Source organism: Bubalus kerabau, chromosome X (assembly GCF_029407905.1).
Source record: "Bubalus kerabau isolate K-KA32 ecotype Philippines breed swamp buffalo chromosome X, PCC_UOA_SB_1v2, whole genome shotgun sequence".
In the NCBI taxonomy this organism is placed as follows: domain Eukaryota; kingdom Metazoa; phylum Chordata; class Mammalia; order Artiodactyla; family Bovidae; genus Bubalus; species Bubalus kerabau.
The window spans coordinates 150,397,553-150,469,641 of NC_073647.1; positions in this window are offsets into that span (position 1 = coordinate 150,397,553).

A 72,089-nucleotide genomic window follows, 5' to 3' on the forward strand; every position below is an offset into this window, starting at 1 on the left:
CTAGAGGTGTCAGGATGGGGCTTTGTGATGTCAAGGCTCACCCAGGGCCACCTTTGCCTGGGGAAGAGACTTGCTGACCTCATAAAGCATGAGGGTGTGTCTCCCTGGGGAGGGGTATATATAGGGGTGCTCAGGGGCTCTGGAGCAGACCACTGGGAGGCCTCAAAATGACTAAGTGGACTGGGAAGCCCCAAGGCCTCAGAGTAGTTAGGAAACACCTGCCTCCTGTTCCCCGGGACAAAAGGATGAAGACCTCCTCTCAATTGAGGCCCAAAACAAATGTCAAGGTGAGCTGAACCCACCCAAACTCCTCTTGCCCATTGACCCCACCCCATAAGACCCCCTCCCCTGTCCTTGCCTGGCACATACCCCTTCTCTGCCCACACCCCTTCTCCTGAAGCTGTCGTTCCCGGCCACCTTCACCCTCTTCCCCAAACCAAGGCCATTCTCTACCCTTCTCTTGTTTTCTCCAGGTGGCCAGGGCAAGTGCGAGAGGGAATAATCACCTTCAGGCAAAGCTGCCCAAGAAAACTTCTCAGAAACCGCCCACCACAAGGAACCTGAGAAAGATCGGAGGCTCAAAGCTCTGTAGCCAGTGTTCCCGGGTGAAGGAAGAGCTGCATCAGAACGGACCAGAGGAGGTCCCAGAGAGTGTGGAGACCCGTGTCATTCGAGTGGGACCCGTGGGCAGCCAGTGACTGGAAGGCATGGCTAGAGACCTCAGAAATCTTCGAGGGTCTTGCCGCTGAGTACTGGCCAACGGTACCGACGTTGACTATTATACCAACTGCATACATTAAGAATGCACATAAAATCAACCTGATGTGAAATTCTGTTTGTCTGCGAGTTCTCTGAGAGTGGGGGCAGAGAGGGCAGGGCAGGGATAAATGTGTGAAGAGGGAGGGAGATGGGTCCTGTGGGGTTGGAGATGGGACTAGAAGGTCCAGTTTGCCAGAAAGTGGGGGGCGGGGGGAAGAACTGGTTCCAGACTCAGCTTCAAAGATACACATCCCATGGGAGAAGGGGAAGAGGACTTGGTGTTTCTCTGCGTGAGGGCAGAGATGGAAACTGAGCCGGGGAGCCGTGTCGTGGGCGGTGGCAGTGCCATTTGCTAAAAAGGCATAGAGGGAAGTTGCCCCATAAAAAGAATGGAATCTGGACATTTGCAGCAACATGGAAGGTACACTATTAAGTAAAAAAACTCAGACAGAGATAGACAAATACTGTACGATAGCACTTATAGAATCTGAAAACACCACAAAATAGAGAATGTAACAAAAATGGAGGCTCACAGATACAGAGATCAATCTACTGGTTACCAGAGGGGAGGGTAAGAGGGAGGGGCAACAGAGGTGGCAGAGTGGGAGGCACACCGTGTTAGGTGTCAGAGGAGCTCAAGGATGTATTGTACAACATGGTGAATAGAGCCAGTACTCTAATAACTATCAATGGAAAGCAAACTTTCTCAATTGTATAATAAGAAAGAAAAGGAAAGACAGAAGGGGGAGGAAGGAGGGAAGCAAGGAACGAAAATAATGGTGTTTTTGGAAGTCACAAAGCCAACATTGATCAGGCCCTTGTTAGCAAAGGAATTTGGTTTATTTTTTAAAATTTATTTATTTTAATCGGAGGCTGATTACTTGACAGTGCTGCAATGGTTTTTGCCATACTTGGCATGAATCCGCCTCGGGTGTACATGTGTTCCCCAACCTGAATCCCCCCTCCCACCTCCCTCCCCGTCCCATCCCTCTGGGCCATCCCAGTGCACCAGCCCCGAGCACCCTGTCTCATGCATGGAGCCTGGACTGATGATCTGATTCACATACGATAATATGCATGTTTCAACACGACTCTCTCAGAGCATCCCACGCTCGCCTTCTCCCGCAGAGTCCAAAAGACTCTTCTGTACGTCTGTGTCTCTTTTGCAGTCTCGCATACAGGGTTATCATTACCATCTTTCTACATTCCATATATATGCCTTAGTAGAGTGGATTGGTGTTTTTCTTTCTGACTTATTTCCCTCTGTATAATAGGCTCCAGTTTCATCCTCCTCATTAGAACTGAGTCAAGTGTATTCTTTTGCATGGCTGAGTAATATTCCATTGTGTATATGTTCCACTGCTTTCTCGTCCATTCGTCTGCTGATGGACATCTAGGTTGCTTCCATGTCCTGCCTATCGTAAACAGTGCTGTGATGATCATTCGAGTCCACATGTCTCTTTCAATTCTGGTTTCCTCGGTGTGTATGCCCAGCAGTGGGATGGCTGGGTCATATGGCAGTTCTAGTGCCAGTTTTGTAAGGAATCTCCACACTGTGCTCCATAGTGGCTGTACTAGTTTGCATTCGCACCAACAGTGTAAGAGGGTTCCCTTCTCTCCACACCCTCTTCTGCATTTGTTGCTTGTAGATGTTTGGATAGCAGCCATCCTGACTGGCCTGAGATGGTACTTCATTGCGGTTTTGCTTTGCATTTGTCTGATAATGAGGGATGTTGAGCATCTTTTCATGTGTTTGTTAGCCATCTGTATGTCTTCTTCGGGGCAAAGGAATTTAGAATGGGGCAGTGGGCCCCACAGGTGGGGCAGGGGGAGTAGCCCACATCCCGTGCAGGCAATACTGGGGAGCATTGCCCACGAAGACTTTTATTACAAGAATAAAACCAAGTAAACACTGGTTCTGTTTTCATTACCATCTCCATACTCCACTATTCAAAAATAATGTCAGTAATTAAATACTTTTCCTCTGCAACACCAAATTCTGTTGGTTGAAGTTTGAAAAGCTTGTTGTCATATATGTCAGGTTTTAATATTTTACATATTATTCACAAGGTACAAAGTTTCAGTGTACATATATACAAATGCACACACGCATGAGTGTGTGTATACATATCCAAACACATACACATATGTGTGTATAGGTATACATATGTAAATATATATATATATATATATATATATAAATTCATACGGCCACAGTCTTAGTACTTCTCTTTAAAAATTCATTGTCTTCTATGAGGGAGTTCATTAAGAGAAGACCCTGTTCAACAATTGTCACCAACACAGGCTGCCATGGTTACCACTGCTCCCTTCCACAGAGCATCCTTCATGGTTTGCAAGGCCTCGAGATCACTTCCTGCACAGCCTGCAGTCCCCGAGGGAAGGGACTAATACACACCCCGCATCCAAACAGTTTTTTCTAAATACACAGTGATACCACAGAAATTGTCAAGGTAAAGACACAGGATGTGCTTTTATTTACGTCTCCATCAGTGAAACAAAGTATTCACTGCAAGGTGCAAACTTTTTTTAGCTTGAAAAGAACAAAATCGTCTTATATTTGAACACAAAGGATCTTGTTGAATTTGAAAAACAGGTTTTATTTGAAATTCATTCTTAATTGTCAGTTATTTTGAGACTATGGAACAAAGAAAATAAACTTTTGTTGCAGATTTTTTTTTTTAAATCCCTTTATACTTTTACAGTCATAAATAGATAGAATAGGGAAATTTTGGGGGAGACACACTCTCCCTGCCATGTGACCCATCGGAGTTGACTTAGAGAGATGAGGATGGCAGGGAGTACTTCCTCTTTAGGGGAAGTACAAATGCCTCATTTCTCCCACCAAAACATCTGAATTGCTCCCCATCCTCCGCTAGAGGTGTCAGGATGGGGCTTTGTGATGTCAAGGCTCACCCAGGGCCACCTTTGCCTGGGGAAGAGACTTGCTGACCTCATAAAGCATGAGGGTGTGTCTCCCTGGGGAGGGGTATATATAGGGGTGCTCAGGGGCTCTGGAGCAGACCACTGGGAGGCCTCAAAATGACTAAGTGGACTGGGAAGCCCCAAGGCCTCAGAGTAGTTAGGAAACACCTGCCTCCTGTTCCCCGGGACAAAAGGATGAAGACCTCCTCTCAATTGAGGCCCAAAACAAATGTCAAGGTGAGCTGAACCCACCCAAACTCCTCTTGCCCATTGACCCCACCCCATAAGACCCCCTCCCCTGTCCTTGCCTGGCACATACCCCTTCTCTGCCCACACCCCTTCTCCTGAAGCTGTCGTTCCCGGCCACCTTCACCCTCTTCCCCAAACCAAGGCCATTCTCTACCCTTCTCTTGTTTTCTCCAGGTGGCCAGGGCAAGTGCGAGAGGGAATAATCACCTTCAGGCAAAGCTGCCCAAGAAAACGTCTCAGAAACCGCCCACCACAAGGAACCCGAGAAAGATCGGAGGCTCAAAGCTCTGTAGCCAGTGTTCCCGGGTGAAGGAAGAGCTGCATCAGAACGGACCAGAGGAGGTCCCAGAGAGTGTGGAGACCCGTGTCATTCGAGTGGGACCCGTGGGCAGCCAGTGACTGGAAGGCATGGCTAGAGACCTCAGAAATCTTCGAGGGTCTTGCCGCTGAGTACTGGCCAACGGTACCGACGTTGACTATTATACCAACTGCATACATTAAGAATGCACATAAAATCAACCTGATGTGAAATTCTGTTTGTCTCCGAGTTCTCTGAGAGTGGGGGCAGAGAGGGCAGGGCAGGGATAAATGTGTGAAGAGGGAGGGAGATGGGTCCTGTGGGGTTGGAGATGGGACTAGAAGGTCCAGTTTGCCAGAAAGTGGGGGGCGGGGGGAAGAACTGGTTCCAGACTCAGCTTCAAAGATACACATCCCATGGGAGAAGAGGAAGAGGACTTGGTGTTTCTCTGCGTGAGGGCAGAGATGGAAACTGAGCCGGGGAGCCCTGTCGTGGGCGGTGGCAGTGCCATTTGCTAAAAAGGCATAGAGGGAAGTTGCCCCATAAAAAGAATGGAATCTGGACATTTGCAGCAACATGGAAGGTACACTATTAAGTAAAAAAACTCAGACAGAGATAGACAAATACTGTACGATAGCACTTATAGAATCTGAAAACACCACAAAATAGAGAATGTAACAAAAATGGAGGCTCACAGATACAGAGATCAATCTACTGGTTACCAGAGGGGAGGGTAAGAGGGAGGGGCAACAGAGGTGGCAGAGTGGGAGGCACACCGTGTTAGGTGTCAGAGGAGCTCAAGGATGTATTGTACAACATGGTGAATAGAGCCAGTACTCTAATAACTATCAATGGAAAGCAAACTTTCTCAATTGTATAATAAGAAAGAAAAGGAAAGACAGAAGGGGGAGGAAGGAGGGAAGCAAGGAACGAAAATAATGGTGTTTTTGGAAGTCACAAAGCCAACATTGATCAGGCCCGTTTTACCAAAGGAAGTTAGTTTGTTTTTTAAAATTTATTTATTTTAATCGGAGGCTGATTACTTGACAGTGCTGCAATGGTTTTTGCCATACTTGACATGAATCTGCCACGGGTATACATGTGTTCCCCATCCTGAATCCCCCCTCACACCTCCCTCCCCGTCCCATCCCTCTGGGCCATCCCAGTGCACCAGCCCCGAGCACCCTGTCTCATGCATGGAGCCTGGACTGATGATCTGATTCACATACGATAATATACATGTTTCAACACGACTCTCTCAGAGCATCCCACGCTCGCCTTCTCCCGCAGAGTCCAAAAGACTCTTCTGTACGTCTGTGTCTCTTTTGCAGTCTCGCATACAGGGTTATCATTACCATCTTTCTACATTCCATATATATGCCTAAGTAGAGTGGATTGGTGATTTTCTTTCTGACTTATTTCACTCTGTATAATAGGCTCCAGTTTCATCCACCTCATTAGAACTGAGTCAAGTGTATTCTTTTACATGGCTGAGTAATATTCCATTGTGTATATGTTCCACTGCTTTCTCGTCCATTCGTCTGCTGATGGACATCTAGGTTGCTTCCATGTCCTGCCTATCGTAAACAGTGCTGTGATGATCACTCGAGTCCACATGTCTCTTTCAATTCTGGTTTCCTCGGTGTGTATGCCCAGCAGTGGGATGGCTGGGTCATATGGCAGTTCTAGTGCCAGTTTTGTAAGGAATCTCCACACTGTGCTCCATAGTGGCTGTACTAGCTTGCATTCGCGCCAACAGTGTAAGAGGGTTCCCTTCTCTCCACACCCTCTTCTGCATTTGTTGCTTGTAGATGTTTGGATAGCAGCCATCCTGACTGGCGTGAGATGGTACTTCATTGTGGTTGTGCTTTGCATTTGTCTGATAATGAGTGATTTTGAGCATCTTTTCATGTGTTTGTTAGCCATCTGTATGTCTTCTTCGGGGCAAAGTAATTTAGAATGCGGCAGTGGGCTCCCACAGGTGAGGCAGGGGGAGTAGCCCACATCCCGTGCAGGCAATACTGGGGAGCATTGCCCACGAAGACTTTTATTACAAGAATAAAACCAAGTAAACACTGCTTCTGTTTTGAGTACCATCTCCATACTCCACTATTCTAAAATAATGTCAGTAATTAAATACTTTTCCTCTGCAACACCAAATTCTCTTGGTTGAAGTTTGAAAACCTTGTTGTCATATATGTCAGGTTTTAATATTTTACATATTATTCACAAGGTACAAAGTTTCAGTGTACATATATACAAATGCACACACGCATGAGTGTGTGTATACATATCCAAACACATACACATATGTGTGTATTTGTATACATATATAAATATATATATATAAATTCATATGGGCACAGTCTTAGTTCTTCTCTTTAAAAATTCATTGACTTCTATGAGGGAGTTCATTAAGAGAAGACCCTGTTCAACAATTGTCACCAACACAGGCTGCCATGGTTACCACTGCTCCCTTCCACAGAGCATCCTTCATGGTTTGCAAGGCCTCGAGATCACTTCCTGCACAGCCTGCAGTCCCTGAGGGAAAGGACTAATACACACCCCGCATCCAAACAGTTTTTTCTAAATACACAGTGATACCACAGAAATTGTCAAGGTAAAGACACAGGATGTGCTTTTATTTACGTCTCCATCAGTGAAACAAAGTATTCACTGCAAGGTGCAAACTTTTTTTAGCTTTAAAAGAAAAAAAATGTCTTATATTTGAACACAAAGTATCTTGCTGAATTTGAAAAACAGGTTTTATTTGAAATTCATTCTTAATTGTCAGTTATTTTGAGACTATGAAACAAAGAAAATAAACTTTTGTTACCTGGGGCTGCTTAAGCTGTATCGTTTGCAGATTTTTTTTTAAATCCCTTTATACTTTTACAGTCATAAATAGATAAAATAGAGAAGTTTTGGGGGGAGACACACTCTCCCTGCCATGTGACCCATCGGAGTTGTCTTAGAGAGATGAGGATGGCAGGGAGTACTTCCTCTTTAGGGGAAGTACAAATGCCTCATTTCTCCCACCAAAACATCTGAATTGCTCCCCATCCTCCGCTAGAGGTGTCAGGATGGGGCTTTGTGATGTCAAGGCTCACCCAGGGCCACCTTTGCCTGGGGAAGAGACTTGCTGACCTCATAAAGCATGAGGATGTGTCTCCCTGGGGAGGGGTATATATAGGGGTGCTCAGGGGCTCTGGATCAGACCACTGGGAGGCCTCAAAATGACTAAGTGGACTGGGAAGCCCCAAGGCCTCAGAGTAGTTAGGAAACACCTGCCTCCTGTTCCCCGGGACAAAAGGATGAAGACCTCCTCTCAATTGAGGCCCAAAACAAATGTCAAGGTGAGCTGAACCCACCCAAACTCCTCTTGCCCATTGACCCCACCCCATAAGACCCCCTCCCCTGTCCTTGCCTGGCACATACCCCTTCTCTGCCCACACCCCTTCTCCTGAAGCTGTCGTTCCCGGCCACCTTCACCCTCTTCCCCAAACCAAGGCCATTCTCTACCCTTCTCTTGTTTTCTCCAGGTGGCCAGGGCAAGTGCGAGAGGGAATAATCACCTTCAGGCAAAGCTGCCCAAGAAAACGTCTCAGAAACCGCCCACCACAAGGAACCCGAGAAAGATCGGAGGCTCAAAGCTCTGTAGCCAGTGTTCCCGGGTGAAGGAAGAGCTGCATCAGAACGGACCAGAGGAGGTCCCAGAGAGTGTGGAGACCCGTGTCATTCGAGTGGGACCCGTGGGCAGCCAGTGACTGGAAGGCATGGCTAGAGACCTCAGAAATCTTCGAGGGTCTTGCCGCTGAGTACTGGCCAACGGTACCGACGTTGACTATTATACCAACTGCATACATTAAGAATGCACATAAAATCAACCTGATGTGAAATTCTGTTTGTCTCCGAGTTCTCTGAGAGTGGGGGCAGAGAGGGCAGGGCAGGGATAAATGTGTGAAGAGGGAGGGAGATGGGTCCTGTGGGGTTGGAGATGGGACTAGAAGGTCCAGTTTGCCAGAAAGTGGGGGGCGGGGGGAAGAACTGGTTCCAGACTCAGCTTCAAAGATACACATCCCATGGGAGAAGAGGAAGAGGACTTGGTGTTTCTCTGCGTGAGGGCAGAGATGGAAACTGAGCCGGGGAGCCCTGTCATGGGCGGTGGCAGTGCCATTTGCTAAAAAGGCATAGAGGGAAGTTGCCCCATAAAAAGAATGGAATCTGGACATTTGCAGCAACATGGAAGGTACACTATTAAGTAAAAAAACTCAGACAGAGATAGACAAATACTGTACGATAGCACTTATAGAATCTGAAAACACCACAAAATAGAGAATGTAACAAAAATGGAGGCTCACAGATACAGAGATCAATCTACTGGTTACCAGAGGGGAGGGTAAGAGGGAGGGGCAACAGAGGTGGCAGAGTGGGAGGCACACCGTGTTAGGTGTCAGAGGAGCTCAAGGATGTATTGTACAACATGGTGAATAGAGCCAGTACTCTAATAACTATCAATGGAAAGCAAACTTTCTCAATTGTATAATAAGAAAGAAAAGGAAAGACAGAAGGGGGAGGAAGGAGGGAAGCAAGGAATGAAAATAATGGTGTTTTTGGAAGTCACAAAGCCAACATGGATCAGGCCCTTGTTAGCAAAGGAATTTGGTTTATTTTTTAAAATTTATTTATTTTAATCGGAGGCTGATTACTTGACAGTGCTGCAATGGTTTTTGCCATACTTGGCATGAATCCGCCTCGGGTGTACATGTGTTCCCCAACCTGAATCCCCCCTCCCACCTCCCTCCCCGTCCCATCCCTCTGGGCCATCCCAGTGCACCAGCCCCGAGCACCCTGTCTCATGCATGGAGCCTGGACTGATGATCTGATTCACATACGATAATATACATGTTTCAACACGACTCTCTCAGAGCATCCCACGCTCGCCTTCTCCCGCAGAGTCCAAAAGACTCTTCTGTGCGTCTGTGTCTCTTTTGCAGTCTCGCATACAGGGTTATCATTACCATCTTTCTACATTCCATATATATGCCTTAGTAGAGTGGATTGGTGTTTTTCTTTCTGACTTATTTCCCTCTGTATAATAGGCTCCAGTTTCATCCTCCTCATTAGAACTGAGTCAAGTGTATTCTTTTGCATGGCTGAGTAATATTCCATTGTGTATATGTTCCACTGCTTTCTCGTCCATTCGTCTGCTGATGGACATCTAGGTTGCTTCCATGTCCTGCCTATCGTAAACATTGCTGTGATGATCATTCGAGTCCACATGTCTCTTTCAATTCTGGTTTCCTCGGTGTGTATGCCCAGCAGTGGGATGGCTGGGTCATATGGCAGTTCTAGTGCCAGTTTTGTAAGGAATCTCCACACTGTGCTCCATAGTGGCTGTACTAGTTTGCATTCGCACCAACAGTGTAAGAGGGTTCCCTTCTCTCCACACCCTCTTCTGCATTTGTTGCTTGTAGATGTTTGGATAGCAGCCATCCTGACTGGCCTGAGATGGTACTTCATTGCGGTTTTGCTTTGCATTTGTCTGATAATGAGGGATGTTGAGCATCTTTTCATGTGTTTGTTAGCCATCTGTATGTCTTCTTCGGGGCAAAGGAATTTAGAATGGGGCAGTGGGCCCCACAGGTGGGGCAGGGGGAGTAGCCCACATCCCGTGCAGGCAATACTGGGGAGCATTGCCCACGAAGACTTTTATTACAAGAATAAAACCAAGTAAACACTGGTTCTGTTTTCATTACCATCTCCATACTCCACTATTCAAAAATAATGTCAGTAATTAAATACTTTTCCTCTGCAACACCAAATTCTGTTGGTTGAAGTTTGAAAACCTTGTTGTCATATATGTCAGGTTTTAATATTTTACATATTATTCACAAGGTACAAAGTTTCAGTGTACATATATACAAATGCACACACGCATGAGTGTGTGTATACATATCCAAACACATACACATATGTGTGTATAGGTATACATATGTAAATATATATATATATATATATATATATAAATTCATACGGCCACAGTCTTAGTACTTCTCTTTAAAAATTCATTGTCTTCTATGAGGGAGTTCATTAAGAGAAGACCCTGTTCAACAATTGTCACCAACACAGGCTGCCATGGTTACCACTGCTCCCTTCCACAGAGCATCCTTCATGGTTTGCAAGGCCTCGAGATCACTTCCTGCACAGCCTGCAGTCCCCGAGGGAAGGGACTAATACACACCCCCCATTCAAACAGTTTTTTCTAAATACACAGTGATACCACAGAAATTGTCAAGGTAAAGACACAGGATGTGCTTTTATTTACGTCTCCATCAGTGAAACAAAGTATTCACTGCAAGGTGCAAACTTTTTTTAGCTTGAAAAGAACAAAATCGTCTTATATTTGAACACAAAGGATCTTGTTGAATTGGAAAAACAGGTTTTATTTGAAATTCATTCTTAATTGTCAGTTATTTTGAGACTATGGAACAAAGAAAATAAACTTTTGTTGCAGATTTTTTTTTTTAAATCCCTTTATACGTTTACAGTCATAAATAGATAGAATAGGGAAATTTTGGGGGAGACACACTCTCCCTGCCATGTGACCCATCGGAGTTGACTTAGAGAGATGAGGATGGCAGGGAGTACTTCCTCTTTAGGGGAAGTACAAATGCCTCATTTCTCCCACCAAAACATCTGAATTGCTCCCCATCCTCCGCTAGAGGTGTCAGGATGGGGCTTTGTGATGTCAAGGCTCACCCAGGGCCACCTTTGCCTGGGGAAGAGACTTGCTGACCTCATAAAGCATGAGGGTGTGTCTCCCTGGGGAGGGGTATATATAGGGGTGCTCAGGGGCTCTGGAGCAGACCACTGGGAGGCCTCAAAATGACTAAGTGGACTGGGAAGCCCCAAGGCCTCAGAGTAGTTAGGAAACACCTGCCTCCTGTTCCCCGGGACAAAAGGATGAAGACCTCCTCTCAATTGAGGCCCAAAACAAATGTCAAGGTGAGCTGAACCCACCCAAACTCCTCTTGCCCATTGACCCCACCCCATAAGACCCCCTCCCCTGTCCTTGCCTGGCACATACCCCTTCTCTGCCCACACCCCTTCTCCTGAAGCTGTCGTTCCCGGCCACCTTCACCCTCTTCCCCAAACCAAGGCCATTCTCTACCCTTCTCTTGTTTTCTCCAGGTGGCCAGGGCAAGTGCGAGAGGGAATAATCACCTTCAGGCAAAGCTGCCCAAGAAAACGTCTCAGAAACCGCCCACCACAAGGAACCCGAGAAAGATCGGAGGCTCAAAGCTCTGTAGCCAGTGTTCCCGGGTGAAGGAAGAGCTGCATCAGAACGGACCAGAGGAGGTCCCAGAGAGTGTGGAGACCCGTGTCATTCGAGTGGGACCCGTGGGCAGCCAGTGACTGGAAGGCATGGCTAGAGACCTCAGAAATCTTCGAGGGTCTTGCCGCTGAGTACTGGCCAACGGTACCGACGTTGACTATTATACCAACTGCATACATTAAGAATGCACATAAAATCAACCTGATGTGAAATTCTGTTTGTCTCCGAGTTCTCTGAGAGTGGGGGCAGAGAGGGCAGGGCAGGGATAAATGTGTGAAGAGGGAGGGAGATGGGTCCTGTGGGGTTGGAGATGGGACTAGAAGGTCCAGTTTGCCAGAAAGTGGGGGGCGGGGGGAAGAACTGGTTCCAGACTCAGCTTCAAAGATACACATCCCATGGGAGAAGAGGAAGAGGACTTGGTGTTTCTCTGCGTGAGGGCAGAGATGGAAACTGAGCCGGGGAGCCCTGTCGTGGGCGGTGGCAGTGCCATTTGCTAAAAAGGCATAGAGGGAAGTTGCCCCATAAAAAGAATGGAATCTGGACATTTGCAGCAACATGGAAGGTACACTATTAAGTAAAAAAACTCAGACAGAGATAGACAAATACTGTACGATAGCACTTATAGAATCTGAAAACACCACAAAATAGAGAATGTAACAAAAATGGAGGCTCACAGATACAGAGATCAATCTACTGGTTACCAGAGGGGAGGGTAAGAGGGAGGGGCAACAGAGGTGGCAGAGTGGGAGGCACACCGTGTTAGGTGTCAGAGGAGCTCAAGGATGTATTGTACAACATGGTGAATAGAGCCAGTACTCTAATAACTATCAATGGAAAGCAAACTTTCTCAATTGTATAATAAGAAAGAAAAGGAAAGACAGAAGGGGGAGGAAGGAGGGAAGCAAGGAACGAAAATAATGGTGTTTTTGGAAGTCACAAAGCCAACATGGATCAGGCCCTTGTTAGCAAAGGAATTTGGTTTATTTTTTAAAATTTATTTATTTTAATCGGAGGCTGATTACTTGACAGTGCTGCAATGGTTTTTGCCATACTTGGCATGAATCCGCCTCGGGTGTACATGTGTTCCCCATCCTGAATCCCCCCTCCCACCTCCCTCCCCGTCCCATCCCTCTGGGCCATCCCAGTGCACCAGCCCCGAGCACCCTGTCTCATGCATGGAGCCTGGACTGATGATCTGATTCACATATGATAATATACATGTTTCAACACGACTCTCTCAGAGCATCCCACGCTCGCCTTCTCCCGCAGAGTCCAAAAGACTCTTCTGTACGTCTGTGTCTCTTTTGCAGTCTCGCATACAGGGTTATCATTACCATCTTTCTACATTCCATATATATGCCTAAGTAGAGTGGATTGGTGATTTTCTTTCTGACTTATTTCACTCTGTATAATAGGCTCCAGTTTCATCCACCTCATTAGAACTGAGTCAAGTGTATTCTTTTACATGGCTGAGTAATATTCCATTGTGTATATGTTCCACTGCTTTCTCGTCCATTCGTCTGCTGATGGACATCTAGGTTGCTTCCATGTCCTGCCTATCGTAAACAGTGCTGTGATGATCACTCGAGTCCACATGTCTCTTTCAATTCTGGTTTCCTCGGTGTGTATGCCCAGCAGTGGGATGGCTGGGTCATATGGCAGTTCTAGTGCCAGTTTTGTAAGGAATCTCCACACTGTGCTCCATAGTGGCTGTACTAGCTTGCATTCGCGCCAACAGTGTAAGAGGGTTCCCTTCTCTCCACACCCTCTTCTGCATTTGTTGCTTGTAGATGTTTGGATAGCAGCCATCCTGACTGGCGTGAGATGGTACTTCATTGTGGTTGTGCTTTGCATTTGTCTGATAATGAGTGATTTTGAGCATCTTTTCATGTGTTTGTTAGCCATCTGTATGTCTTCTTCGGGGCAAAGTAATTTAGAATGCGGCAGTGGGCTCCCACAGGTGAGGCAGGGGGAGTAGCCCACATCCCGTGCAGGCAATACTGGGGAGCATTGCCCACGAAGACTTTTATTACAAGAATAAAACCAAGTAAACACTGCTTCTGTTTTGAGTACCATCTCCATACTCCACTATTCTAAAATAATGTCAGTAATTAAATACTTTTCCTCTGCAACACCAAATTCTCTTGGTTGAAGTTTGAAAACCTTGTTGTCATATATGTCAGGTTTTAATATTTTACATATTATTCACAAGGTACAAAGTTTCAGTGTACATATATACAAATGCACACACGCATGAGTGTGTGTATACATATCCAAACACATACACATATGTGTGTATTTGTATACATATATAAATATATATATATAAATTCATACGGGCACAGTCTTAGTTCTTCTCTTTAAAAATTCATTGACTTCTATGAGGGAGTTCATTAAGAGAAGACCCTGTTCAACAATTGTCACCAACACAGGCTGCCATGGTTACCACTGCTCCCTTCCACAGAGCATCCTTCATGGTTTGCAAGGCCTCGAGATCACTTCCTGCACAGCCTGCAGTCCCTGAGGGAAGGGACTAATACACACCCCGCATCCAAACAGTTTTTTCTAAATACACAGTGATACCACAGAAATTGTCAAGGTAAAGACACAGGATGTGCTTTTATTTACGTCTCCATCAGTGAAACAAAGTATTCACTGCAAGGTGCAAACTTTTTTTAGCTTTAAAAGAAAAAAAATGTCTTATATTTGAACACAAAGTATCTTGCTGAATTTGAAAAACAGGTTTTATTTGAAATTCATTCTTAATTGTCAGTTATTTTGAGACTATGAAACAAAGAAAATAAACTTTTGTTACCTGGGGCTGCTTAAGCTGTATCGTTTGCAGAATTTTTTTTAAATCCCTTTATACTTTTACAGTCATAAATAGATAAAATAGAGAAGTTTTGGGGGGAGACACACTCTCCCTGCCATGTGACCCATCGGAGTTGTCTTAGAGAGATGAGGATGGCAGGGAGTACTTCCTCTTTAGGGGAAGTACAAATGCCTCATTTCTCCCACCAAAACATCTGAATTGCTCCCCATCCTCCGCTAGAGGTGTCAGGATGGGGCTTTGTGATGTCAAGGCTCACCCAGGGCCACCTTTGCCTGGGGAAGAGACTTGCTGACCTCATAAAGCATGAGGATGTGTCTCCCTGGGGAGGGGTATATATAGGGGTGCTCAGGGGCTCTGGAGCAGACTACTGGGAGGCCTCAAAATGACTAAGTGGACTGGGAAGCCCCAAGGCCTCAGAGTAGTTAGGAAACACCTGCCTCCTGTTCCCCGGGACAAAAGGATGAAGACCTCCTCTCAATTGAGGCCCAAAACAAATGTCAAGGTGAGCTGAACCCACCCAAACTCCTCTTGCCCATTGACCCCACCCCATAAGACCCCCTCCCCTGTCCTTGCCTGGCACATACCCCTTCTCTGCCCACACCCCTTCTCCTGAAGCTGTCGTTCCCGGCCACCTTCACCCTCTTCCCCAAACCAAGGCCATTCTCTACCCTTCTCTTGTTTTCTCCAGGTGGCCAGGGCAAGTGCGAGAGGGAATAATCACCTTCAGGCAAAGCTGCCCAAGAAAACGTCTCAGAAACCCCCACCACACGGAACCCGAGAAAGATCGGAGGCTCAAAGCTCTGTAGCCAGTGTTCCCGGGTGAAGGAAGAGCTGCATCAGAACGGACCAGAGGAGGTCCCAGAGAGTGTGGAGACCCGTGTCATTCGAGTGGGACCCGTGGGCAGCCAGTGATTGGAAGGCATGGCTAGAGACCTCAGAAATCTTCGAGGGTCTTGCCGCTGAGTACTGGCCAACGGTACCGACGTTGACTATTATACCAACTGCATACATTAAGAATGCACATAAAATCAACCTGATGTGAAATTCTGTTTGTCTCCGAGTTCTCTGAGAGTGGGGGCAGAGAGGGCAGGGCAGGGATAAATGTGTGAAGAGGGAGGGAGATGGGTCCTGTGGGGTTGGAGATGGGACTAGAAGGTCCAGTTTGCCAGAAAGTGGGGGGCGGGGGGAAGAACTGGTTCCAGACTCAGCTTCAAAGATACACATCCCATGGGAGAAGAGGAAGAGGACTTGGTGTTTCTCTGCGTGAGGGCAGAGATGGAAACTGAGCCGGGGAGCCCTGTCGTGGGCGGTGGCAGTGCCATTTGCTAAAAAGGCATAGAGGGAAGTTGCCCCATAAAAAGAATGGAATCTGGACATTTGCAGCAACATGGAAGGTACACTATTAAGTAAAAAAACTCAGACAGAGATAGACAAATACTGTACGATAGCACTTATAGAATCTGAAAACACCACAAAATAGAGAATGTAACAAAAATGGAGGCTCACAGATACAGAGATCAATCTACTGGTTACCAGAGGGGAGGGTAAGAGGGAGGGGCAACAGAGATGGCGGAGTGGGAGGCACACCGTGTTAGGTGTCAGAGGAGCTCAAGGATGTATTGTACAACATGGTGAATAGAGCCAGTACTCTAATAACTATCAATGGAAAGCAAACTTTCTCAATTGTATAATAAGAAAGAAAAGGAAAGACAGAAGGGGGAGGAAGGAGGGAAGCAAGGAACGAAAATAATGGTGTTTTTGGAAGTCACAAAGCCAACATTGATCAGGCCCGTTTTACCAAAGGAAGTTAGTTTGTTTTTTAAAATTTATTTATTTTACTCGGAGGCTGATTACTTGACAGTGCTGCAATGGTTTTTGCCATACTTGGCATGAATCCGCCTCGGGTGTACATGTGTTCCCCATCCTGAATCCCCCCTCCCACCTCCCTCCCCGTCCCATCCCTCTGGGCCATCCCAGTGCACCAGCCCCGAGCACCCTGTCTCATGCATGGAGCCTGGACTGATGATCTGATTCACATACGATAATATACATGTTTAAACACGACTCTCTCAGAGCATCCCACGCTCGCCTTCTCCCGCAGAGTCCAAAAGACTCTTCTGTGCGTCTGTGTCTCTTTTGCAGTCTCGCATACAGGGTTATCATTACCATCTTTCTACATTCCATATATATGCCTTAGTAGAGTGGATTGGTGTTTTTCTTTCTGACTTATTTCCCTCTGTATAATAGGCTCCAGTTTCATCCTCCTCATTAGAACTGAGTCAAGTGTCTTCTTTTGCATGGCTGAGTAATATTCCATTGTGTATATGTTCCACTGCTTTCTCGTCCATTCATCTGCTGATGGACATCTAGGTTGCTTCCATTTCCTGCCTATCGTAAACAGTGCTGTGATGATCATTCGAGTCCACATGTCTCTTTCAATTCTGGTTTCCTCGGTGTGTATGCCCAGCAGTGGGATGGCTGGGTCATATGGCAGTTCTAGTGCCAGTTTTGTAAGGAATCTCCACACTGTGCTCCATAGTGGCTGTACTAGTTTGCATTCGCACCAACAGTGTAAGAGGGTTCCCTTCTCTCCACACCCTCTTCTGCATTTGTTGCTTGTAGATGTTTGGATAGCAGCCATCCTGACTGGCCTGAGATGGTACTTCATTGCGGTTTTGCTTTGCATTTGTCTGATAATGAGGGATGTTGAGCATCTTTTCATGTGTTTGTTAGCCATCTGTATGTCTTCTTCGGGGCAAAGGAATTTAGAATGGGGCAGTGGGCCCCACAGGTGGGGCAGGGGGAGTAGCCCACATCCCGTGCAGGCAATACTGGGGAGCATTGCCCACGAAGACTTTTATTACAAGAATAAAACCAAGTAAACACTGCTTCTGTTTTCATTACCATCTCCATACTCCACTATTCAAAAATAATGTCAGTAATTAAATACTTTTCCTCTGCAACACCAAATTCTGTTGGTTGAAGTTTGAAAAGCTTGTTGTCATATATGTCAGGTTTTAATATTTTACATATTATTCACAAGGTACAAAGTTTCAGTGTACATATATACAAATGCACACACGCATGAGTGTGTGTATACATATCCAAACACATACACATATGTGTGTATAGGTATACATATATAAACATATATATATATATATATATATATATAAATTCATACGGCCACAGTCTTAGTACTTCTCTTTAAAAATTCATTGTCTTCTAGGAGGGAGTTCATTAAGAGAAGACCCTGTTCAACAATTGTCACCAACACAGGCTGCCATGGTTACCACTGCTCCCTTCCACAGAGCATCCTTCATGGTTTGCAAGGCCTCGAGATCACTTCCTGCACAGCCTGCAGTCCCCGAGGGAAGGGACTAATACACACCCCGCATCCAAACAGTTTTTTCTAAATACACAGTGATACCACAGAAATTGTCAAGGTAAAGACACAGGATGTGCTTTTATTTACGTCTCCATCAGTGAAACAAAGTATTCACTGCAAGGTGCAAACTTTTTTTAGCTTGAAAAGAACAAAATCGTCTTATATTTGAACACAAAGGATCTTGTTGAATTTGAAAAACAGGTTTTATTTGAAATTCATTCTTAATTGTCAGTTATTTTGAGACTATGGAACAAAGAAAATAAACTTTTGTTGCAGATTTTTTTTTTTAAATCCCTTTATACTTTTACAGTCATAAATAGATAGAATAGGGAAATTTTGGGGGAGACACACTCTCCCTGCCATGTGACCCATCGGAGTTGACTTAGAGAGATGAGGATGGCAGGGAGTACTTCCTCTTTAGGGGAAGTACAAATGCCTCATTTCTCCCACCAAAACATCTGAATTGCTCCCCATCCTCCGCTAGAGGTGTCAGGATGGGGCTTTGTGATGTCAAGGCTCACCCAGGGCCACCTTTGCCTGGGGAAGAGACTTGCTGACCTCATAAAGCATGAGGGTGTGTCTCCCTGGGGAGGGGTATATATAGGGGTGCTCAGGGGCTCTGGAGCAGACCACTGGGAGGCCTCAAAATGACTAAGTGGACTGGGAAGCCCCAAGGCCTCAGAGTAGTTAGGAAACACCTGCCTCCTGTTCCCCGGGACAAAAGGATGAAGACCTCCTCTCAATTGAGGCCCAAAACAAATGTCAAGGTGAGCTGAACCCACCCAAACTCCTCTTGCCCATTGACCCCACCCCATAAGACCCCCTCCCCTGTCCTTGCCTGGCACATACCCCTTCTCTGCCCACACCCCTTCTCCTGAAGCTGTCGTTCCCGGCCACCTTCACCCTCTTCCCCAAACCAAGGCCATTCTCTACCCTTCTCTTGTTTTCTCCAGGTGGCCAGGGCAAGTGCGAGAGGGAATAATCACCTTCAGGCAAAGCTGCCCAAGAAAACTTCTCAGAAACCGCCCACCACAAGGAACCTGAGAAAGATCGGAGGCTCAAAGCTCTGTAGCCAGTGTTCCCGGGTGAAGGAAGAGCTGCATCAGAACGGACCAGAGGAGGTCCCAGAGAGTGTGGAGACCCGTGTCATTCGAGTGGGACCCGTGGGCAGCCAGTGACTGGAAGGCATGGCTAGAGACCTCAGAAATCTTCGAGGGTCTTGCCGCTGAGTACTGGCCAACGGTACCGACGTTGACTATTATACCAACTGCATACATTAAGAATGCACATAAAATCAACCTGATGTGAAATTCTCTTTGTCTCCGAGTTCTCTGAGAGTGGGGGCAGAGAGGGCAGGGCAGGGATAAATGTGTGAAGAGGGAGGGAGATGGGTCCTGTGGGGTTGGAGATGGGACTAGAAGGTCCAGTTTGCCAGAAAGTCGGGGGCGGGGGGAAGAACTGGTTCCAGACTCAGCTTCAAAGATACACATCCCATGGGAGAAGAGGAAGAGGACTTGGTGATTCTCTGCGTGAGTGCAGAGATGGAAACTGAGCCGGGGAGCCGTGTCGTGTGCGGTGGCAGTGCCATTTGCTAAAAAGGCATAGAGGGAAGTTGCCCCATAAAAAGAATGGAATCTTGACATTTGCAGCAACATGGAAGGTACACTATTAAGTAAAATAACTCAGACAGAGATAGACAAATACTGTACGATATCACTTATAGAATCTGAAAACACCACAAAATAGAGAATGTGACAAAAATGGAGGCTGACAGATACAGAGATCAATGTACTGGTTACCAGAGGGGAGGGCAAGAGGGAGGGGCAACAGAGGTGGTGGAGTGGGAGGCACACCGTGTTAGGTGTCAGAGGAGCTCAAGGATGTATTGTACAACATGGTGAATAGAGCCAGTACTCTAATAACTATAAATGGAAAGCAGACTTTCTCAATTGTATAATAAGAAAGAAAAGGAAAGACAGAAGGGGGAGGAAGGAGAGAAGAAAGGAACGAAAATAATGGTGTTTTTGGAAGTCACAAAGCCAACATTGATCAGGCCCTTGTTAGCAAAGGAATTTGGTTTATTTTTTAAAATTTATTTATTTTAATCGGAGGCTGATTACTTGACAGTGCTGCAATGGTTTTTGCCATACTTGACATGAATCCGCCACGGGTGTACATGTGTTCCCCATCCTGAACCCTCCTCCCTCCTCCCTCCCCATTCCATCCCTCTGGGGCGTCCCAGTGCACCAGCCCCGAGCATCCAGTATCATGCATCGAACCTGGACTGGCAACTCATTTCATACATGATATTTTACATGTTTCAATGCCATTCTCCCAAATCTTCCCACCCTCTCCCTCTCCCACAGAGTCCCTAAGACTGTTCTATTCATCAGTGTCTCTTTTGCTGTCTCGTACACAGGCTTATTGTTACCATCTTTCTAAATTCCATATATATGCGTTCGTATACTGTATTGGTGTTTTTCTTTCTGGCTTACTTCACTCTGTATAATAGGCTCCAGTTTCATCCACCTCATTAGAACTGAGTCAAATGTATTCTTTTTAATGGCTGAATAATACTCCATTGTGTATATGTGCCACAGCTTTCTTATCCATTCATCTGCTGATGGACACCTAGGTTGCTTCCATGTCCTGGCTATTATAAACAGTGCTGCGATGAACATTGGGGTACTCGTGTCTCTTTCCCTTCTGGTTTCCTCAGTGTGTATGCCCAGCAGTGGGATTGCTGGACTATAAGGCAGGTCTATTTCCAGTTTTTTAAGGAATCTCCACACTGTTCTCCATAGTGGCTGTACTAGTTTGCATTCCCACCAACAGTGTAAGAGGGTTCCCTTTTCTCCACACCCTCTCCAGCATTTATTACTTGTAGACTTTTGGATCGCAGCCATTCTGACTGGTGTGAAATGGTACCTCATAGTGGTTTTGATTTGCATGTCTCTGATAATGAGTGATGTTGAGCATCTTTTCATGTGTTTGTTAGCCATCTGTATGTCTTCTTTGGAGAAATGTCTGTTTAGTTCTTTGGCCCATTTTTTGATTGGGTCATTTATTTTTCTGGAGTTGAGCTGTAGGAGTTGCTTGTATATTCTCGAGATTAGTTGTTTGTCAGTTACTTCATTTGCTATTATCTTCTCCCATTCTGAAGGCTGTCTTTTCACCTTGCTAATGGTTTCCTTTGTTGTGCAGAAACTTTTAAGTTAATTAGGTCCCATTTGTTTATTTTTGCTTTTATTTCCAATATTCTGGGAGGTGGGTCATAGAGGATCCTGCTGTGATGTATGTCAGAGAGTGTTTTGCCTATGTTCTCCTCTAGGAGTTTTATAGTTTCTGGTCTTACGTTTAGATCTTTAATCCATTTTGAGTTTATTTTTGTGTATGGTGTTAGAAAGTGTTCTAGTTTCATTTTTTTACAAGTGGTTGACCAGAGTTCCCAGCACCACTTGTTAAAGAGATTGTCTTTAATCCATTGTATATTCTTGCCTCCTTTGTCAAAGATAAGGTGTCCATATGTGCGTGGATTTATCTCTGGGCTTTCTATTTTGTTCCATCGATCTATATTTCTGTCTTTGTGCCAGTACCATACTGTCTTGATAACTGTGGCTTTGTAGTAGAGCCTGAAGTCAGGTAGGTTGATTCCTCCAGTTCCATTCTTCTTTCTCAAGATCGCTTTGGCTATTCGAGGTTTTTTGTTTTTCCATACAAATTGTGAAATTATTTGTTCTAGCTCTGTGAAGAATGCTGTTGGTAGCTTGATAGGGATTGCATTGAATCTATAGATTGCTTTGGGTAGTATAGTCATTTTCACTACATTGATTCTTCCAATCCATGAACATGGTATATTTCTCCATCTGTTAGTGTCCTCTTTGATTTCTTTCACCAGTGTTTTATAGTTTTCTATATATAGGTCTTTAGATTCTTTAGGTAGATATATTCCTAAGTATTTTATTCTTTCCATTGCAATGGTGAATGGAATTGTTTCCTTAATTTCTCTTTCTGTTTTCTCATTATTAGTGTATAGGAATGCAAGGGATTTCTGTGTGTTGATTTTATATCCTGCAACTTTACTATAGTCATTGATTAGTTCTAGTAATTTTCTGGTGGAGTCTTTAGGGTTTTCTATGTAGAGGATCATGTCATCTGCAAACAGTGAGAGCTTTACTTCTTCTTTTCCAATTTGGATTCCTTTTATTTCTTTTTCTGTTCTGATTGCTGTGGCCAAAACTTCCAAAACTATGTTGAATAGTAATGGTGAAAGTGGGCACCCTTGTCTTGTTCCTGACTTTAGAGGAAATGCTTTCAATTTTTCACCATTGAGGATAATGTTTGCTGCGGGTTTGTCATATATAGCTTTTATTATGTTGAGGTATGTTCCTTCTATTCCTGATTTCTGGAGAGTTTTGATCATAAATGGATGTTGAATTTTGTCAAAGGCTTTCTCTGCATCTATTGAGATAATCATATGGTTTTTATTTTTCAATTTGTTAATGCGGTGTATTACATTGATTGATTTGCGGATATTGAAGAATCCTTGCATCCCTGGGATAAAGCCCACCTGGTCATGGTGTATGATCTTCTTAATGTGTTGTTGGATTCTGATTGCTAGAATTTTGTTAAGGATTTTTGCATCTATGTTCATCAATGATATTGGCCTGTAGTTTTCTTTTTTTGTGGGATCTTTGTCAGGTTTTGGTATTAGGGTGATGGTGGCCTCATAGAATGAGTTTGGAAGTTTACCATCCTCTGCAATTTTCTGGAAGTGTTTGAGCAGGATAGTTGTTAGCTCTTCTCTAAATTTTTGGTAGAATTCAGCTGTGACGCCGTCTGGACCTGGGCTTTTGTTTGCCGGAAGATTTTTTATTACAGTTTCAATTTCCGTGCTTGGGATGGGTCTGTTGAGATTTTCTATTTCTTCCTGGTCGAGTTTTGGAAAGTTGTACTTTTCTAAGAATTTGTCCATTTCTTCCTCGTTGTCCATTTTATTGGCATATAATTGTTGATAGTAGTCTCTTATGATCCTTTGTATTTCTGTGTTGTCTGTTGTAATCTCTCCATTTTCATTTCTAATTTTATTGATTTGATTTTTCTCCCTTTGTTTCTTGATGAGTCTGGCTAATGGTTTGTCAATTTTATTTATCCTTTCAAAGAACCAGCTTTTGGTTTTGTTGATTTTTGCTATGGTCTCTTTTGTTTCTTTTGCATTTATTTCTGCTTTAATTTTTAAGATTTCTTTCCTTCTACTAACCCTGGGGTTCTTCATTTCTTCCTTTTCTAGTGGCTTTAGGTGTAGAGTTAGGTTATTTATTTGACTTTTTTCTTGTTTCTTGAGGTGTGCCTGTATTGCTATGAACATTCCCCTTAGGACTGCTTTTACCGTGTCCCACAGGTTTTGGGTTGTTGTGTTTTCATTTTCATTCGTTTCTATGCAAATTTTGATTTCTTTTTTTATTTCTTCTGTGACTTGTTGGTTATTCAGCAGCGTGTTGTTCAGCCTCCATATGTTGGATTTTTTAATAGTTTTTCTCCAGTAATTGAGATCTAATCTTACTGCATTGTGGTCAGAAAAGATGCTTGGAATGATTTCTATTTTTTTGAATTTACCAAGGCTAGCTTTATGGCCCAGGATGTGATCTATCCTGGAGAAGGTTCCATGTGCGCTTGAGAAAAAGGTGAAATTCATTCTTAATTGTCAGTTATTTTGAGACTATGGAACAAAGAAAATAAACTTTTGTTACCTGGGGCTGCTGAAGCTGTATCGTTTGCAGATTTTATTTTTTAAATCCCTTTATACTTTTACAGTCATAAATAGATAGAATAGGGAAGTTTTGGGGGAGACACACTCTCCCTGCCATGTGACCCATCGGAGTTGACTTAGAGAGATGAGGATGGCAGGGAGTACTTCCTCTTTAGGGGAAGTACAAATGCCTCATTTCTCCCCCCAAAACATCTGAATTGCTCCCCATCCTCCGCTAGAGGTGTCAGGATGGGGCTTTGTGATGTCAAGGCTCACCCAGGGCCACCTTTGCCTGGGGAAGAGACTTGCTGACCTCATAAAGCATGAGGGTGTGTCTCCCTGGGGAGGGGTATATATAGGGGTGCTCAGGGGCTCTGGAGCAGACCACTGGGAGGCCTCAAAATGACTAAGTGGACTGGGAAGCCCCAAGGCCTCAGAGTAGTTAGGAAACACCTGCCTCCTGTTCCCCGGGACAAAAGGATGAAGACCTCCTCTCAATTGAGGCCCAAAACAAATGTCAAGGTGAGCTGAACCCACCCAAACTCCTCTTGCCCATTGACCCCACCCCATAAGACCCCCTCCCCTGTCCTTGCCTGGCACATACCCCTTCTCTGCCCACACCCCTTCTCCTGAAGCTGTCGTTCCCAGCCACCTTCACCCTCTTCCCCAAACCAAGGCCATTCTCTACCCTTCTCTTGTTTTCTCCAGGTGGCCAGGGCAAGTGCGAGAGGGAATAATCACCTTCAGGCAAAGCTGCCCAAGAAAACTTCTCAGAAACCGCCCACCACAAGGAACCTGAGAAAGATCGGAGGCTCAAAGCTCTGTAGCCAGTGTTCCCGGGTGAAGGAAGAGCTGCATCAGAACGGACCAGAGGAGGTCCCAGAGAGTGTGGAGACCCGTGTCATTCGAGTGGGACCCGTGGGCAGCCAGTGACTGGAAGGCATGGCTAGAGACCTCAGAAATCTTCGAGGGTCTTGCCGCTGAGTACTGGCCAACGGTACCGACGTTGACTATTATACCAACTGCATACATTAAGAATGCACATAAAATCAACCTGATGTGAAATTCTGTTTGTCTCCGAGTTCTCTGAGAGTGGGGGCAGAGAGGGCAGGGCAGGGATAAATGTGTGAAGAGGGAGGGAGATGGGTCCTGTGGGGTTGGAGATGGGACTAGAAGGTCCAGTTTGCCAGAAAGTGGGGGGCGGGGGGAAGAACTGGTTCCAGACTCAGCTTCAAAGATACACATCCCATGGGAGAAGAGGAAGAGGACTTGGTGTTTCTCTGCGTGAGGGCAGAGATGGAAACTGAGCCGGGGAGCCGTGTCGTGTGCGGTGGCAGTGCCATTTGCTAAAAAGGCATAGAGGGACGTTGCCCCATAAAAAGAATGGAATCTGGACATTTGCAGCAACATGGAAGGTACACTATTAAGTAAAAAAACTCAGACAGAGATAGACAAATACTGTACGATAGCACTTATAGAATCTGAAAACACCACAAAATAGAGAATGTAACAAAAATGGAGGCTCACAGATACAGAGATCAATCTACTGGTTACCAGAGGGGAGGGTAAGAGGGAGGGGCAACAGAGGTGGCAGAGTGGGAGGCACACCGTGTTAGGTGTCAGAGGAGCTCAAGGATGTATTGTACAACATGGTGAATAGAGCCAGTACTCTAATAACTATCAATGGAAAGCAAACTTTCTCAATTGTATAATAAGAAAGAAAAGGAAAGACAGAAGGGGGAGGAAGGAGGGAAGCAAGGAACGAAAATAATGGTGTTTTTGGAAGTCACAAAGCCAACATTGATCAGGCCCGTTTTACCAAAGGAAGTTAGTTTGTTTTTTAAAATTTATTTATTTTAATCGGAGGCTGATTACTTGACAGTGCTGCAATGGTTTTTGCCATACTTGACATGAATCTGCCACGGGTGTACATGTGTTCCCCATCCTGAATCCCCCCTCACACCTCCCTCCCCGTCCCATCCCTCTGGGCCATCCCAGTGCACCAGCCCCGAGCACCCTGTCTCATGCATGGAGCCTGGACTGATGATCTGATTCACATACGATAATATACATGTTTCAACACGACTCTCTCAGAGCATCCCACGCTCGCCTTCTCCCGCAGAGTCCAAAAGACTCTTCTGTACGTCTGTGTCTCTTTTGCAGTCTCGCATACAGGGTTATCATTACCATCTTTCTACATTCCATATATATGCCTAAGTAGAGTGGATTGGTGATTTTCTTTCTGACTTATTTCACTCTGTATAATAGGCTCCAGTTTCATCCACCTCATTAGAACTGAGTCAAGTGTATTCTTTTACATGGCTGAGTAATATTCCATTGTGTATATGTTCCACTGCTTTCTCGTCCATTCGTCTGCTGATGGACATCTAGGTTGCTTCCATGTCCTGCCTATCGTAAACAGTGCTGTGATGATCACTCGAGTCCACATGTCTCTTTCAATTCTGGTTTCCTCGGTGTGTATGCCCAGCAGTGGGATGGCTGGGTCATATGGCAGTTCTAGTGCCAGTTTTGTAAGGAATCTCCACACTGTGCTCCATAGTGGCTGTACTAGCTTGCATTCGCACCAACAGTGTAAGAGGGTTCCCTTCTCTCCACACCCTCTTCTGCATTTGTTGCTTGTAGATGTTTGGATAGCAGCCATCCTGACTGGCGTGAGATGGTACTTCATTGTGGTTGTGCTTTGCATTTGTCTGATAATGAGTGATTTTGAGCATCTTTTCATGTGTTTGTTAGCCATCTGTATGTCTTCTTCGGGGCAAAGTAATTTATAATGCGGCAGTGGGCTCCCACAGGTGAGGCAGGGGGAGTAGCCCACATCCCGTGCAGGCAATACTGGGGAGCATTGCCCACGAAGACTTTTATTACAAGAATAAAACCAAGTAAACACTGCTTCTGTTTTGAGTACCATCTCCATACTCCACTATTCTAAAATAATGTCAGTAATTAAATACTTTTCCTCTGCAACACCAAATTCTCTTGGTTGAAGTTTGAAAAGCTTGTTGTCATATATGTCAGGTTTTAATATTTTACATATTATTCACAAGGTACAAAGTTTCAGTGTACATATATACAAATGCACACATGCATGTGTGTGTGTATACATATCCAAACACATACACATATGTGTGTATTTGTATACATATATAAATATATATATATAAATTCATACGGGCACAGTCTTAGTTCTTCTCTTTAAAAATTCATTGTCTTCTATGAGGGAGTTCATTAAGAGAAGACCCTGTTCAACAATTGTCACCAACACAGGCTGCCATGGTTACCACTGCTCCCTTCCACAGAGCATCCTTCATGGTTTGCAAGGCCTCGAGATCACTTCCTGCACAGCCTGCAGTCCCCGAGGGAAGGGACTAATACACACCCCGCATTCAAACAGTTTTTTCTAAATACACAGTGATACCAGAGAAATTGTCAAGGTAAAGACACACGATGTGCTTTTATTTACCTCTCCATCAGTGAAACAAAGTATTCACTGCAAGGTGCAAACTTTTTTTAGCTTGAAAAGAAAAAAAATGTCTTATATTTGAACACAAGGTATCTTGCTGAATTTGAAAACCAGGTTTTATTTGAAATTCATTCTTAATTGTCAGTTATTTTGAGACTATGGAACAAAGAAAATAAACTTTTGTTGCAGATTTTTTTTTTAAATCCCTTTATACTTTTACAGTCATAAATAGATAGAATAGGGAAATTTTGCGGGAGACACACTCTCCCTGCCATGTGACCCATCGGAGTTGACTTAGAGAGATGAGGATGGCAGGGAGTACTTCCTCTTTAGGGGAGGTACAAATGCCTCATTTCTCCCACCAAAACATCTGAATTGCTCCCCATCCTCCGCTAGAGGTGTCAGGATGGGGCTTTGTGATGTCAAGGCTCACCCAGGCCACCTTTGCCTGGGGAAGAGACTTGCTGACCTCATAAAGCATGAGGGTGTGTCTCCCTGGGGACGGGTATATATAGGGGTGCTCAGGGGCTCTGGAGCAGACCACTGGGAGGCCTCAAAATGACTAAGTGGACTGGGAAGCCCCAAGGCCTCAGAGTAGTTAGGAAACACCTGCCTCCTGTTCTCCTGGACAAAAGGATGAAGACCTCCTCTCAATTGAGGCCCAAAACAAATGTCAAGGTGAGCTGAACCCACCCAAACTCCTCTTGCCCATTGACCCCACCCCATAAGACCCCCTCCCCTGTCCTTGCCTGGCACATACCCCTTCTCTGCCCACACCCCTTCTCCTGAAGCTGTCGTTCCCGGCCACCTTCACCCTCTTCCCCAAACCAAGGCCATTCTCTACCCTTCTCTTGTTTTCTCCAGGTGGCCAGGGCAAGTGCGAGAGGGAATAATCACCTTCAGGCAAAGCTGCCCAAGAAAACTTCTCAGAAACCGCCCACCACAAGGAACCTGAGAAAGATCGGAGGCTCAAAGCTCTGTAGCCAGTGTTCCCGGGTGAAGGAAGAGCTGCATCAGAACGGACCAGAGGAGGTCCCAGAGAGTGTGGAGACCCGTGTCATTCGAGTGGGACCCGTGGGCAGCCAGTGACTGGAAGGCATGGCTAGAGACCTCAGAAATCTTCGAGGGTCTTGCCGCTGAGTACTGGCCAACGGTACCGACGTTGACTATTATACCAACTGCATACATTAAGAATGCACATAAAATCAACCTGATGTGAAATTCTGTTTGTCTGCGAGTTCTCTGAGAGTGGGGGCAGAGAGGGCAGGGCAGGGATAAATGTGTGAAGAGGGAGGGAGATGGGTCCTGTGGGGTTGGAGATGGGACTAGAAGGTCCAGTTTGCCAGAAAGTGGGGGGCGGGGGGAAGAACTGGTTCCAGACTCAGCTTCAAAGATACACATCCCATGGGAGAAGGGGAAGAGGACTTGGTGTTTCTCTGCGTGAGGGCAGAGATGGAAACTGAGCCGGGGAGCCGTGTCGTGTGCGGTGGCAGTGCCATTTGCTAAAAAGGCATAGAGGGAAGTTGCCCCATAAAAAGAATGGAATCTGGACATTTGCAGCAACATGGAAGGTACACTATTAAGTAAAAAAACTCAGACAGAGATAGACAAATACTGTACGATAGCACTTATAGAATCTGAAAACACCACAAAATAGAGAATGTAACAAAAATGGAGGCTCACAGATACAGAGATCAATCTACTGGTTACCAGAGGGGAGGGTAAGAGGGAGGGGCAACAGAGGTGGCAGAGTGGGAGGCACACCGTGTTAGGTGTCAGAGGAGCTCAAGGATGTATTGTACAACATGGTGAATAGAGCCAGTACTCTAATAACTATCAATGGAAAGCAAACTTTCTCAATTGTATAATAAGAAAGAAAAGGAAAGACAGAAGGGGGAGGAAGGAGGGAAGCAAGGAACGAAAATAATGGTGTTTTTGGAAGTCACAAAGCCAACATTGATCAGGCCCTTGTTAGCAAAGGAATTTGGTTTATTTTTTAAAATTTATTTATTTTAATCGGAGGCTGATTACTTGACAGTGCTGCAATGGTTTTTGCCATACTTGGCATGAATCCGCCTCGGGTGTACATGTGTTCCCCAACCTGAATCCCCCCTCCCACCTCCCTCCCCGTCCCATCCCTCTGGGCCATCCCAGTGCACCAGCCCCGAGCACCCTGTCTCATGCATGGAGCCTGGACTGATGATCTGATTCACATACGATAATATGCATGTTTCAACACGACTCTCTCAGAGCATCCCACGCTCGCCTTCTCCCGCAGAGTCCAAAAGACTCTTCTGTACGTCTGTGTCTCTTTTGCAGTCTCGCATACAGGGTTATCATTACCATCTTTCTACATTCCATATATATGCCTTAGTAGAGTGGATTGGTGTTTTTCTTTCTGACTTATTTCCCTCTGTATAATAGGCTCCAGTTTCATCCTCCTCATTAGAACTGAGTCAAGTGTATTCTTTTGCATGGCTGAGTAATATTCCATTGTGTATATGTTCCACTGCTTTCTCGTCCATTCGTCTGCTGATGGACATCTAGGTTGCTTCCATGTCCTGCCTATCGTAAACAGTGCTGTGATGATCATTCGAGTCCACATGTCTCTTTCAATTCTGGTTTCCTCGGTGTGTATGCCCAGCAGTGGGATGGCTGGGTCATATGGCAGTTCTAGTGCCAGTTTTGTAAGGAATCTCCACACTGTGCTCCATAGTGGCTGTACTAGTTTGCATTCGCACCAACAGTGTAAGAGGGTTCCCTTCTCTCCACACCCTCTTCTGCATTTGTTGCTTGTAGATGTTTGGATAGCAGCCATCCTGACTGGCCTGAGATGGTACTTCATTGCGGTTTTGCTTTGCATTTGTCTGATAATGAGGGATGTTGAGCATCTTTTCATGTGTTTGTTAGCCATCTGTATGTCTTCTTCGGGGCAAAGGAATTTAGAATGGGGCAGTGGGCCCCACAGGTGGGGCAGGGGGAGTAGCCCACATCCCGTGCAGGCAATACTGGGGAGCATTGCCCACGAAGACTTTTATTACAAGAATAAAACCAAGTAAACACTGGTTCTGTTTTCATTACCATCTCCATACTCCACTATTCAAAAATAATGTCAGTAATTAAATACTTTTCCTCTGCAACACCAAATTCTGTTGGTTGAAGTTTGAAAAGCTTGTTGTCATATATGTCAGGTTTTAATATTTTACATATTATTCACAAGGTACAAAGTTTCAGTGTACATATATACAAATGCACACACGCATGAGTGTGTGTATACATATCCAAACACATACACATATGTGTGTATAGGTATACATATATAAATATATATATATATATATATATATATATAAATTCATACGGCCACAGTCTTAGTACTTCTCTTTAAAAATTCATTGTCTTCTAGGAGGGAGTTCATTAAGAGAAGACCCTGTTCAACAATTGTCACCAACACAGGCTGCCATGGTTACCACTGCTCCCTTCCACAGAGCATCCTTCATGGTTTGCAAGGCCTCGAGATCACTTCCTGCACAGCCTGCAGTCCCCGAGGGAAGGGACTAATACACACCCCGCATCCAAACAGTTTTTTCTAAATACACAGTGATACCACAGAAATTGTCAAGGTAAAGACACAGGATGTGCTTTTATTTACGTCTCCATCAGTGAAACAAAGTATTCACTGCAAGGTGCAAACTTTTTTTAGCTTGAAAAGAACAAAATCGTCTTATATTTGAACACAAAGGATCTTGTTGAATTTGAAAAACAGGTTTTATTTGAAATTCATTCTTAATTGTCAGTTATTTTGAGACTATGGAACAAAGAAAATAAACTTTTGTTGCAGATTTTTTTTTTTAAATCCCTTTATACTTTTACAGTCATAAATAGATAGAATAGGGAAATTTTGGGGGAGACACACTCTCCCTGCCATGTGACCCATCGGAGTTGACTTAGAGAGATGAGGATGGCAGGGAGTACTTCCTCTTTAGGGGAAGTACAAATGCCTCATTTCTCCCACCAAAACATCTGAATTGCTCCCCATCCTCCGCTAGAGGTGTCAGGATGGGGCTTTGTGATGTCAAGGCTCACCCAGGGCCACCTTTGCCTGGGGAAGAGACTTGCTGACCTCATAAAGCATGAGGGTGTGTCTCCCTGGGGAGGGGTATATATAGGGGTGCTCAGGGGCTCTGGAGCAGACCACTGGGAGGCCTCAAAATGACTAAGTGGACTGGGAAGCCCCAAGGCCTCAGAGTAGTTAGGAAACACCTGCCTCCTGTTCCCCGGGACAAAAGGATGAAGACCTCCTCTCAATTGAGGCCCAAAACAAATGTCAAGGTGAGCTGAACCCACCCAAACTCCTCTTGCCCATTGACCCCACCCCATAAGACCCCCTCCCCTGTCCTTGCCTGGCACATACCCCTTCTCTGCCCACACCCCTTCTCCTGAAGCTGTCGTTCCCGGCCACCTTCACCCTCTTCCCAAAACCAAGGCCATTCTCTACCCTTCTCTTGTTTTCTCCAGGTGGCCAGGGCAAGTGCGAGAGGGAATAATCACCTTCAGGCAAAGCTGCCCAAGAAAACGTCTCAGAAACCGCCCACCACAAGGAACCCGAGAAAGATCGGAGGCTCAAAGCTCTGTAGCCAGTGTTCCCGGGTGAAGGAAGAGCTGCATCAGAACGGACCAGAGGAGGTCCCAGAGAGTGTGGAGACCCGTGTCATTCGAGTGGGACCCGTGGGCAGCCAGTGACTGGAAGGCATGGCTAGAGACCTCAGAAATCTTCGAGGGTCTTGCCGCTGAGTACTGGCCAACGGTACCGACGTTGACTATTATACCAACTGCATACATTAAGAATGCACATAAAATCAACCTGATGTGAAATTCTGTTTGTCTCCGAGTTCTCTGAGAGTGGGGGCAGAGAGGGCAGGGCAGGGATAAATGTGTGAAGAGGGAGGGAGATGGGTCCTGTGGGGTTGGAGATGGGACTAGAAGGTCCAGTTTGCCAGAAAGTGGGGGGCGGGGGGAAGAACTGGTTCCAGACTCAGCTTCAAAGATACACATCCCATGGGAGAAGAGGAAGAGGACTTGGTGTTTCTCTGCGTGAGGGCAGAGATGGAAACTGAGCCGGGGAGCCCTGTCGTGGGCGGTGGCAGTGCCATTTGCTAAAAAGGCATAGAGGGAAGTTGCCCCATAAAAAGAATGGAATCTGGACATTTGCAGCAACATGGAAGGTACACTATTAAGTAAAAAAACTCAGACAGAGATAGACAAATACTGTACGATAGCACTTATAGAATCTGAAAACACCACAAAATAGAGAATGTAACAAAAATGGAGGCTCACAGATACAGAGATCAATCTACTGGTTACCAGAGGGGAGGGTAAGAGGGAGGGGCAACAGAGGTGGCAGAGTGGGAGGCACACCGTGTTAGGTGTCAGAGGAGCTCAAGGATGTATTGTACAACATGGTGAATAGAGCCAGTACTCTAATAACTATCAATGGAAAGCAAACTTTCTCAATTGTATAATAAGAAAGAAAAGGAAAGACAGAAGGGGGAGGAAGGAGGGAAGCAAGGAACGAAAATAATGGTGTTTTTGGAAGTCACAAAGCCAACATGGATCAGGCCCTTGTTAGCAAAGGAATTTGGTTTATTTTTTAAAATTTATTTATTTTAATCGGAGGCTGATTACTTGACAGTGCTGCAATGGTTTTTGCCATACTTGGCATGAATCCGCCTCGGGTGTACATGTGTTCCCCATCCTGAATCCCCCCTCCCACCTCCCTCCCCGTCCCATCCCTCTGGGCCATCCCAGTGCACCAGCCCCGAGCACCCTGTCTCATGCATGGAGCCTGGACTGATGATCTGATTCACATACGATAATATACATGTTTCAACACGACTCTCTCAGAGCATCCCACGCTCGCCTTCTCCCGCAGAGTCCAAAAGACTCTTCTGTGCGTCTGTGTCTCTTTTGCAGTCTCGCATACAGGGTTATCATTACCATCTTTCTACATTCCATATATATGCCTTAGTAGAGTGGATTGGTGTTTTTCTTTCTGACTTATTTCCCTCTGTATAATAGGCTCCAGTTTCATCCTCCTCATTAGAACTGAGTCAAGTGTATTCTTTTGCATGGCTGAGTAATATTCCATTGTGTATATGTTCCACTGCTTTCTCGTCCATTCGTCTGCTGATGGACATCTAGGTTGCTTCCATGTCCTGCCTATCGTAAACAGTGCTGTGATCATCATTCGAGTCCACATGTCTCTTTCAATTCTGGTTTCCTCGGTGTGTATGCCCAGCAGTGGGATGGCTGGGTCATATGGCAGTTCTAGTGCCAGTTTTGTAAGGAATCTCCACACTGTGCTCCATAGTGGCTGTACTAGTTTGCATTCGCACCAACAGTGTAAGAGGGTTCCCTTCTCTCCACACCCTCTTCTGCATTTGTTGCTTGTAGATGTTTGGATAGCAGCCATCCTGACTGGCCTGAGATGGTACTTCATTGCAGTTTTGCTTTGCATTTGTCTGATAATGAGGGATGTTGAGCATCTTTTCATGTGTTTGTTAGCCATCTGTATGTCTTCTTCGGGGCAAAGGAATTTAGAATGGGGCAGTGGGCCCCACAGGTGGGGCAGGGGGAGTAGCCCACATCCCGTGCAGGCAATACTGGGGAGCATTGCCCACGAAGACTTTTATTACAAGAATAAAACCAAGTAAACACTGGTTCTGTTTTCATTACCATCTCCATACTCCACTATTCAAAAATAATGTCAGTAATTAAATACTTTTCCTCTGCAACACCAAATTCTGTTGGTTGAAGTTTGAAAAGCTTGTTGTCATGTATGTCAGGTTTTAATATTTTACATATTATTCACAAGGTACAAAGTTTCAGTGTACATATATACAAATGCACACACGCATGAGTGTGTGTATACATATCCAAACACATACACATATGTGTGTATAGGTATACATATGTAAATATATATATATATATATATATATATAAATTCATACGGCCACAGTCTTAGTACTTCTCTTTAAAAATTCATTGTCTTCTAGGAGGGAGTTCATTAAGAGAAGACCCTGTTCAACAATTGTCACCAACACAGGCTGCCATGGTTACCACTGCTCCCTTCCACAGAGCATCCTTCATGGTTTGCAAGGCCTCGAGATCACTTCCTGCACAGCCTGCAGTCCCCGAGGGAAGGGACTAATACACACCCCGCATCCAAACAGTTTTTTCTAAATACACAGTGATACCACAGAAATTGTCAAGGTAAAGACACAGGATGTGCTTTTATTTACGTCTCCATCAGTGAAACAAAGTATTCACTGCAAGGTGCAAACTTTTTTTAGCTTGAAAAGAACAAAATCGTCTTATATTTGAACACAAAGGATCTTGTTGAATTTGAAAAACAGGTTTTATTTGAAATTCATTCTTAATTGTCAGTTATTTTGAGACTATGGAACAAAGAAAATAAACTTTTGTTGCCGATTTTTTTTTTTAAATCCCTTTATACTTTTACAGTCATAAATAGATAGAATAGGGAAATTTTGGGGGAGACACACTCTCCCTGCCATGTGACCCATCGGAGTTGACTTAGAGAGATGAGGATGGCAGGGAGTACTTCCTCTTTAGGGGAAGTACAAATGCCTCATTTCTCCCCCCAAAACATCTGAATTGCTCCCCATCCTCCTCTAGAGGTGTCAGGATGGGGCTTTGTGATGTCAAGGCTCACCCAGGGCCACCTTTGCCTGGGGAAGAGACTTGCTGACCTCATAAAGCATGAGGGTGTGTCTCCCTGGGGAGGGGTATATATAGGGGTGCTCAGGGGCTCTGGAGCAGACCACTGGGAGGCCTCAAAATGACTAAGTGGACTGGGAAGCCCCAAGGCCTCAGAGTAGTTAGGAAACACCTGTCTCCTGTTCCCCGGGACAAAAGGATGAAGACCTCCTCTCAATTGAGGCCCAAAACAAATGTCAAGGTGAGCTGAACCCACCCAAACTCCTCTTGCCCATTGACCCCACCCCATAAGACCCCCTCCCCTGTCCTTGCCTGGCACATACCCCTTCTCTGCCCACACCCCTTCTCCTGAAGCTGTCGTTCCCGGCCACCTTCACCCTCTTCCCCAAACCAAGGCCATTCTCTACCCTTCTCTTGTTTTCTCCAGGTGGCCAGGGCAAGTGCGAGAGGGAATAATCACCTTCAGGCAAAGCTGCCCAAGAAAACTTCTCAGAAACCGCCCACCACAAGGAACCTGAGAAAGATCGGAGGCTCAAAGCTCTGTAGCCAGTGTTCCCGGGTGAAGGAAGAGCTGCATCAGAACGGACCAGAGGAGGTCCCAGAGAGTGTGGAGACCCGTGTCATTCGAGTGGGACCCGTGGGCAGCCAGTGACTGGAAGGCATGGCTAGAGACCTCAGAAATCTTCGAGGGTCTTGCCGCTGAGTACTGGCCAAGGGTACCGACGTTGACTATTATACCTACTGCATACATTAAGAATGCACATAAAATCAACCTGATGTGAAATTCTGTTTGTCTCCGAGTTCTCTGAGAGTGGGGGCAGAGAGGGCAGGGCAGGGATAAATGTGTGAAGAGGGAGGGAGATGGGTCCTGTGGGGTTGGAGATGGGACTAGAAGGTCCAGTTTGCCAGAAAGTGGGGGGCGGGGGGAAGAACTGGTTCCAGACTCAGCTTCAAAGATACACATCCCATGGGAGAAGAGGAAGAGGACTTGGTGTTTCTCTGCGTGAGGGCAGAGATGGAAACTGAGCCGGGGAGCCGTGTCGTGTGCGGTGGCAGTGCCATTTGCTAAAAAGGCATAGAGGGAAGTTGCCCCATAAAAAGAATGGAATCTGGACATTTGCAGCAACATGGAAGGTACACTATTAAGTAAAAAAACTCAGACAGAGATAGACAAATACTGTACGATAGCACTTATAGAATCTGAAAACACCACAAAATAGAGAATGTAACAAAAATGGAGGCTCACAGATACAGAGATCAATCTACTGGTTACCAGAGGGGAGGGTAAGAGGGAGGGGCAACAGAGGTGGCAGAGTGGGAGGCACACCGTGTTAGGTGTCAGAGGAGCTCAAGGATGTATTGTACAACATGGTGAATAGAGCCAGTACTCTAATAACTATCAATGGAAAGCAAACTTTCTCAATTGTATAATAAGAAAGAAAAGGAAAGACAGAAGGGGGAGGAAGGAGGGAAGCAAGGAACGAAAATAATGGTGTTTTTGGAAGTCACAAAGCCAACATGGATCAGGCCCTTGTTAGCAAAGGAATTTGGTTTATTTTTTAAAATTTATTTATTTTAATCGGAGGCTGATTACTTGACAGTGCTGCAATGGTTTTTGCCATACTTGGCATGAATCCGCCTCGGGTGTACATGTGTTCCCCATCCTGAATCCCCCCTCCCACCTCCCTCCCCGTCCCATCCCTCTGGGCCATCCCAGTGCACCAGCCCCGAGCACCCTGTCTCATGCATGGAGCCTGGACTGATGATCTGATTCACATACGATAATATACATGTTTCAACACGACTCTCTCAGAGCATCCCACGCTCGCCTTCTCCCGCAGAGTCCAAAAGACTCTTCTGTGCGTCTGTGTCTCTTTTGCAGTCTCGCATACAGGGTTATCATTACCATCTTTCTACATTCCATATATATGCCTTAGTAGAGTGGATTGGTGTTTTTCTTTCTGACTTATTTCACTCTGTATAATAGGCTCCAGTTTCATCCTCCTCATTAGAACTGAGTCAAGTGTATTCTTTTGCATGGCTGAGTAATATTCCATTGTGTATATGTTCCACTGCTTTCTCGTCCATTCGTCTGCTGATGGACATCTAGGTTGCTTCCATGTCCTGCCTATCGTAAACAGTGCTGTGATCATCATTCGAGTCCACATGTCTCTTTCAATTCTGGTTTCCTCGGTGTGTATGCCCAGCAGTGGGATGGCTGGGTCATATGGCAGTTCTAGTGCCAGTTTTGTAAGGAATCTCCACACTGTGCTCCATAGTGGCTGTACTAGTTTGCATTCGCACCAACAGTGTAAGAGGGTTCCCTTCTCTCCACACCCTCTTCTGCATTTGTTGCTTGTAGATGTTTGGATAGCAGCCATCCTGACTGGCCTGAGATGGTACTTCATTGCGGTTTTGCTTTGCATTTGTCTGATAATGAGGGATGTTGAGCATCTTTTCATGTGTTTGTTAGCCATCTGTATGTCTTCTTCGGGGCAAAGGAATTTAGAATGGGGCAGTGGGCCCCACAGGTGGGGCAGGGGGAGTAGCCCACATCCCGTGCAGGCAATACTGGGGAGCATTGCCCACGAAGACTTTTATTACAAGAATAAAACCAAGTAAACACTGGTTCTGTTTTCATTACCATCTCCATACTCCACTATTCAAAAATAATGTCAGTAATTAAATACTTTTCCTCTGCAACACCAAATTCTGTTGGTTGAAGTTTGAAAAGCTTGTTGTCATATATGTCAGGTTTTAATATTTTACATATTATTCACAAGGTACAAAGTTTCAGTGTACATATATACAAATGCACACACGCATGAGTGTATGTATACATATCCAAACACATACACATATGTGTGTATAGGTATACATATATAAATATATATATATATATAAATTCATACGGCCACAGTCTTAGTACTTCTCTTTAAAAATTCATTGTCTTCTATGAGGGAGTTCATTAAGAGAAGACCCTGTTCAACAATTGTCACCAACACAGGCTGCCATGGTTACCACTGCTCCCTTCCACAGAGCATCCTTCATGGTTTGCAAGGCCTCGAGATCACTTCCTGCACAGCCTGCAGTCCCCGAGGGAAGGGACTAATACACACCCCACATCCAAACAGTTTTTTCTAAATATACAGTGATACCACAGAAATTGTCAAGGTAAAGACACATGATGTGCTTTTATTTACGTCTCCATCAGTGAAACAAAGTATTCACTGCAAGGTGCAAACTTTTTTTAGCTTGAAAAGAACAAAATCGTCTTATATTTGAACACAAAGGATCTTGTTGAATTTGAAAAACAGGTTTTATTTGAAATTCATTCTTAATTGTCAGTTATTTTGAGACTATGGAACAAAGAAAATAAACTTTTGTTGCAGATTTTTTTTTTTAAATCCCTTTATACTTTTACAGTCATAAATAGATAGAATAGGGAAATTTTGGGGGAGACACACTCTCCCTGCCATGTGACCCATCGGAGTTGACTTAGAGAGATGAGGATGGCAGGGAGTACTTCCTCTTTAGGGGAAGTACAAATGCCTCATTTCTCCCCCCAAAACATCTGAATTGCTCCCCATCCTCCGCTAGAGGTGTCAGGATGGGGCTTTGTGATGTCAAGGCTCACCCAGGGCCACCTTTGCCTGGGGAAGAGACTTGCTGACATCATAAAGCATGAGGGTGTGTCTCCCTGGGGAGGGGTATATATAGGGGTGCTCAGGGGCTCTGGAGCAGACCACTGGGAGGCCTCAAAATGACTAAGTGGACTGGGAAGCCCCAAGGCCTCAGAGTAGTTAGGAAACACCTGCCTCCTGTTCCCCGGGACAAAAGGATGAAGACCTCCTCTCAATTGAGGCCCAAAACAAATGTCAAGGTGAGCTGAACCCACCCAAACTCCTCTTGCCCATTGACCCCACCCCATAAGACCCCCTCCCCTGTCCTTGCCTGGCACATACCCCTTCTCTGCCCACACCCCTTCTCCTGAAGCTGTCGTTCCCGGCCACCTTCACCCTCTTCCCCAAACCAAGGCCATTCTCTACCCTTCTCTTGTTTTCTCCAGGTGGCCAGGGCAAGTGCGAGAGGGAATAATCACCTTCAGGCAAAGCTGCCCAAGAAAACTTCTCAGAAACCGCCCACCACAAGGAACCTGAGAAAGATCGGAGGCTCAAAGCTCTGTAGCCAGTGTTCCCAGGTGAAGGAAGAGCTGCATCAGAACGGACCAGAGGAGGTCCCAGAGAGTGTGGAGACCCGTGTCATTCGAGTGGGACCCGTGGGCAGCCAGTGACTGGAAGTCATGGCTAGGGACCTCAGAAATCTTCGAGGGTCTTGCCGCTGGGTACTGGCCAACGGTACCGACGTTGACTATTATACCAACTGCATATATTAAGAATGCACATAAAATCAACCTGATGTGAAATTCTGTTTGTCTCCGAGTTCTCTGAGAGTGGGGGCAGAGAGGGCAGGGCAGGGATAAATGTGTGAAGAGGGAGGGAGATGGGTCCTGTGGGGTTGGAGATGGGACTAGAAGGTCCAGTTTGCCAGAAAGTGGGGGGCGGGGGGAAGAACTGGTTCCAGACTCAGCTTCAAAGATACACATCCCATGGGAGAAGAGGAAGAGGACTTGGTGTTTCTCTGCGTGAGGGCAGAGATGGAAACTGAGCCGGGGAGCCGTGTCGTGTGCGGTGGCAGTGCCATTTGCTAAAAAGGCATAGAGGGACGTTGCCCCATAAAAAGAATGGAATCTGGACATTTGCAGCAACATGGAAGGTACACTATTAAGTAAAAAAAACTCAGACAGAGATAGACAAATACTGTACGATAGCACTTATAGAATCTGAAAACACCACAAAATAGAGAATGTAACAAAAATGGAGGCTCACAGATACAGAGATCAATCTACTGGTTACCAGAGGGGAGGGTAAGAGGGAGGGGCAACAGAGGTGGCAGAGTGGGAGGCACACCGTGTTAGGTGTCAGAGGAGCTCAAGGATGTATTGTACAACATGGTGAATAGAGCCAGTACTCTAATAACTATCAATGGAAAGCAAACTTTCTCAATTGTATAATAAGAAAGAAAAGGAAAGACAGAAGGGGGAGGAAGGAGGGAAGCAAGGAACGAAAATAATGGTGTTTTTGGAAGTCACAAAGCCAACATTGATCAGGCCCGTTTTACCAAAGGAAGTTAGTTTGTTTTTTAAAATTTATTTATTTTAATCGGAGGCTGATTACTTGACAGTGCTGCAATGGTTTTTGCCATACTTGACATGAATCTGCCACGGGTGTACATGTGTTCCCCATCCTGAATCCCCCCTCACACCTCCCTCCCCGTCCCATCCCTCTGGGCCATCCCAGTGCACCAGCCCCGAGCACCCTGTCTCATGCATGGAGCCTGGACTGATGATCTGATTCACATACGATAATATACATGTTTCAACACGACTCTCTCAGAGCATCCCACGCTCGCCTTCTCCCGCAGAGTCCAAAAGACTCTTCTGTACGTCTGTGTCTCTTTTGCAGTCTCGCATACAGGGTTATCATTACCATCTTTCTACATTCCATATATATGCCTAAGTAGAGTGGATTGGTGATTTTCTTTCTGACTTATTTCACTCTGTATAATAGGCTCCAGTTTCATCCACCTCATTAGAACTGAGTCAAGTGTATTCTTTTACATGGCTGAGTAATATTCCATTGTGTATATGTTCCACTGCTTTCTCGTCCATTCGTCTGCTGATGGACATCTAGGTTGCTTCCATGTCCTGCCTATCGTAAACAGTGCTGTGATGATCACTCGAGTCCACATGTCTCTTTCAATTCTGGTTTCCTCGGTGTGTATGCCCAGCAGTGGGATGGCTGGGTCATATGGCAGTTCTAGTGCCAGTTTTGTAAGGAATCTCCACACTGTGCTCCATAGTGGCTGTACTAGCTTGCATTCGCACCAACAGTGTAAGAGGGTTCCCTTCTCTCCACACCCTCTTCTGCATTTGTTGCTTGTAGATGTTTGGATAGCAGCCATCCTGACTGGCGTGAGATGGTACTTCATTGTGGTTGTGCTTTGCATTTGTCTGATAATGAGTGATTTTGAGCATCTTTTCATGTGTTTGTTAGCCATCTGTATGTCTTCTTCGGGGCAAAGTAATTTATAATGCGGCAGTGGGCTCCCACAGGTGAGGCAGGGGGAGTAGCCCACATCCCGTGCAGGCAATACTGGGGAGCATTGCCCACGAAGACTTTTATTACAAGAATAAAACCAAGTAAACACTGCTTCTGTTTTGAGTACCATCTCCATACTCCACTATTCTAAAATAATGTCAGTAATTAAATACTTTTCCTCTGCAACACCAAATTCTCTTGGTTGAAGTTTGAAAAGCTTGTTGTCATATATGTCAGGTTTTAATATTTTACATATTATTCACAAGGTACAAAGTTTCAGTGTACATATATACAAATGCACACATGCATGTGTGTGTGTATACATATCCAAACACATACACATATGTGTGTATTTGTATACATATATAAATATATATATATAAATTCATACGGGCACAGTCTTAGTTCTTCTCTTTAAAAATTCATTGTCTTCTATGAGGGAGTTCATTAAGAGAAGACCGTGTTCAACAATTGTCACCAACACAGGCTGCCATGGTTACCACTGCTCCCTTCCACAGAGCATCCTTCATGGTTTGCAAGGCCTCGAGATCACTTCCTGCACAGCCTGCAGTCCCCGAGGGAAGGGACTAATACACACCCCGCATTCAAACAGTTTTTTCTAAATACACAGTGATACCAGAGAAATTGTCAAGGTAAAGACACACGATGTGCTTTTATTTACCTCTCCATCAGTGAAACAAAGTATTCACTGCAAGGTGCAAACTTTTTTTAGCTTGAAAAGAAAAAAAATGTCTTATATTTGAACACAAGGTATCTTGCTGAATTTGAAAACCAGGTTTTATTTGAAATTCATTCTTAATTGTCAGTTATTTTGAGACTATGGAACAAAGAAAATAAACTTTTGTTGCAGATTTTTTTTTTAAATCCCTTTATACTTTTACAGTCATAAATAGATAGAATAGGGAAATTTTGCGGGAGACACACTCTCCCTGCCATGTGACCCATCGGAGTTGACTTAGAGAGATGAGGATGGCAGGGAGTACTTCCTCTTTAGGGGAGGTACAAATGCCTCATTTCTCCCACCAAAACATCTGAATTGCTCCCCATCCTCCGCTAGAGGTGTCAGGATGGGGCTTTGTGATGTCAAGGCTCACCCAGGCCACCTTTGCCTGGGGAAGAGACTTGCTGACCTCATAAAGCATGAGGGTGTGTCTCCCTGGGGACGGGTATATATAGGGGTGCTCAGGGGCTCTGGAGCAGACCACTGGGAGGCCTCAAAATGACTAAGTGGACTGGGAAGCCCCAAGGCCTCAGAGTAGTTAGGAAACACCTGCCTCCTGTTCTCCTGGACAAAAGGATGAAGACCTCCTCTCAATTGAGGCCCAAAACAAATGTCAAGGTGAGCTGAACCCACCCAAACTCCTCTTGCCCATTGACCCCACCCCATAAGACCCCCTCCCCTGTCCTTGCCTGGCACATACCCCTTCTCTGCCCACACCCCTTCTCCTGAAGCTGTCGTTCCCGGCCACCTTCACCCTCTTCCCCAAACCAAGGCCATTCTCTACCCTTCTCTTGTTTTCTCCAGGTGGCCAGGGCAAGTGCGAGAGGGAATAATCACCTTCAGGCAAAGCTGCCCAAGAAAACTTCTCAGAAACCGCCCACCACAAGGAACCTGAGAAAGATCGGAGGCTCAAAGCTCTGTAGCCAGTGTTCCCGGGTGAAGGAAGAGCTGCATCAGAACGGACCAGAGGAGGTCCCAGAGAGTGTGGAGACCCGTGTCATTCGAGTGGGACCCGTGGGCAGCCAGTGACTGGAAGGCATGGCTAGAGACCTCAGAAATCTTCGAGGGTCTTGCCGCTGAGTACTGGCCAACGGTACCGACGTTGACTATTATACCAACTGCATACATTAAGAATGCACATAAAATCAACCTGATGTGAAATTCTGTTTGTCTGCGAGTTCTCTGAGAGTGGGGGCAGAGAGGGCAGGGCAGGGATAAATGTGTGAAGAGGGAGGGAGATGGGTCCTGTGGGGTTGGAGATGGGACTAGAAGGTCCAGTTTGCCAGAAAGTGGGGGGCGGGGGGAAGAACTGGTTCCAGACTCAGCTTCAAAGATACACATCCCATGGGAGAAGGGGAAGAGGACTTGGTGTTTCTCTGCGTGAGGGCAGAGATGGAAACTGAGCCGGGGAGCCGTGTCGTGTGCGGTGGCAGTGCCATTTGCTAAAAAGGCATAGAGGGAAGTTGCCCCATAAAAAGAATGGAATCTTGACATTTGCAGCAACATGGAAGGTACACTATTAAGTAAAAAAACTCAGACAGAGATAGACAAATACTGTACGATAGCACTTATAGAATCTGAAAACACCACAAAATAGAGAATGTAACAAAAATGGAGGCTCACAGATACAGAGATCAATCTACTGGTTACCAGAGGGGAGGGTAAGAGGGAGGGGCAACAGAGGTGGCAGAGTGGGAGGCACACCGTGTTAGGTGTCAGAGGAGCTCAAGGATGTATTGTACAACATGGTGAATAGAGCCAGTACTCTAATAACTATCAATGGAAAGCAAACTTTCTCAATTGTATAATAAGAAAGAAAAGGAAAGACAGAAGGGGGAGGAAGGAGGGAAGCAAGGAACGAAAATAATGGTGTTTTTGGAAGTCACAAAGCCAACATTGATCAGGCCCTTGTTAGCAAAGGAATTTGGTTTATTTTTTAAAATTTATTTATTTTAATCGGAGGCTGATTACTTGACAGTGCTGCAATGGTTTTTGCCATACTTGGCATGAATCCGCCTCGGGTGTACATGTGTTCCCCAACCTGAATCCCCCCTCCCACCTCCCTCCCCGTCCCATCCCTCTGGGCCATCCCAGTGCACCAGCCCCGAGCACCCTGTCTCATGCATGGAGCCTGGACTGATGATCTGATTCACATACGATAATATGCATGTTTCAACACGACTCTCTCAGAGCATCCCACGCTCGCCTTCTCCCGCAGAGTCCAAAAGACTCTTCTGTACGTCTGTGTCTCTTTTGCAGTCTCGCATACAGGGTTATCATTACCATCTTTCTACATTCCATATATATGCCTTAGTAGAGTGGATTGGTGTTTTTCTTTCTGACTTATTTCCCTCTGTATAATAGGCTCCAGTTTCATCCTCCTCATTAGAACTGAGTCAAGTGTATTCTTTTGCATGGCTGAGTAATATTCCATTGTGTATATGTTCCACTGCTTTCTCGTCCATTCGTCTGCTGATGGACATCTAGGTTGCTTCCATGTCCTGCCTATCGTAAACAGTGCTGTGATGATCATTCGAGTCCACATGTCTCTTTCAATTCTGGTTTCCTCGGTGTGTATGCCCAGCAGTGGGATGGCTGGGTCATATGGCAGTTCTAGTGCCAGTTTTGTAAGGAATCTCCACACTGTGCTCCATAGTGGCTGTACTAGTTTGCATTCGCACCAACAGTGTAAGAGGGTTCCCTTCTCTCCACACCCTCTTCTGCATTTGTTGCTTGTAGATGTTTGGATAGCAGCCATCCTGACTGGCCTGAGATGGTACTTCATTGCGGTTTTGCTTTGCATTTGTCTGATAATGAGGGATGTTGAGCATCTTTTCATGTGTTTGTTAGCCATCTGTATGTCTTCTTCGGGGCAAAGGAATTTAGAATGGGGCAGTGGGCCCCACAGGTGGGGCAGGGGGAGTAGCCCACATCCCGTGCAGGCAATACTGGGGAGCATTGCCCACGAAGACTTTTATTACAAGAATAAAACCAAGTAAACACTGCTTCTGTTTTCATTACCATCTCCATACTCCACTATTCAAAAATAATGTCAGTAATTAAATACTTTTCCTCTGCAACACCAAATTCTGTTGGTTGAAGTTTGAAAAGCTTGTTGTCATATATGTCAGGTTTTAATATTTTACATATTATTCACAAGGTACAAAGTTTCAGTGTACATATATACAAATGCACACACGCATGAGTGTGTGTATACATATCCAAACACATACACATATGTGTGTATAGGTATACATATATAAATATATATATATATATATATATATATATATAAATTCATACGGCCACCGTCTTAGTACTTCTCTTTAAAAATTCATTGTCTTCTAGGAGGGAGTTCATTAAGAGAAGACCCTGTTCAACAATTGTCACCAACACAGGCTGCCATGGTTACCACTGCTCCCTTCCACAGAGCATCCTTCATGGTTTGCAAGGCCTCGAGATCACTTCCTGCACAGCCTGCAGTCCCCGAGGGAAGGGACTAATACACACCCCGCATCCAAACAGTTTTTTCTAAATACACAGTGATACCACAGAAATTGTCAAGGTAAAGACACAGGATGTGCTTTTATTTACGTCTCCATCAGTGAAACAAAGTATTCACTGCAAGGTGCAAACTTTTTTTAGCTTGAAAAGAACAAAATCGTCTTATATTTGAACACAAAGGATCTTGTTGAATTTGAAAAACAGGTTTTATTTGAAATTCATTCTTAATTGTCAGTTATTTTGAGACTATGGAACAAAGAAAATAAACTTTTGTTGCAGATTTTTTTTTTTAAATCCCTTTATACTTTTACAGTCATAAATAGATAGAATAGGGAAATTTTGGGGGAGACACACTCTCCCTGCCATGTGACCCATCGGAGTTGACTTAGAGAGATGAGGATGGCAGGGAGTACTTCCTCTTTAGGGGAAGTACAAATGCCTCATTTCTCCCACCAAAACATCTGAATTGCTCCCCATCCTCCGCTAGAGGTGTCAGGATGGGGCTTTGTGATGTCAAGGCTCACCCAGGGCCACCTTTGCCTGGGGAAGAGACTTGCTGACCTCATAAAGCATGAGGGTGTGTCTCCCTGGGGAGGGGTATATATAGGGGTGCTCAGGGGCTCTGGAGCAGACCACTGGGAGGCCTCAAAATGACTAAGTGGACTGGGAAGCCCCAAGGCCTCAGAGTAGTTAGGAAACACCTGCCTCCTGTTCCCCGGGACAAAAGGATGAAGACCTCCTCTCAATTGAGGCCCAAAACAAATGTCAAGGTGAGCTGAACCCACCCAAACTCCTCTTGCCCATTGACCCCACCCCATAAGACCCCCTCCCCTGTCCTTGCCTGGCACATACCCCTTCTCTGCCCACACCCCTTCTCCTGAAGCTGTCGTTCCCGGCCACCTTCACCCTCTTCCCCAAACCAAGGCCATTCTCTACCCTTCTCTTGTTTTCTCCAGGTGGCCAGGGCAAGTGCGAGAGGGAATAATCACCTTCAGGCAAAGCTGCCCAAGAAAACTTCTCAGAAACCGCCCACCACAAGGAACCTGAGAAAGATCGGAGGCTCAAAGCTCTGTAGCCAGTGTTCCCGGGTGAAGGAAGAGCTGCATCAGAACGGACCAGAGGAGGTCCCAGAGAGTGTGGAGACCCGTGTCATTCGAGTGGGACCCGTGGGCAGCCAGTGACTGGAAGGCATGGCTAGAGACCTCAGAAATCTTCGAGGGTCTTGCCGCTGAGTACTGGCCAACGGTACCGACGTTGACTATTATACCAACTGCATACATTAAGAATGCACATAAAATCAACCTGATGTGAAATTCTGTTTGTCTCCGAGGTCTCTGAGAGTGGGGGCAGAGAGGGCAGGGCAGGGATAAATGTGTGAAGAGGGAGGGAGATGGGTCCTGTGGGGTTGGAGATGGGACTAGAAGGTCCAGTTTGCCAGAAAGTGGGGGGCGGGGGGAAGAACTGGTTCCAGACTCAGCTTCAAAGATACACATCCCATGGGAGAAGAGGAAGAGGACTTGGTGTTTCTCTGCGTGAGGGCAGAGATGGAAACTGAGCCGGGGAGCCGTGTCGTGTGCGGTGGCAGTGCCATTTGCTAAAAAGGCATAGAGGGAAGTTGCCCCATAAAAAGAATGGAATCTGGACATTTGCAGCAACATGGAAGGTACACTATTAAGTAAAAAAACTCAGACAGAGATAGACAAATACTGTACGATAGCACTTATAGAATCTGAAAACACCACAAAATAGAGAATGTAACAAAAATGGAGGCTCACAGATACAGAGATCAATCTACTGGTTACCAGAGGGGAGGGTAAGAGGGAGGGGCAACAGAGGTGGCAGAGTGGGAGGCACACCGTGTTAGGTGTCAGAGGAGCTCAAGGATGTATTGTACAACATGGTGAATAGAGCCAGTACTCTAATAACTATCAATGGAAAGCAAACTTTCTCAATTGTATAATAAGAAAGAAAAGGAAAGACAGAAGGGGGAGGAAGGAGGGAAGCAAGGAACGAAAATAATGGTGTTTTTGGAAGTCACAAAGCCAACATGGATCAGGCCCTTGTTAGCAAAGGAATTTGGTTTATTTTTTAAAATTTATTTATTTTAATTGGAGGCTGATTACTTGACAGTGCTGCAATGGTTTTTGCCATACTTGGCATGAATCCGCCTCGGGTGTACATGTGTTCCCCATCCTGAATCCCCCCTCCCACCTCCCTCCCCGTCCCATCCCTCTGGGCCATCCCAGTGCACCAGCCCCGAGCACCCTGTCTCATGCATGGAGCCTGGACTGATGATCTGATTCACATACGATAATATACATGTTTCAACACGACTCTCTCAGAGCATCCCACGCTCGCCTTCTCCCGCAGAGTCCAAAAGACTCTTCTGTGCGTCTGTGTCTCTTTTGCAGTCTCGCATACAGGGTTATCATTACCATCTTTCTACATTCCATATATATGCCTTAGTAGAGTGGATTGGTGTTTTTCTTTCTGACTTATTTCCCTCTGTATAATAGGCTCCAGTTTCATCCTCCTCATTAGAACTGAGTCAAGTGTATTCTTTTGCATGGCTGAGTAATATTCCATTGTGTATATGTTCCACTGCTTTCTCGTCCATTCGTCTGCTGATGGACATCTAGGTTGCTTCCATGTCCTGCCTATCGTAAACAGTGCTGTGATCATCATTCGAGTCCACATGTCTCTTTCAATTCTGGTTTCCTCGGTGTGTATGCCCAGCAGTGGGATGGCTGGGTCATATGGCAGTTCTAGTGCCAGTTTTGTAAGGAATCTCCACACTGTGCTCCATAGTGGCTGTACTAGTTTGCATTCGCACCAACAGTGTAAGAGGGTTCCCTTCTCTCCACACCCTCTTCTGCATTTGTTGCTTGTAGATGTTTGGATAGCAGCCATCCTGACTGGCCTGAGATGGTACTTCATTGCGGTTTTGCTTTGCATTTGTCTGATAATGAGGGATGTTGAGCATCTTTTCATGTGTTTGTTAGCCATCTGTATGTCTTCTTCGGGGCAAAGGAATTTAGAATGGGGCAGTGGGCCCCACAGGTGGGGCAGGGGGAGTAGCCCACATCCCGTGCAGGCAATACTGGGGAGCATTGCCCACGAAGACTTTTATTACAAGAATAAAACCAAGTAAACACTGGTTCTGTTTTCATTACCATCTCCATACTCCACTATTCAAAAATAATGTCAGTAATTAAATACTTTTCCTCTGCAACACCAAATTCTGTTGGTTGAAGTTTGAAAAGCTTGTTGTCATGTATGTCAGGTTTTAATATTTTACATATTATTCACAAGGTACAAAGTTTCAGTGTACATATATACAAATGCACACACGCATGAGTGTGTGTATACATATCCAAACACATACACATATGTGTGTATAGGTATACATATGTAAATATATATATATATATATATATATATATAAATTCATACGGCCACAGTCTTAGTACTTCTCTTTAAAAATTCATTGTCTTCTAGGAGGGAGTTCATTAAGAGAAGACCCTGTTCAACAATTGTCACCAACACAGGCTGCCATGGTTACCACTGCTCCCTTCCACAGAGCATCCTTCATGGTTTGCAAGGCCTCGAGATCACTTCCTGCACAGCCTGCAGTCCCCGAGGGAAGGGACTAATACACACCCCGCATCCAAACAGTTTTTTCTAAATACACAGTGATACCACAGAAATTGTCAAGGTAAAGACACAGGATGTGCTTTTATTTACGTCTCCATCAGTGAAACAAAGTATTCACTGCAAGGTGCAAACTTTTTTTAGCTTGAAAAGAACAAAATCGTCTTATATTTGAACACAAAGGATCTTGTTGAATTTGAAAAACAGGTTTTATTTGAAATTCATTCTTAATTGTCAGTTATTTTGAGACTATGGAACAAAGAAAATAAACTTTTGTTGCCGATTTTTTTTTTTAAATCCCTTTATACTTTTACAGTCATAAATAGATAGAATAGGGAAATTTTGGGGGAGACACACTCTCCCTGCCATGTGACCCATCGGAGTTGACTTAGAGAGATGAGGATGGCAGGGAGTACTTCCTCTTTAGGGGAAGTACAAATGCCTCATTTCTCCCACCAAAACATCTGAATTGCTCCCCATCCTCCGCTAGAGGTGTCAGGATGGGGCTTTGTGATGTCAAGGCTCACCCAGGGCCACCTTTGCCTGGGGAAGAGACTTGCTGACCTCATAAAGCATGAGGGTGTGTCTCCCTGGGGAGGGGTATATATAGGGGTGCTCAGGGGCTCTGGAGCAGACCACTGGGAGGCCTCAAAATGACTAAGTGGACTGGGAAGCCCCAAGGCCTCAGAGTAGTTAGGAAACACCTGTCTCCTGTTCCCCGGGACAAAAGGATGAAGACCTCCTCTCAATTGAGGCCCAAAACAAATGTCAAGGTGAGCTGAACCCACCCAAACTCCTCTTGCCCATTGACCCCACCCCATAAGACCCCCTCCCCTGTCCTTGCCTGGCACATACCCCTTCTCTGCCCACACCCCTTCTCCTGAAGCTGTCGTTCCCGGCCACCTTCACCCTCTTCCCCAAACCAAGGCCATTCTCTACCCTTCTCTTGTTTTCTCCAGGTGGCCAGGGCAAGTGCGAGAGGGAATAATCACCTTCAGGCAAAGCTGCCCAAGAAAACTTCTCAGAAACCGCCCACCACAAGGAACCTGAGAAAGATCGGAGGCTCAAAGCTCTGTAGCCAGTGTTCCCGGGTGAAGGAAGAGCTGCATCAGAACGGACCAGAGGAGGTCCCAGAGAGTGTGGAGACCCGTGTCATTCGAGTGGGACCCGTGGGCAGCCAGTGACTGGAAGGCATGGCTAGAGACCTCAGAAATCTTCGAGGGTCTTGCCGCTGAGTACTGTCCAACGGTACCGACGTTGACTATTATACCAACTGCATACATTAAGAATGCACATAAAATCAACCTGATGTGAAATTCTGTTTGTCTCCGAGTTCTCTGAGAGTGGGGGCAGAGAGGGCAGGGCAGGGATAAATGTGTGAAGAGGGAGGGAGATGGGTCCTGTGGGGTTGGAGATGGGACTAGAAGGTCCAGTTTGCCAGAAAGTGGGGGGCGGGGGGAAGAACTGGTTCCAGACTCAGCTTCAAAGATACACATCCCATGGGAGAAGAGGAAGAGGACTTGGTGTTTCTCTGCGTGAGGGCAGAGATGGAAACTGAGCCGGGGAGCCGTGTCGTGTGCGGTGGCAGTGCCATTTGCTAAAAAGGCATAGAGGGACGTTGCCCCATAAAAAGAATGGAATCTGGACATTTGCAGCAACATGGAAGGTACACTATTAAGTAAAAAAACTCAGACAGAGATAGACAAATACTGTACGATAGCACTTATAGAATCTGAAAACACCACAAAATAGAGAATGTAACAAAAATGGAGGCTCACAGATACAGAGATCAATCTACTGGTTACCAGAGGGGAGGGTAAGAGGGAGGGGCAACAGAGGTGGCAGAGTGGGAGGCACACCGTGTTAGGTGTCAGAGGAGCTCAAGGATGTATTGTACAACATGGTGAATAGAGCCAGTACTCTAATAACTATCAATGGAAAGCAAACTTTCTCAATTGTATAATAAGAAAGAAAAGGAAAGACAGAAGGGGGAGGAAGGAGGGAAGCAAGGAACGAAAATAATGGTGTTTTTGGAAGTCACAAAGCCAACATTGATCAGGCCCGTTTTACCAAAGGAAGTTAGTTTGTTTTTTAAAATTTATTTATTTTAATCGGAGGCTGATTACTTGACAGTGCTGCAATGGTTTTTGCCATACTTGACATGAATCTGCCACGGGTGTACATGTGTTCCCCATCCTGAATCCCCCCTCACACCTCCCTCCCCGTCCCATCCCTCTGGGCCATCCCAGTGCACCAGCCCCGAGCACCCTGTCTCATGCATGGAGCCTGGACTGATGATCTGATTCACATACGATAATATACATGTTTCAACACGACTCTCTCAGAGCATCCCACGCTCGCCTTCTCCCGCAGAGTCCAAAAGACTCTTCTGTACGTCTGTGTCTCTTTTGCAGTCTCGCATACAGGGTTATCATTACCATCTTTCTACATTCCATATATATGCCTAAGTAGAGTGGATTGGTGATTTTCTTTCTGACTTATTTCACTCTGTATAATAGGCTCCAGTTTCATCCACCTCATTAGAACTGAGTCAAGTGTATTCTTTTACATGGCTGAGTAATATTCCATTGTGTATATGTTCCACTGCTTTCTCGTCCATTCGTCTGCTGATGGACATCTAGGTTGCTTCCATGTCCTGCCTATCGTAAACAGTGCTGTGATGATCACTCGAGTCCACATGTCTCTTTCAATTCTGGTTTCCTCGGTGTGTATGCCCAGCAGTGGGATGGCTGGGTCATATGGCAGTTCTAGTGCCAGTTTTGTAAGGAATCTCCACACTGTGCTCCATAGTGGCTGTACTAGCTTGCATTCGCACCAACAGTGTAAGAGGGTTCCCTTCTCTCCACACCCTCTTCTGCATTTGTTGCTTGTAGATGTTTGGATAGCAGCCATCCTGACTGGCGTGAGATGGTACTTCATTGTGGTTGTGCTTTGCATTTGTCTGATAATGAGTGATTTTGAGCATCTTTTCATGTGTTTGTTAGCCATCTGTATGTCTTCTTCGGGGCAAAGTAATTTAGAATGCGGCAGTGGGCTCCCACAGGTGAGGCAGGGGGAGTAGCCCACATCCCGTGCAGGCAATACTGGGGAGCATTGCCCACGAAGACTTTTATTACAAGAATAAAACCAAGTAAACACTGCTTCTGTTTTGAGTACCATCTCCATACTCCACTATTCTAAAATAATGTCAGTAATTAAATACTTTTCCTCTGCAACACCAAATTCTCTTGGTTGAAGTTTGAAAACCTTGTTGTCATATATGTCAGGTTTTAATATTTTACATATTATTCACAAGGTACAAAGTTTCAGTGTACATATATACAAATGCACACACGCATGAGTGTGTGTATACATATCCAAACACATACACATATGTGTGTATAGGTATACATATATAAATATATATATATAAATTCATACGGGCACAGTCTTAGTTCTTCTCTTTAAAAATTCATTGACTTCTATGAGGGAGTTCATTAAGAGAAGACCCTGTTCAACAATTGTCACCAACACAGGCTGCCATGGTTACCACTGCTCCCTTCCACAGAGCATCCTTCATGGTTTGCAAGGCCTCGAGATCACTTCCTGCACAGCCTGCAGTCCCTGAGGGAAGGGACTAATACACACCCCGCATCCAAACAGTTTTTTCTAAATACACAGTGATACCACAGAAATTGTCAAGGTAAAGACACAGGATGTGCTTTTATTTACGTCTCCATCAGTGAAACAAAGTATTCACTGCAAGGTGCAAACTTTTTTTAGCTTTAAAAGAAAAAAAATGTCTTATATTTGAACACAAAGTATCTTGCTGAATTTGAAAAACAGGTTTTATTTGAAATTCATTCTTAATTGTCAGTTATTTTGAGACTATGAAACAAAGAAAATAAACTTTTGTTACCTGGGGCTGCTTAAGCTGTATCGTTTGCAGATTTTTTTTTAAATCCCTTTATACTTTTACAGTCATAAATAGATAAAATAGAGAAGTTTTGGGGGGAGACACACTCTCCCTGCCATGTGACCCATCGGAGTTGTCTTAGAGAGATGAGGATGGCAGGGAGTACTTCCTCTTTAGGGGAAGTACAAATGCCTCATTTCTCCCACCAAAACATCTGAATTGCTCCCCATCCTCCGCTAGAGGTGTCAGGATGGGGCTTTGTGATGTCAAGGCTCACCCAGGGCCACCTTTGCCTGGGGAAGAGACTTGCTGACCTCATAAAGCATGAGGATGTGTCTCCCTGGGGAGGGGTATATATAGGGGTGCTCAGGGGCTCTGGATCAGACCACTGGGAGGCCTCAAAATGACTAAGTGGACTGGGAAGCCCCAAGGCCTCAGAGTAGTTAGGAAACACCTGCCTCCTGTTCCCCGGGACAAAAGGATGAAGACCTCCTCTCAATTGAGGCCCAAAACAAATGTCAAGGTGAGCTGAACCCACCCAAACTCCTCTTGCCCATTGACCCCACCCCATAAGACCCCCTCCCCTGTCCTTGCCTGGCACATACCCCTTCTCTGCCCACACCCCTTCTCCTGAAGCTGTCGTTCCCGGCCACCTTCACCCTCTTCCCCAAACCAAGGCCATTCTCTACCCTTCTCTTGTTTTCTCCAGGTGGCCAGGGCAAGTGCGAGAGGGAATAATCACCTTCAGGCAAAGCTGCCCAAGAAAACGTCTCAGAAACCGCCCACCACAAGGAACCCGAGAAAGATCGGAGGCTCAAAGCTCTGTAGCCAGTGTTCCCGGGTGAAGGAAGAGCTGCATCAGAACGGACCAGAGGAGGTCCCAGAGAGTGTGGAGACCCGTGTCATTCGAGTGGGACCCGTGGGCAGCCAGTGACTGGAAGGCATGGCTAGAGACCTCAGAAATCTTCGAGGGTCTTGCCGCTGAGTACTGGCCAACGGTACCGACGTTGACTATTATACCAACTGCATACATTAAGAATGCACATAAAATCAACCTGATGTGAAATTCTGTTTGTCTCCGAGTTCTCTGAGAGTGGGGGCAGAGAGGGCAGGGCAGGGATAAATGTGTGAAGAGGGAGGGAGATGGGTCCTGTGGGGTTGGAGATGGGACTAGAAGGTCCAGTTTGCCAGAAAGTGGGGGGCGGGGGGAAGAACTGGTTCCAGACTCAGCTTCAAACATACACATCCCATGGGAGAAGAGGAAGAGGACTTGGTGTTTCTCTGCGTGAGGGCAGAGATGGAAACTGAGCCGGGGAGCCGTGTCGTGTGCGGTGGCAGTGCCATTTGCTAAAAAGGCATAGAGGGACGTTGCCCCATAAAAAGAATGGAATCTGGACATTTGCAGCAACATGGAAGGTACACTATTAAGTAAAAAAACTCAGACAGAGATAGACAAATACTGTACGATAGCACTTATAGAATCTGAAAACACCACAAAATAGAGAATGTAACAAAAATGGAGGCTCACAGATACAGAGATCAATCTACTGGTTACCAGAGGGGAGGGTAAGAGGGAGGGGCAACAGAGGTGGCAGAGTGGGAGGCACACCGTGTTAGGTGTCAGAGGAGCTCAAGGATGTATTGTACAACATGGTGAATAGAGCCAGTACTCTAATAACTATCAATGGAAAGCAAACTTTCTCAATTGTATAATAAGAAAGAAAAGGAAAGACAGAAGGGGGAGGAAGGAGGGAAGCAAGGAACGAAAATAATGGTGTTTTTGGAAGTCACAAAGCCAACATGGATCAGGCCCTTGTTAGCAAAGGAATTTGGTTTATTTTTTAAAATTTATTTATTTTAATCGGAGGCTGATTACTTGACAGTGCTGCAATGGTTTTTGCCATACTTGGCATGAATCCGCCTCGGGTGTACATGTGTTCCCCATCCTGAATCCCCCCTCCCACCTCCCTCCCCGTCCCATCCCTCTGGGCCATCCCAGTGCACCAGCCCCGAGCACCCTGTCTCATGCATGGAGCCTGGACTGATGATCTGATTCACATACGATAATATACATGTTTCAACACGACTCTCTCAGAGCATCCCACGCTCGCCTTCTCCCGCAGAGTCCAAAAGACTCTTCTGTGCGTCTGTGTCTCTTTTGCAGTCTCGCATACAGGGTTATCATTACCATCTTTCTACATTCCATATATATGCCTTAGTAGAGTGGATTGGTGTTTTTCTTTCTGACTTATTTCCCTCTGTATAATAGGCTCCAGTTTCATCCTCCTCATTAGAACTGAGTCAAGTGTATTCTTTTGCATGGCTGAGTAATATTCCATTGTGTATATGTTCCACTGCTTTCTCGTCCATTCGTCTGCTGATGGACATCTAGGTTGCTTCCATGTCCTGCCTATCGTCAACAGTGCTGTGATCATCATTCGAGTCCACATGTCTCTTTCAATTCTGGTTTCCTCGGTGTGTATGCCCAGCAGTGGGATGGCTGGGTCATATGGCAGTTCTAGTGCCAGTTTTGTAAGGAATCTCCACACTGTGCTCCATAGTGGCTGTACTAGTTTGCATTCGCACCAACAGTGTAAGAGGGTTCCCTTCTCTCCACACCCTCTTCTGCATTTGTTGCTTGTAGATGTTTGGATAGCAGCCATCCTGACTGGCCTGAGATGGTACTTCATTGCGGTTTTGCTTTGCATTTGTCTGATAATGAGGGATGTTGAGCATCTTTTCATGTGTTTGTTAGCCATCTGTATGTCTTCTTCGGGGCAAAGGAATTTAGAATGGGGCAGTGGGCCCCACAGGTGGGGCAGGGGGAGTAGCCCACATCCCGTGCAGGCAATACTGGGGAGCATTGCCCACGAAGACTTTTATTACAAGAATAAAACCAAGTAAACACTGGTTCTGTTTTCATTACCATCTCCATACTCCACTATTCAAAAATAATGTCAGTAATTAAATACTTTTCCTCTGCAACACCAAATTCTGTTGGTTGAAGTTTGAAAAGCTTGTTGTCATATATGTCAGGTTTTAATATTTTACATATTATTCACAAGGTACAAAGTTTCAGTGTACATATATACAAATGCACACACGCATGAGTGTGTGTATACATATCCAAACACATACACATATGTGTGTATAGGTATACATATATAAATATATATATATATATATATAAATTCATACGGCCACAGTCTTAGTACTTCTCTTTAAAAATTCATTGTCTTCTATGAGGGAGTTCATTAAGAGAAGACCCTGTTCAACAATTGTCACCAACACAGGCTGCCATGGTTACCACTGCTCCCTTCCACAGAGCATCCTTCATGGTTTGCAAGGCCTCGAGATCACTTCCTGTACAGTCTGCAGTCCCCGAGGGAAGGTACTAATACACACCCCGCATTCAAACAGTTTTTTCTAAATACACAGTGATACCACAGAAATTGTCAAGGTAAAGACACAGGATGTGCTTTTATTTACGTCTCCATCAGTGAAACAAAGTATTCACTGCAAGGTGCAAACTTTTTTTAGCTTGAAAAGAACAAAATTGTCTTATATTTGAACACAAAGGATCTTGTTGAATTTGAAAAACAGGTTTTATTTGAAATTCATTCTTAATTGTCAGTTATTTTGAGACTTTGGAACAAAGAAAATAAACTTTTGTTACCTGGGGCTGCTGAAGCTGTATCATTTGCAGATTTTTTTTTAAATCCCTTTATACTTTTACAGTCATAAATAGATAGAATAGGGAAATTTTGGGGGGGACACACTCTCCCTGCCATATGACCCATCGGAGTTGACTTAGAGAGATGAGGATGGCAGGGAGTACTTCCTCTTTAGGGGAAGTACAAATGCCTCATTTCTCCCACCAAAACATCTGAATTGCTCCCCATCCTCCGCTAGAGGTGTCAGGATGGGGCTTTGTGATGTCAAGGCTCACCCAGGGCCACCTTTGCCTGGGGAAGAGACTTGCTGACCTCATAAAGCATGAGGGTGTGTCTCCCTGGGGAGGGGTGTATATAGGGGTGCTCAGGGGCTCTGGAGCAGACCACTGGGAGGCCTCAAAATGACTAAGTGGACTGGGAAGCCCCAAGGCCTCAGAGTAGTTAGGAAACACCTGCCTCCTGTTCCCCGGGACGAAAGGATGAAGACCTCCTCTCAATTGAGGCCCAAAACAAATGTCAAGCTGAGCTGAACCCACCCAAACTCCTCTTGCCCATTGACCCCACCCCATAAGACCCCCTCCCCTGTCCTTGCCTGGCACATACCCCTTCTCTGCCCACACCCCTTCTCCTGAAGCTGTCGTTCCCGGCCACCTTCACCCTCTTCCCCAAACCAAGGCCATTCTCTACCCTTCTCTTGTTTTCTCCAGGTGGCCAGGGCAAGTGCGAGAGGGAATAATCACCTTCAGGCAAAGCTGCCCAAGAAAACTTCTCAGAAACCGCCCACCACAAGGAACCTGAGAAAGATCGGAGGCACAAAGCTCTGTAGCCAGTGTTCCCAGGTGAAGGAAGAGCTGCATCAGAACGGACCAGAGGAGGTCCCAGAGAGTGTGGAGACCCGTGTCATTCGAGTGGGACCCGTGGGCAGCCAGTGACTGGAAGTCATGGCTAGGGACCTCAGAAATCTTCGAGGGTCTTGCCGCTGAGTACTGGCCAACAGTACCGACGTTGACTATTATACCAACTGCATACATTAAGAATGCACATAAAATCAACCTGATGTGAAATTCTGTTTGTCTCCGAGTTCTCTGAGAGTGGGGGCAGAGAGGGCAGGGCAGCGATAAATGTGTGAAGAGGGAGGGAGATGGGTCCTGTGGGGTTGGAGATGGGACTAGAAGGTCCAGTTTGCCAGAAAGTGGGGGGCGGGGGGAAGAACTGGTTCCAGACTCAGCTTCAAAGATACACATCCCATGGGAGAAGAGGAAGAGGACTTGGTGTTTCTCTGCGTGAGTGCAGAGATGGAAACTGAGCCGGGGAGCCGTGTCGTGTGCGGTGGCAGTGCCATTTGCTAAAAAGGCATAGAGGGAAGCTGCCCCATAAAAAGAATGGAATCTTGACATTTGCAGCAACATGGAAGGTACACTATTAAGTAAAATAACTCAGACAGAGATAGACAAATACTGTACGATAGCACTTATAGAATCTGAAAACACCAAAAAATAGAGAATGTAACAAAAATGGAGGCTGACAGATACAGAGATCAATGTACTGGTTACCAGAGGGGAGGGCAAGAGGGAGGGGCAACAGAGGTGGCGGAGTGGGAGGCACACCGTGTTAGGTGTCAGAGGAGCTCAAGGATGTATTGTACAACATGGTGAATAGAGCCAGTACTCTAATAACTATAAATGGAAAGCAGACTTTCTCAATTGTATAATAAGAAAGAAAAGGAAAGACAGAAGGGGGAGGAAGGAGGGAAGAAAGGAACGAAAATAATGGTGTTTTTGGAAGTCACAAAGCCAACATTGATCAGGCCCTTCTTAGGAAAGGAATTTAGTTTATTTTTTAAAATTTATTTATTTTAATCGGAGGCTGATTACTTGACAGTGCTGCAATGGTTTTTGCCATACTTGACATGAATCCGCCACGGGTGTACATGTGTTCTCCATCCTGAATCCCCCCTCCCACCTCCCTCCCCGTCCTATCCCTCTGGGCCATCCCAGTGCACCAGCCCCGAGCACCCTGTCTCATGCATGGAGCCTGGACTGATGATCTGATTCACATATGATTATATACATGTTTCAACACGACTCTCTCAGAGCATCCCACCCTCCCCTTCTCCCACAGAGTCCAAAAGACTCTTCTGTACGTCTGTGTCTCTTTTGCAGTCTCGCATACAGGGTTATCATTACCATCTTTCTACATTCCATATATATGCCTTAGTATAGTGGATTGGTGTTTTTCTTTCTGACTTATTTCACTCTGTATAATAGGCTCCAGTTTCATCCACCTCATTAGAACTGAGTCAAGTGTATTCTTTTGCATGGCTGAGTAATATTCCATTGTGTATATGTCCCACTGCTTTCTCGTCCATTCGTCTGCTGATGGACATCTAGGTTGCTTCCATGTCCTGCCTATCGTAAACAGTGCTGTGATGATCATTCGAGTCCACATGTCTCTTTCAATTCTGGTTTCCTCGGTGTGTATGCCCAGCAGTGGGATTGCTGGGTCATATGGCAGTTCTAGTGCCAGTTTTGTAAGGAATCTCCACACTGTGCTCCATAGTGGCTGTAATATTTTGCATTCACACCAACAGTGTAAGAGGGTTCCCTTCTCGCCACACCCTCTCCAGCATTTATTGCTTTTATTTTTTTTGCATAGTAGCCTTCCTGACCAGTGTTATGATAGTACCTCATTTTGGTTTTGATTTGCATTTCTGTGATAATGAGTGATGTTGAGCCTCTTTTCATGTGTTTGTTAGCCATCTGTATGTCTTCTATGGAGAAATGCCTGTTTAGTTCTTTGGCCAAGTTTTTGATTGGGTCGTTTATTTTTCTTGTATTGACCTGCATGAGCCACTTGTACCTTTTTGCCTCCTTTGTCAAAGGTAAGGTGTCCTAGGTGCATGGATTTATCTCTGTGCTTTCTATTTTATTCCATTGATTTATATTTCCATCTTTGTGCCAGTACCATACTGTCTTGATAACTGTAGCTTTATAGTATAGTCTGAAGGCAGGCAGGTTGATTCCTCCAGTTCCATTCTTCTTTCTCAAGATTGGTTTGGCTATTCGAGGCTTTTTATCTTTCCATACACACTGTGAAATTATTTGTTCTAGTTCTCTGAAAAATACCATTGGTAGCTTGTTAGGGATTGTACTGAATCTAAAGATTGCTTTAGGTAGTATACTCATTTTCGCTCTATTGTTTCTTCTGAGCCATGAACATGGTATATTTCTTCAACTATTTGTGTCATCTTTGATTTCTTTAATTGGTGTTTTATAGTTTTCTATATATAGGTCTTTTGTTTCTTTAGGTAGATTTATTCCTAAGTATTTTATTCTTTTTATTGCAATGGTGAATGGAATTGTTTCCTTAATTTCTGTTTTCTCATTGTTAGTGTATAGGAATGCAAGGGATTTCTGCATGTTAATTATATATCCTGCAACTTTACTATATTCATTGATTAGCTCTAGTAATTTTCTGGTGGTGTCTTTAAGGTTTTCTATGTAGAAGATTATGTCATCTGCAAACAGTGAGAGTTTTACTTCTTTTCCCATCTGGATTTCTTTTATTTCTTTTTCTTTTCTGATTGCTGTGGCTAAAACTTCCAAAACTATGTTGAATCGTAGTGGTGAGAGTATTTGAAACAGCTGATTTATGGCATTCAGCAACTAACCAGGGAGAAAACCATTTTAAAACCAAGAACTAGAGAGAGAGTCGCAAAGTGGTCGTCTTGCCTTTTGGGTGCTCTTTCTCCCTTTGGAACATTTGTCAAGTCCACGAGAAGGGAATGAGGAGCTGAGAAATTGAGCAGAACTTCTGACAGTCTCCTAAGTCTCATGGAACAAAACTGGGAGTCTGGGATCACCCAAGAGAGTGGGAACCTGCTAACCATGCCAGGCTGGGTAACAGGCTTCCTTGTCCTTCACTATCTGCTGGAGTCTGCTCAAACTCATGTTTGATACGAACTAATTATGATAACATCAGTTTACCTTTGCATCACATCAGAACTACTTTATTTCAACTGTGGTTTGTGGACAGCTCTGATCTCTCTTCATTGCCAATCCCCTTCAAGATTCCCATTAATTAATGGTTTGACTCTCCAAATAAAACTTTCTTATCTTGTTTAAATTTTTTTCTAAGTTCTAAAAACTTTGGGTTTCATGTTGACCACTCAGAAGTGGGAGTTGTTCAAACCAATTTGGCTTAAAGCTCAACATTCAGAAAACGAAGATCATGGCATCCGGTCCCACCACTTCATGGGAAACAGATGGGGAAACAGTGTCAGACTTTATTTTTCTGGGCTCCAAAATCACTACAGATGGTGACTGCAGCCATTAAATTAAAAGACGCTTACTCCTTGGAAGGAAAGCTATGACCAACCTAGATAGCATATTCAAAAGCAGAGACATTACTTTGCCAACAAAGGTTTGTCTAGGCAAGGCTATGGTTTTCCCTGTGGTCATGTATGATGTGAGATTTGAACTGTGAAGAAGGCTGAGCACGGAAGAATTGATGCTTTTGAACTGTGATGTTGGAGAAGACTCTTGAGAGTCCCTTGGACTGCAAGGAGACCCAACCAGTCCATTCTGAAGGAGATCAGCCCTGGGATTTCTTTGGAAGGAATGATGCTAAAGCTGAAACTCCAGTACTTTGGCCACCTCATGCGAAGTGTTGACTCATTGGAAAAGACTCTGATGCTGGGAGGGATTGGGGGCAGGAGGAGAAGGGGAAGACAGAGGATGAGATGGCTGGATGGCATCACTGACTCGATGGACGTGAGTCTCAGTGAACTCCAGGAGTTGGTGATGGACAGGGAGGCCTGGCATGCTGCGATTCATGGGGTCGCAAAGAGTCAGACACGACTGAGCGACTGATCTGATCTGATGATAAATGAGGCAAGTCTAGTCTAGCTTTTGTACAAAATACAAAATAACGATGTCTTTCTCTTCCTCTCATTATGCTTAGAAGGACCAGGTGACTGCCCCACAAAGCGTATTTATTCTAACAGCAAACATGGTCTTACTGAACTGTTTTTTGTGGACGCCATGTGTTTATAAATCTACTTATCCTCCTACGTCCTATTCTCTCAAGCTGATATTCTGTATGGAATGCAGTAATGCAAAAGTGTTTAAAGGGTGAAGAATCAAAAGTCAGGAAATGCCTAGTTAAGGATCTTAGGAACAATGAGAATTTGGACATATTATATAGTCTGGGTAAATTATGACACAGTTTTTACCACATGAGCAGAACTGCACTGAAAGTATAAGCTTACAAGGGAGAGAGGAGTAGAAAAATTACATTCAGGCCACAACTCCCACATAATTGGGCTGGAGAACTTTTGGAATTTCCTGACAACTGTTCTAAAAACTGAACTGTGCACATAGATATTGTGGTAGCAATATTTGCATTTAGGCTCCATGGGCTTATTAAAGGAAGAAACTATTCAAGAGACATCTTCAACTTAGCAGTCCCTAACTCAAAAGTTCTTAATTCATGTGTCTTTATGGGATTGCAATGGAACAACAGTAATACATCAGAACAAAAATTAATATGTCTTTGTAGGTTCTTACTCTTTACATTCATATTAGGAATCTTTCCTGAGAAATGACCATTCTGCTGAAGTGAATTTTTATTTTTTTTAATTTTTTTCAGAAATATGAAACCCCTTGTATCTGTGCTTTAAATTTTGTTTTTGAGCAAGAAATAAATGCGTAAAATTGATGAGAAAAGCTGAACTTGGAAACTCATTCGTATCCATGTTTGCTCTCTCTTTTCCTGAACAAAGCCTTATTTAATAACTAAAGAGTCACATTTTTCACAAGGATAAATCTTTAGCACTTTCTTCTTGCTTTCCATATGCAAATAGTGGTCTCAGATAGTGAGTGCTGTGGTTTTCTAGATGAGATAAAATAATTATTTTATATCAGCTAAGAATTAGAAATCAGTGATATCTAAACATAATTTCCTTATCAGCTTCCTGAAGAACATGAGGATTTTAAACAAAATTTGTTACTAAATTCTAAGTCTGCAAAGTTCCATCTTTCATGAATGTATTGAGTTGGCCCAAAAGTTCCTTCAAGTTTTCCCATAACATGTGAATTACCATGCCTTGTAGGTTTAATTTAGTTTCAGAAAGAGGGTAGAAATGGATCTATTCACTGTTTATCTCCTGGAGTGGGTGCGAAAACTTCCGTCTACAGAACTGAAAAGCCTCTATTGGATTAGAGTTAGAATTTCATTCTTAAACTTATTTAACACAAATACAAATGCTTATCACTAACTATTCTGTTCCCCTGAAAGACAATGATAACAACAGCTAACACTTATTGATTTCTCACCTTCACTTTATGTGAAAAGTGAAAGTGAAAGTCACTCAGCCATGTCTGACTCTTTGTAACCCATGGACTGTAGGCTGCCAGGCTCCTCTGTCCATGGAATTCTCCAGGCAAGAATACTGGATTGGGTTGCCATTCCTTTCTCTAGGGGATATTCCCAACCCAGGGATTGAACCCGGGTCTCCCTCATTGCAAGCAAATCTTTTACTGTCTGAGCCACCAGTGAAGCTTACTTTGTGTGAGTCACTGTGCTAACAAGTCCTTCACACCCTTACCTCATTTAAGCCGGTCAAGAATCCTACATACTATCACTATATCCTTCAGATGAAAACAGCAATAGCTGTGTAACAGAGTTTAGAAATTTGCACAGAAACTGTGTATAACAGTAAAAGGTATAAACTGCTGATGCACAGCCAGTCAATACTATTCACTAGAAAACATAGGAACAACCACAACACATGGCCTTCCTGATCTAGCTGAATCACAGCTCCTGGATAGTTACTGCTGTTGTTCAGTTGCTAAGTTGTGTCTGACTCTTTGTGACCCCAAGGACTGCAGCACATCAGGCTTCCTTGTCTTCCATTATCTCCCAGAGTTTGCTCAAATTCATGTCCATTGGAGAGTACAAAGTGAAAAGAAATGAATTTAGAGTTCCTGCTATTTCAAACAAGAAGCTGATTGTCGAAAAGGCAGACATTGAAGAAGTGTTCTATCTTTCACCAGAGCTTGTTAATATATCACAAGTATTTTAACTACTCTCAGGAACAAATGGGTAAACAGATACAACCCCCTTCACTCTATGATGGGCTAAAAATTGAGAGGTGGCAGCTCTTGTTTATTTTGTCAGGTTAGCTTGCTGAAGTTCATTTTTCAAGGGCACTGCATGTAATTGGGAGAAAAAGAAATCCTTTTATTTTGTGGTATCTGTTTACACATCGAAGAGGCTAGTTGAATTTCACTACTTATAATCTTGTTCATTTATCAACAACCCATAAGGGAGAGGAATTTGAAAGTGCAATTATATGAAAATGTCATCTCAAGAACCAATCTTGGGTACCTTAAAATTCATCTACTGAACTTTCAATTCTTTCAGATTCACTTTCATTTTTGTCCCATCTGTACAATCACATAAAGAGTCAGGTACCTCCACCAGTTTTTAACAAGGTCTCCGATTCACTGAAAAGTCTCTCAACTCCAATTTTCTCCTTCCTATAGACACATGTATTGCTACTTCTGAATATTTTCACTCTAGTCATTATCTATTATGGAAGACAAAGGTTTTGGTTCCTGCCTCTCCTCCACCCACCTCTTCCCACCCCCAGACAGCTCCCATCTCCAACCCTTCAAAGTACTCAGAGGGCTCAGGACACGCTACCCCCAAACATGGCACCTTATCACAGTGCATTTTCCAGCTGAAGGGATTTGAGGAAAGGCAAATGTGCGAAGAATTTTGTGACCTTGCCCTGAAGCAGGTCAGAAAACCCTGCTGTGAGACGTAACCTCCGTACGCATGCGTGCAAGTGTGCTTAGTCACTCAGTCGTATCCAACTCTTTGTGACCCCATAGACTGTAGCCTGCCAGGCTCCTCTGTCCATGGGTTTCTCCAGGCAAGAATCCCAGAGTGGGTTTGCATTTCCTTCTCCAGGGGATCTTCCCGACTCAGGGATCCATCCAGATCTCCTGCATCTCCTGCACTGGCAGGCGGGTTCTTGACCCCTAGTGCCACTTAAAAGAGCATCCCTATCTCCAAAGTCGAAGGGACCAAGACAGGAATCTGAATCAATGTCTTGCTCAGTTTCCCTCCTTTCACTACACCAATTTCATACCCTTTGTCCTCCCATATCTTTCCACAACTGTCTACTCTTCATCAAACCTGACACAAAAACACTCACCATTCAATCATTTCTTTGGGTCATTTCCTTATGAAGGCTCTTGTGTCATATAAAACTCATGCTAAATAAATGTGTATGCTGTTCTCCTGTCAACCTGTTTTTGTCCAATTTTCAGACCCAGCCAGGGACCCAAAGAGGATGGAGGAAAACTTTTTCCTCCTCAACAGTATTCATCCTGTGATTTTGCTTAGACTGTCATGTGCTTTTTAGATTATTATGTCTCTGTAAATCCTATTTATAACTGAGTCATGTTATATACTATGACTGCTTTCCCATGCAACGTTTTGTTTTTCTTAAAGTTATTAATGGTCTTGTGGTTGACTGCTTAGTTCTGTATGTACTTAATATCAGCACACCTAATTATCCTCAAGCTGTGTACACCTTTCCAGACATTAGGGCATACTGACGCCTCTGGCTAAATCCCTCCAGATTGTTCTGAGCTGCTCCAATCTGGATCCACTTCTAACTCTACCCTCATTATTTATCTACTGACATAAGTTTACTAGCTTAAAACAATACTCATTCATTACCACAACATTTTTCTAGGTCAGGGGTCCAGGCGTGGCATAACTGATTCTCTATTCAGTCTTAGGGGGCTGAAATCAAGATGGTGGTCAGGGATGCATTCTCATCGGAGGCAGAGTTCTCATCCAAGCTCATGTGGCTCTTGGCAGAATTCATTTCCTTAAGGTTATAAAACAGACCCTCGGTTTCTACAGACCACCCACCAATCCCTAACATGTGATCCTCTCCATAAAATGGCTGTCTGCTTCTCTAAAGCCAACAGCAGAGTCAATCTGCTACCTCAAATCTGACTTCTTCACTTTAGGATCTCTGTACCCTCCGAATGGGCTCACCTGATCAAGTCAGTCCCACCAAAAATAACCTCCATTTTGAGGAGCTTCAAATCAACTGATTAGGGGCTTTAATTACATCTGCAAAATCTCTTCACCTTCACCGTAAAACTTAATCATGAAAGTGACATTAGGGTCACAGGTCATACCTAGATACAAGGGAGGGGACTATTCAGAGCATGTCTATCAGGGATTGGAAATCCTGGACAGGAGGTGTCTTAGAATTCTGTCTACTACTACACCTAGTAACTGGAAGCCATCCAAGAACCTGTTTCATTACTATCATGGGAATTTCCTTAGACTTTCTCTTGGGTTGGAGTCCCTGTTTCCTGGGCCCTTTGACTTCTTTCTTGATTAACTCCCTAATTTTGCAGAAGCATGTCTCAAATAGCTTCCTGAAAAGGATTGCTTGGGAAGCTAAGTTCTGTTTTGCAGACACTGGCAGTGGAATTTTCAGTTTGAAGTTGCTTTTCCTCAGAATTTTCACGGTGTGTTACTACCCTGCTTTTTTGCTTCTACTGTTGCTAGTAGTAACTCTAATGTCTTCAAATACTTAATACTTAGTATAAAAATTTGTTTCCTTCCTGAGAATTTGTAGAATCTATTTTCTGTCCCTGGGTTTCTGAAACTTGTTGATAATGTGCCTTGGATTTGGTCTGCTTCATCCTTTGTTCTGTACATTTAGACATCCCTTTCAACTGGAACATTCAAGTTCTCTAATTCTGGGGGAATTTTTTGAATTATTTTATTGATGATTTCTTTTTCTCTGATATCTGTCCTCAAGTCATAGAACAGCAATTATTCTAGAACACCCTATATGGATCTCTATCTTTTTAAAATTTTTGTCTTATTTTCTTCTGTATTTTCTATCCTATTTTCTGGACAGTTCCCTTGATTTTGTCTTCTAACAGTGTGTGTTACCATATTTTTAATGTCTAAGATTTTCTGTTCACTAAATTTTTTATAGTATCCACTTCTTGCTTCATAGAGTTATATCTTCTCTGAAGATATTAATAAAAGTCATTTTGCATATTTTCTTTCCATTGTTATTGGTATTTCAAGTTATTTTTTAAAAAGTAACTAAAGTAACTGGCAGTCCTTGACTATCTGGTCATATTTAAGGACGAGGCACTAAAAAGATAACTGGGAGCTCTTGGGGACAATGGTTGTCAATGGTGCTTTTGTCTCTATGGTGATATTTGGAAGATCTCTGAGTTGAGTATCTTCTGTTCACTTCTTTTGCAACTTAGATTTCCAGAGAAGAAACTTCTGACCTCCTGCACTGAAAGTACATGTCTGGCTGCCAAAACCCTTGAGCCATGGGAGGGGAGAAGGCTGGAGATCTCAAGTCTCATATATAAGGTTTATCTTAATCCCCATGCTTTCTACTTGGTCTGTTTTAGCATGTGCCTCACATTGTCTCATTCAAAGATCATCTGTTTATCTCCTTTACAGAATAAGCCTCAAGTCTCTGGCCAGAACAGGAGAGGGATGTTTGCTCAGCTGCCAAAATTTGGAATGGAGATATGAGGGGCTAAATTCTTAAACAGTCTTTCAACCAGTTCTTCCACCTGCCAAATAATGCTCCTTTGGAAGATTCTGCAGTGGACATTAGGTCATTTCTCTCTTTTCCCAACTTCCAGCTCAGGATTCAGCTTTCTCATGTCTGGGAAGTCATTTAACTCCCATCTACCTTCCTACTGGCCTCTAAGATTTTGTCGCTATTGTCTCCTCATTCTTTGTCCTTGTCTATTCGTATCTTCTTTTTAACATTCCTTTCCTCTCATTTAGTGGGATTCTGGGAAGAAGAGCCATGAAAGTACCTATGTGTTCAATCTGCCATTCTTAACTATTTGCATAGAAGACCATCACAATCAGAGTTTGCAAGGATAATCTCTCCAACTGATTTGAGAGCCTGTCTGGAGGAATACACTCATGAGAGAGTCAAGAGACTTTCAGGAAAAAAAAATATAAGTACATAATTACTAAAATGGAGTCATTTTAGTGGTTACAGATAAATTAATGGAGTGAAAATAGCAAAATCAAATATATAAAAATATTTGGTATATGATAATCCATTCTTTCAAATTGCAAGAAAAGGATTAACCTGCAAATTTGCCAGTTGACAAATGACTTTATAACAAATAACTAATAATTTTTATATACATATGTATAAAGCCTTCATCAGAATAAATTCTGATGGACTTCCCAGATGGCCCAGTGGCTAAGACTCCACACTCTCAATGCAGAGGGTCCAGGTTTGATCCCTGGTCACGGAACTAGATCCCACATGCTGCAACTAAATGTTCTGCATGCCTCAACTAAGACCTGGTGCAGCCAAATAAATAAATATTGAAAAAGAAATTCTGAGAGTCCCTACCACTTCTCAGGATCAGAAAAGAATTCATCTTTCAGTATTTGGTTGTATCTCTGCCATTTCTCTTTGCTCTGGTTCTCACATCTGAAGGCAGCTGGCTTTTCTGACACCCTCTGCCCACTACACCTACACGCACACCTAAGAGATCATGACAGCCTTTACCACTACTTCCAAGATCACTGAGCTCGGTATTTGGTCCACAGGCTCCCACATTGCCAGTTCTGTCAGAGGTTCTGCCACTCCCGTAAGGCCCAGTTGGAAGTGGGACACCTTATCCACTGCTCTCAGAATTCCCAGCTCTTATCCACATTGTTGTTGTTTAGTTGCTCACTCATGTCCAACTCTTTTGCAACCCCATGGATGGTAGCCCGCCAGGCTTCTCTGTCCATGGGACTTCCCAGGCAAGAATACTGGAGTGGGCTGCCATTTCCTCCTCCAAGGGATCTTCCTGACCCAGGGATCAAAGCTGAGTTTCCTGTATTGGCAGGCAGATTCTTTACCACTTAACCACCTGGGAAGCCCACACAGCTGGGAACTTTGCTCCTTCAGGGCTGGACTGCTGCCTCACTTCTTCAACTCTTTGAGCCCTGATCTTGTCCTCCCTGACTTCTCAAAACAAGGGCCTCTTCTCTGTCCCTTGAAGCAAAAACCTACACACCTCCAGAGAGGAAGCCCTGAGGTTCCAGAATGCTGTCATCCTGATTAACAAATTATCCCCAAACTTTGCATCTTAAGCAATAACAACTCTTATTTTGCCTGGAACCCCTTGACTTGGGACTGCTCAAAGGCTGAGGACTGGGATATGGAATTATCTGGAGGCTAGGACACTAACGTTTCTGGTGGCTGCTGGCGCAGAGGTCCCGGCTGGTGCTGCCAAGTCAGGAATGAGCACATGGTCTCCTCGTGTGGCTGACACATCGTCACACCATGGTGGCTGGGTTTCAAGGATCACTGTCCCGAAGAGAGAGAGCCAGGTACAGTCATAACACTACTTATGACCTAGCCTCAGAACTCATACAGTGTCCCTTCCACTACATTCTATCTGTCGACCCATCCAAAATTCTACTCAGGCTCAGAGGAGGAGAAATTGATTATACCTCTTGATAGGATTATGGCATGGTTCTAGAGGACCATGTGTGGGACTATAGTTCGACAAAACAGAATTTGCCATACCTGCCTTCCTACATTAAAAAGAAGAAGAAGAAAAAACACTTCCTTTATCTGTGTGTGAAAAGTCCACAGGCAAGAAAAGATACAGTTAATTTCTCAGTTAGGTTACCCTGCCCATCTGGTTTCATGGTTGAGCTACAAGTGCTAACAAATCCTTCGCTACATCAATTAACTCTGCTTTGCTTCAAGGTCATGGAATAAGCCCTTAACCAGCGCCAGTCACCTTGAAAATAAATGATACTGCTAACAAGGGCAACCAGACAATAAAAAGAATAGCTCAGTGTAATTCTATTTCCACTAGCACATGATCTATTAAAGATCAGGAAAAAAAATAGATACATCAGGACTTTTTCTTTGTCTAAATAAAGGTGGCCTACAAATACTCATGTAACAGGAGAAGCAAATTATTTTCTGTTTTCTTTCCAAGTAAATTACTTATATCTTACTGCTCTACTGAACTCATTTATAGAAGAACAGATCAGGTTTTTGTTTTTCTTTTAACTAGGAACATGCCACGTTATTGCTAAAATTTCAATGTTGCTCTCTTGCAGGTACATTTAGCCAAGTCTTTGTAGAGGCTCTATCATTTGATTTTCTATCATGACTATACTTTTCACAAATGTACCCATGAAAAATTAGCAATTGCCTAATTCCTAAAAGAAAACACAACACTGCAAAAAGCAATCTGCTTAGAGACTTCTAACATACAGAATAACTACATTTCCTTTATTATTATATTATCTTTGGCCACCTGATGCAAAGAAGTGACTCACTGGAAAAGACCCTGATGCTGGGAAAGATTGAAGGCAGGAGGAGAAGGGGACAACAGAGGATGAGATGGTTGAATGGCATCACCAACTCGATGGACATGAATTTAAGCAAGCTCCAGGAGTTGGTGATGGACAGGGAAGCCTGGTGTGATGCAGCCCATGGGGTTGCAAAGAGTTGGACATGACTGAGTGACTGAACTGAACTGAAAAACACTTATAATCCAAATCAAAGTCCAGGTTAATTTCAGTAACTGACGTGCCAAAATGTTGCTTGAGACTAGATTCTACAATTCATAAGTGATATATTTGCACCTGGACTAGGATGAGGGAGAAAGTTCAGTTTGCTTATAGTCTTTCTTATACCAAAGAAATAAGATTTGGACTAAGTAAGCAAGCTTTGGTCCCATGTACTGAGGGTCTTTCTTAAGAAGTGAATCAAAAAATAATTTGCTAATGACCTTAGACATAAAGTGAACCAGAGACATGGCCTATTTAACTCCCAAATCTGACTTTGATCAATAGAATTTCCTGGCAGACTTGTTAGAAATATATTGAAATAGAAACAGATTCCTAGAATCACCTTTAAAAATTTGACTAAGTCTGGTATAACATCCCAGAACCTGCATTTTAAACAATGCCCCTATTTGAAGTTTTAAAGTCTCATTTTTGGATTGTCCTCATTTTCAGAGAAGCAATGAGTTGGGAGACAGGCTGATACAAATGGACCAACTAACCCAGATGAAGTTTTATTTTTAGTTCTGACAACACAATAACGACAGAATTCACTGTAGGCCAGCCATGGTTACAAATACTTGACAAGTATTAACGCATTTAGTCCTCACAACTAATGATGTAGGTGCTATCATCCTCAACTTACAGTTGAGGAAACTGAACAACAAAGAGGTCAAATAACTTGTCTAAGGGCCCACGACTGAACCCAGGCAGTCTATGCTCATATTCACGATGCCTTGCTGACTTCTGGGAGACCTAATCACAAACACATACAAAAGTATTTGTGGCCGTGGAACTACAGGATCAAAGACCAACAGACTTGAAGTTGTCAGCTTCTCTTTTTCTCAGCCTTTTGTAGCTGGGGTTAACACTGTAGGCTCAATGCTGTGGGGATTCTGTGACAATGTAGTCACAGAGTACCAAATCCTACCACCAAGGGAAGACAGTGTAACCCAATTGTTGGCCATCCTAATTCCCATAATTCCCATTACAGCCATCATTTTTATCCTCTGGTTTCTCCACTGGGATGGCCTGGAACTATCCTGCCATCCCTACCCATTCCCAACTCTCGCCAACTCTGTCCCTTGAGTGATTGATGGGTGCCATTTCCCATAAACCCAGAGCCTTCTCTGGGGGACTCATTTACAACCAGAACGTTTGTCCTCTCAGTGACTACCACTCTGACCCAGCAGCCAGATCACATTACCTGGACACATTCCCATACCTTACCCAACTCTCATTTTTCCCTAGACTTGGTGTCTTCAACCTGACCCTAGCCCATGCCTTACAACCTTCCAATCCAGAAAGAACACACAGTTCCCCAGCATGCTTTATGGGTATTCCACATCCCCATATCTAGAAATAAGTTGATAGCTCATAAAACTATACTTACAACTTGCTCTCCAAACTCATTCCCTCTCTGAAAATGAGGACAATCCAAAAATGAGACTTTAAAAACTTTAACTTATGTATAAGTAATTATGATGCTTCTGAATTAGACATTTTCAACTTTCGCCTTACAAAGAGGGAATCTGTCAGATCTCATGATCTGGCTGTAGAAGTTTAATGCCACAAATTGACATTATATAAAATATTTAAAACATAAGAGATGTGTTATAGAAGATAAGTTCATTATGGTCCTTTTTTAGCTTATCAAGAGGTACATTAAGAAACTAGGACTTGTTCTTAGCTGCATATGCTGTATGAATGGGCATAAGGCTAAAGTTTTCATTCCTAAGCATTTGGGTCATACATAATCAGTTAGCTAGTATGCGTTTTCTTGGCCTTATTTCTTAACTGTATTTATGTACCATAGGAGGCAGCAGGAAGAAAATGTTAACTATCCATTCTTAAAGCAAAACTTGAAAGATTATGTCAAGGTAGCATGGTATGATGGAAATATTATTGGCAATGGAGTCAGGGCTCAAATTCAACTTGCAACATCCCAATGACTTAGCTTTTCAAATCTAGGTAAAGGTTCATGGCCTTATGGCATGCTAGAAGTCATGTCAGTAGAGAAGTAGACAATGCGA